At 42.7% G+C, this 72,089-nt stretch overlaps 1 protein-coding gene across 7 annotated transcripts; it reads right to left on the bottom strand.

The window, feature by feature from the left end:
• Nucleotides 1–27,011: 27,011 nt before the first annotated feature.
• LOC133157148 (protocadherin-10-like) lies at nt 27,012–63,301 on the bottom strand. 7 transcript variants are annotated; one of them, XM_061283471.1, is made up of 6 exons: nt 60,257–63,301; nt 58,994–59,052; nt 58,664–58,770; nt 33,535–33,671; nt 33,357–33,466; nt 27,012–28,821 (listed from the first exon to the last, which is right to left on the bottom strand). In XM_061283471.1, exons 1-5 carry the CDS (start codon nt 62,768–62,770, stop codon nt 33,389–33,391), a joined length of 2,895 nt encoding a protein of 964 aa, XP_061139455.1. In that variant the 5' UTR covers nt 62,771–63,301; the 3' UTR covers nt 27,012–28,821; nt 33,357–33,388. The 7 variants fall into 7 exon arrangements, 6 of the variants coding, with proteins under 6 accessions (XP_061139455.1, XP_061139435.1, XP_061139464.1 ...); XM_061283451.1 differs by having other exon boundaries at nt 33,357–33,671; XM_061283480.1 differs by lacking the exon at nt 33,357–33,466 and having other exon boundaries at nt 60,257–63,300.
• Nucleotides 63,302–72,089: the final 8,788 nt, after the last annotated feature.

The following is a 72,089-nucleotide window of genomic DNA, read 5'->3' as shown; positions in this document are numbered from 1 at the left end:
AACGGTACAATTTTGGGTCCATTTGGAGTAAAATGGGGGGCTGGGTGACGTCATCGCTATAAAATAAATGTGTAATATCTACGAAACCGAAGCAGCACAAACAAAACTTTTTGCGGCACAAACCAGCACTAACGAAGCACAAACGAACGGTACCATTTTGGGTTCATTTGGAGCAGATGGGGGGCTGGGTGACCTATACAATAATCTTTTATAACTAGAAAACCGTTACTGCACAAACAATTTTTTTTACGGCACAAACCAGCACAAACGAAGCACAAACGAAACAGACTATTTTCATAAACGTTTGCGTGGGGTCGGGGGCCAGCTTCACCCAGGTGATAAAATGGTCTGTAACAATTACAGAGGCATTACACTTGTCTCTATCCCTGGAAAGATCTTCACCCGCATACTTCTCACCCGGGCCCTCCCGGCCATTAGAAGCAAAAGACGCCCCAAGCAGGCGGGCTTCATGCCAAACCGCTCCGCAACAGACCAGATTTCTGCCCGCCGCCTCATCATAGAGAAGGTACACGAGTTCCGCCAAGACAGACATCTCTATATTGCCTTTCTTGATCTCAAGGCGGCTTTTGACACTGTGGACCACACCTCCCACTGGAGGATTCTCACCATCCTTGCAGCACCAAGAAAAATTACCACCCTCTTTCAAAAGTTCTACAGTGATGCCAAAAGCTGTGTGCGTGTCAACGGTACCAACTCCACCTGGTTCTCAATCAACAGCGTTGATTTAACTATAACTATCATCAACCATTTGATTGAACGGATATGTGTGCGTATTCCAGGGGTTAAACTAGGCAGTTATAGCCTCACTGATCTGGAATAGGCAGATGACACCATGCTATTTTGCTCCACCCCTGATCAGTTGAAAGAAGCCTTAGAAATCTACCAAGAGGAAGCCAACAAGCTAGGTCTGAAGGTCAGCTGGTCCGAAACGAAACTGATGCACATAGGAGGCCTATCCCTTCCGCCGCTGCACATCAATGGAGAAGAAGTCCATTTTGTAACATCCTTTACCTACCTTGGCTCCATAATCACAAGCAACGGCAACATGCTACCAGAAATAAATCGGAGACGTGCTTTGGCAGCCACTACCATGAAAACACTTTGGAAACCACTTTGGAGACATCACTCCATATCAAGAGAGATCAAACTAAGGATATATAACTCCTCTGTCTTTTCCATCCTCCTTTATGGAGCAGAAACCTGGCTTCTCAACAAAACCCAGGCTGCCAGAATCGATGGCTTTGACACCAGAGCACTGCGCACTATAGAGGGGATAAAATGGACAGATAAAGTCCCTAACTCTGTGCTGCAGGAATGCACCTAACAGCCCACAACATCCCACCTGGCAGCACAACGTCGGCTGCGCTGGTATGGCCATGTCAAAAGACTACCCCCTGAAGACCCGACTCACGCTAGCCTCAATTTCCAACCACAAATTGCCGGCTGGAAATGACCCCGCACTCGATTGATCGATGCCGTCACCGTGGACCTACATCACCTGGGCCTGTCACTACCTGAAGCTGAGCCCCTAGCACTGGACCGAACCAACTGGCTAAGACTAACTAAACTGATTGGCTCTATGCATGGCGGCATCCTCGTCGCTGAGCAAGAGAACTGATGATATATATATATATATATATATATATATATATATATATATATATATATATATATATATATATATATATATATTTCCCACTTCCCGACAGAGAATGGGCGAGCCAAGATCCTGTGGGACTTCCAGATCCAGACTGACAAGAAGGTGATGGCGAACCAACCGGACATTGTGGTGGTGGATAAACAACAGAAGAAGGCCGTTGTAGTGGATGTAGCAATACCAAGCGATGGCAACATCAGGAAAAAAGAACTTGAGAAGCTAGAGAAATACCAGGGCCTCAAAGAAGAGCTTGAGAAGGCCTGGAAAGTGAAGGCCTCGGTGGTGCCCGTGGTCATTGGGGCACTTGGGGCAGTGACCCCCAAACTGGAGGAGTGGCTACAGCAGATTCCAGGAACAACATCAGACATCTCAGTCCAGAAGAGTGCAGTGCTAGGAACAGCCAAAATACTGCGCAGAACCCTCAAGCTCCCAGGCCTCTGGTAGAGGACCCGAGCTTGGAGTGGGAGACCACCCGCGGAGGGTGAGAGGGGAATTTTTATATATATATATATATAAGTGCGGTCGCATGGTGACAAAGAGAGGGAAGGTAGTCCATACAGAAGGGGTCTCACTCCCAGAAGGAACAATAACAGACATTGAGGACAGCTACAAGTACCTTGGTATCCAACAAGCAAATGGCAACCTCGATGAAGCCACAAGGAGAGGAGCCACAGCCAAATACCTACAACGCGTAAGGCAAGTCCTCAGAAGTCAGCTAAATGGCAAGAACAAGATCCGGGCAATAAACAGCTACGCCCTGCCAGTCATCAGATACCCTGCAGGAATAATAAGCTGGCCAAAGGAAGAGACGCAAACCACAGATGTCAAGACACGGAAGCTCCTAACCATGCAGGGAGGGTTCCATCCTAAGTCCAGCACCCTGAGACTGTACACTAGCCGTAAAGAAGGAGGCCGAGGACTACTGAGTGTGGGAGCCACTGTTCGGGATGAAACAGCCAAGATCCATGAGTACATCAAGGAAAAGGCCCGAACGGATGACGTGCTCAGTGAATGTCTCAGACAATGGCAAACAGAGGAAGAGTGGCTAGAGACACCATCATGGGAGGACAAACCCCTACATGGGATGTACCATCGGCAGATAAGTGAAGTGGCTGACATCAAGAAATCCTACCAATGGCTGGAAAAAGCTGGACTGCAGGACAGCACAGAGGCACTCATCATGGCTGCACAGGAACAGGCTCGGAACACCAGAGCAATAGAGGCCAAGATCTACCACACCAGACAAGACCCAAGGTGTAGGCTGTGCAAAGAGGCCCCTGAGACAGTCCAGCACATAACAGCAGGGTGTAAGATGCTAGCAGGGAAAGCATACATGGAACGTCATAACCAAGTGGCTGGCATAGTGTACAGGAACATCTGTGCAGAGTATGGACTGGAAGCCCCAAGTTCAAAGTGGGAAGCACCCCCTAAGGTGGCAGAGAACGGGCGAGCCAAGATCCTGTGGGACTTCCAGATCCAGACTGACAAGATGGTGATGGCGAACCAACCGGACATTGTGGTGGTGGACAAACAGCAGAAGAAGGCCGTTGTAGTGGATGTAGCAATACCAAGCGATGGCAACATCAGGAAAAAAGAACTTGAGAAGCTAGAGAAATACCAGGGCCTCAAAGAAGAGCTTGAGAAGGCCTGGAAAGTGAAGGCCTCGGTGGTGCCCGTGGTCATTGGGGCACTTGGGGCAGTGACCCCCAAACTGGAGGAGTGGCTACAGCAGATTCCAGGAACAACATCAGACATCTCAGTCCAGAAGAGTGCAGTGCTAGGAACAGCCAAAATACTGCGCAGAACCCTCAAGCTCCCAGGCCTCTGGTAGAGGACCCGAGCTTGTAGTGGGAGACCACCCGCGGAGGGTGAGAGGGGATTTTATATATATATATATATATATATATATATATATATATATATATATATATATATATATATATATATATATACACACAACATTCAAGTAAACAATACAAAAAGTAAAAATAAGAAGGCACATACAATGAATAAATAAGAGTACCGTATGTCCAACGTGTGTGTGTGTGTGGGGGGGGGGGTGTTGGGGGGCGATTAATAGAGAACACTTTATGTCCGATCGCCAAGGGGCACTGAAATGGCCGATAATATGTATATTTTCTTATGTAGTAATAATAATAATAAAAATATATATTTATAACGCACTTTATATTCGGAGGAATCTCAAAGTGCTACATGGCAAGTAAAAACAAGAAAACAAAGCAAGGACAAGTATAAAACAACTGGACGAGAACCAGGATATGAGAGAAATTACGGAAATGCTAAAGTAAAGAGGTGAGTTTTAAGTCCGGTTTTGAAAGAGTCAGTGGATTGGGGTGCTCTTAGGTGGTCGGGGAGGGAGTTCCACAGTCTGCATGGCAGAAGGCCCGGTTGCCCATGGTGCGCAGCTTGGTTTTCGGGACGTGGAGAAGGTGTGAATTGGATGAGCGGAGGCTTCGGGTGGCAAGTTTTGGGGCAAGGAGTTCTTTGAGGTATGGGGGAGCATGTCCGAGGATAAAATGGTGAGTTAGGAGGGCGGTCTTATAATCAATTCGGAATTTGATGGGGAGCCAGTGCAGAGAACGGAGGATGGGTGTGATGTGGTCGCTTTTCCGCACCCTCATCAGGATCCTAGCAGCGCTGTTTTGGATGTACTGAAGCCTCTGGAGGCTCTTGCTAGGGATCTCGATGAGTAGTGCGTTACAATAATCTAGCCTTGAGGAGATAAAGGCGTGGCCAAGTTTCTCAGCATCCGTCAGGGTAAGTATGGGGCGGAGTTTGGAAATATTCCTGAGGTGGAAGAAGGAGGTCTTGCAGTGTTTTATGTGTGACTCTAGGTTGAGTTGAGGGTCCAGTTTCACACCCGGGTTGGTGACAGTGGCTGAGAGGGGAATAGTGAGTCCGGCGAATGAGATGCTTGTTATAGGGCAGGTATGGATCTGATGGGGAATGCCAATTAACAAGGCTTGGGTTTTGTCACTGTTGACTTGCAGGAAACTGAGATTCATCCACGCATATGTAGTATGCAATACCTGCATCTCACTGGTGTTTGTAACACTGCAACAGTGGCTGTTTTGATCTACCTCTAACAGCGGGGTGCGTCAATTGACGCTCAATCGATGCGACACGTTACCGTCGCACATCACATGTTGCGCACCTCATGTTATCGCGATCGTCTTGCTTGAGCGCACGCCCCGATAACGTAATTGTGTGTGGATATTGTAGCGGAGTGACGAGTGTAATTGTATCATAGTTTATGGAGAAAAACAATTTAAAAGGGACATTCGACGTGCTGTCAAATCAGTCATATTTAAACTTGCGCAATGACATCGGCATGCGGTCGCGGAGGAAAACGTAAGTTTTGGTGGGAATTTTTAGCAGAATGGGCGATAATTAGAGGGATCAATGTTTTTTATTTATGTCATCACTAACACACAATGGGCGATTATTAGAATATGGGCGATAATTAGAATAAATACGGTATACATATATATATATATATATATATATATATATATAAAACACATACACACACACAGTACCCACGCACGCACACACTCGCGCATGCACACACACACACACACGCACGCATGCACACGCGCGCACACACGCACACACGCGTTTTTCCAAATCTTAGAAGTCCTACTAACTCTGACCCATGGTTCAGCTCATAATAGATACTCTCATACATGCACTCCACCATTTTAACTAAATTGGGTTTCTCATCTCTTGGACTATGATTAAAAAAATAGAAATACACGCACTGACATTGTACGGACAGAGGCCCTTTTAAAATGAGGAATGACATAAAGAGGGACAATTGTTTTATGAATGAGGACGAAGGGACGAGGACTGAAGGGTGCCCAGGTTGTGACAGACCAGCAAAATTTGGTAAAAGATTTTCTGGCATTGTCATCAGATCTAGTGACTATATGAAGTGAATATGTATTAAGTTTTGAAATATTGCATGTGATTATTATTTTGTGTCAAGTCAAAAATGATATTTTTTTTAATTTACTTTGTTTCACATTTTAACTTATGTATGGGCAGTGATTTAGCTGTTCCTACAACTGGTTCAGTTTGTTGCTCATGCAATTTTTATTGGATATCACGATGTAAAAATGTTGCTTTACATTCCCTTGAGACAACCAGATTTATTACGTGTATTCCATATTCATGGTGTAATCAGTGATTAAACAGTCTACTAATAATATAGATATACAGTATTTAACTTTTATACAGGCACATAATGCTTTCCAGCTATTGATGGTACATGCAAGTCCCCTTTAATTCACAATCAATATTCCTGACTTGAGGTTATCCAAGATGAACAATCAATCCTGCTTTGTGGTTGGCATTTTTCTTTTCCTATACCTTCTGTGGGGACATATTTCTGAAAAATATCAGGATCACACGGAATAAGATGAAGCCTACAATTCTAACACATCCACTTCTTAAGCAGTCATGGTGTTGATTTAATATGCAGTCGACCTTGCTCATGTCGACTAGGCTGTAATGGTCAAATCCCTTTGAATTTAAGGCAGCCATTAATGACACATGTAGCCCTCAAATATTAACAGCATACTTTAAAGAAAACTGGTCCTTTATTCAGCACAGACTTGATGTATAAAACTGAGGATGTAGAAGCCTCATGGGAAGCTTGATGGTGCTTCAGTTCAAACTGACTGGACCAGTGGTAGCAACAGAGGGAGCATCAAAGCATTGCCTGTTCAACAGGAGGCGGATAAAAATTGGCATCCACAAATCCACATTGAAAAATGATTCCTATTTAAGACATACAAGAAGAAAGGGATACTCAGTTTCTTTTAGGTTTCAGGGCAAAAAGTATATCCTTTAATAGCCACCCACCCTACTACCCCCACATGTGGAGAGCCCTTAGGCAGGAACTGATGACGACATTTTTAGCTTTACCTATTAGTAACACATCAATGTACAACCGTTCCCCTGAGGCAATAACCTTTAACCTCAGACATCCAGCAGGAGGTGGAAGATCAAACTGCAGATAAGTAAGAAAGCCTGTACTGATTTGTAGAAAAATGACCAAGAGATGGAAGGAAGGCTGGGTGCCAGTTATTTCTCACAAGGTAATGATGCATGCACAGTTTTCCCACTTTTTAAGTGTGGGCATTTCTGGCGTTTATGATCAAACCAAAAGAGGAAAGACACCACAGTTGCCCGAGTAAAGTATCAGTAGTAACTTAGCTCTGTAAATTAAAAAAGGTGATAAAAGGGGAAAAATACATCAGTGAAACACCAATATGTTTGCAGATTTTGTTGTTGTTGTCAAACGACAGTATTACACTGATAAGCATACATTTTAACATGCACCATAATTAGCAGTGGTCGACTGCTCTCCAGGTGGGCACACAAGACAAGGAAAGAATTAAAAATGCTCAGTTGTCCAAACACTCTGGGACATTGGCAATGAAGTAATCCACATTGATGACGATAACATGTCTTGCAGTTTGGTACTTTAGCACCCAGCAACTTGAGTACTCCAGTGCTGGTCCTAAGGTCAACCCTACAAATATTTTTTTACGTTTGATAATTTTTCAGTAAGTAAAACGGTAAAAGAAGTTGGAGCACTAGTACGTACTGGATTCAGCCCCCCAAAATATGTCTTTGCGGGGCTTAGGTTAAATTGTTATTGTTATTGATCTAATTTATAAGGGATATATTATTTCTAAGTAGGCGTGTAAATCGCGGGTTTTGTCACGATACGATATCATATCGATACAAGGAACTACAATACGATATTTGCCGATATCTTAAAGCCTGCTGCAATTCATTCACGATATATCACGATATAGTGCTCTACGATCGATATATATATTTTTTTAAATAAAAAATATAGAACAATATCCTGATTTATAACAATTCATACGCAAAATCAACAAGGTACTGCAAACTCTTTATTTAGGAAATTACAAGAGTATTGTAGTATACAAAGTGCTTATTTTAACACTGAACTTTGATGTCGTGTTTTTTCTTTAAATGTGCGGCGAGATTTGTGCTCCCTGAATATTTGATCACCGCATGGCAGGATTTACAAACTACACGTGTCTTGTCCGTTGAGCCATCTTTTCTTTGGAATCCAAAGTGCTTCCAAACGAATGACTTGAAGCCTAAAGGGGAGCAAATTTCCTCGTCTTTTTGGACACTAGCCATAGCACCAGCCCAGGAGCCGCGTACTAGTTGTCGACTCCTCTTTCACGTTCCTGCTCTGCTCACAACACAACGCCGCGCACTGCTCCCTCCTCCCGGAAAGAGGAAGCAAGCAACAATGAACTGGATTTCAAAATAAAGTCGCGTCTAATGTCCGAGGTCAAACACGGCGATATAAATCGATGTTTAAGTTTAGCATTGATGCCAATAAATCGTAGAGCATTATATCGATTAATTGTTACACCCCTACTTCTAAGTGTCAATAATGGACGTAGACCAACTGATTAAAATTTAGAATGGCTCCCACTAGACTGAAGACCACTTTAAGGCCCTAAGTGGCAAAGGTAACAAATGTTGCTTTCTCGACCAATCATATTAGTGGCAATATTAGGCCCGCTTTACTGTTCCTGTAATCCAGTGCTTCTCAATTATTTTCTGTTACGCCCCCCCCAGCAAGAAGAAAACTATTCGCGCCCCCCCTCCCCACCGTGACTATCCTAACTTGTCTTGTAAGTCGTAAAATGTTGCACTGTCGCAAACGTGACAGAAGTAACAATGAGAGCGCCACTGCCCCCTGCTGTAGTAAACGCGCAATTACACTTTATTCTAGTACTGCCAAAAAAAAAGCCTGTTCCCCAGGGTCACACGCGCCCCCCCAGGAATAGCACCGCGCCCCCCAAGGGGGGCGCGCCCCACTATTTGAGAAGCACTGCTGTAATCATTTGTTTTGATTACATTATGTTATTCTAACGCCATTCTAATACATTTTACAAGTATCTGTATATTTTGCATATTTTTTGGCTAATTCGATGGCCGCATCAATTATAGCACTCTCCGCTCGGCTATCATTTAGTATTCTAATTTTGCAGAACTGTTTCATAACACCATCAACATATTCGTCACGTAAACCTGCACACGTAACGTTACTTTCAGTAAAGGTGTTGCAGACTAAACTTGCCCTCAACCAAGCAAAACCACACCATTGTTTCTTTACATTTTATAATGTCTTATGGATAAACTGGGTAGCACGTCCGCCTCACAGTTAGGAGGGTGCGGGTTCGATTCCACCTCCGGCCCTCCCTGTGTGGAGTTTGCATGTTCTCCCCGGGCCCGCGTGGGATTTCTCCGGGCACTCCGGTTTTCTCCCACATCCCAAAAACATGCTTGGTAGGCCGATTGAAGACTCCAAATTGTCCCTAGGTATGAGTGCGAGTGCAAATGGCTGTTTGTCTCTGTGTGCCCTGCGATTGGCTGGCAACCGGTTCAGGGTGTCTCCCGCCTACTGCTCGATGACGGCTGGGATACGCTCCAGCACGCCCGCGACCCCCGTGGGGACTAAGCGGTTCAGAAAATGGATGGATGGATTTTGTAACACAAAAATAGCTACTATGAAACTATGTATGTGTGTGTGTGTGTGTGTGTATATATATACCGTATTTATTCTAATTATCACCCATATTCTAATAATCGCTCAGTGTGTGTTAGCGATGACATAAATAAAAAACATTGATACCTGTAATTATCACCCAAGCTGCTAAAAATTCCCCTCAAAACTTACGTTTTCCTCCGCGACCGCATGCCGACGTCATTGCGCAAGTTTAAATATGACTGATTTGACAGCACGTCGAATGTCCCTTTTAAATTGTTTTTCTCCACAAACTATGATACTATTACACTTGTCACTCCGCTACAATATCCTCACACAATTACGTTATCGGGGCGTGAGCTCGAAAACGACGATCGCGATAACATGACGTGCGCAACATACGTGTGTGCGGCGGTAACGTGTTGCATCGTTGGAGCGTCAATTGACGCATCCCGCTGTTAGAAGTAGATCAAAACAAAGTCAAAAGTCAAAGTCTGCTTTATTGTAAATTTCTTCACATGCCAAGACACACAAAGAGATCGAAATTACGTTCCCACTATCCCACGGTGACAAGACATAGTACACAATATATGTACATACAAGTAAACAACACAAAAAGTAAAAACACGAAGGCACGAACAATGAATAAATAAGAGTGATGAATAAATAAGAAATAAACAAATAACATAATAAATAAGAGGAGCAAAAAATGAGCAAGAGTGCAAACATCAGACAAAGTCAAGTCAAAGTCAAAGTCTGCTTTATTGTCAATCCCATCATATGTCAAGACACGCAAAGAAACCGAAATTCTGTTTCCTCTATCCCACGGTGACGAGACATAGTACACAATAGACATACAAGTAGACGACACAAAATAAAAACAAGAAGGCACAAACAATAAATAATAAATAACAAATAATAAATAAAGAATATGAGTGATGAATAAATAATAAACAAATAACACAATAAATAAGAGGAGCAAAACTGATGGAACCGTGGTCGCCTTGCGGGTGAGATGGGAGATGTAAATGTCTTTCAAGGAGGGGAGTGAAGCACCAATAATCTTACCAGCCGTGTTCACTATGCGCTGCAGGGCCTTCAAGTTGTAGTCACTGCAGCTGCCACCCCAAACAGCAATACAGCTGGAGAGGACGCTCTCAATGGTGCCACAGTAAAATGTAGTCATGACGGCCGGAGGGGCGCTCGCTCGCCTGAGTTTCCGCAGGAAGTACAGGCGGCGCTGGGCCTTCTTCGCCAGTGATGCAGTGTTGGTAGACCAGGAGAGATCCTCACTGATGTGCACCCCCAGGAACCTGGCGCTGCTCACTCTCTCCACCACAGCACCGTCGATGGTCAGCGGCAGGTGTTGGGTGTGACCCTTCCGGAAGTCCACAACAATCTCCTTGATCTTCTCGACGTTCAGCAGGAGGTTGTTGTCCCTGCACCACGTGGTCAGAAGGTCAACCTCCAACCTGTATTGAGTCTCGTCTCCCTTGGCGATGAGACCCACCAAAGTCGTGTCGTCAGCAAATTCACTATGCGGTTGTCGCTGTAGGTTGCAGTGCAGTCATGCGTCAGGAGGGTGAAGAGCAGCGGACTGACCACACAGCCTTGGGGGGCCCCTGTGCTCAGCGTGATGCTGCCGGAGATTTTGTCGCCAACACGTACCACCTGTGGCCTCTGACAGAGGAAGTCCAGTAGCCAGTTGCAAAGGTAGGTACTGAGGCCCAGCTTGTCGAGTTTGCAGATGAGACGTTGTGGCACAATGGTGTTGAAGGCAGAACTGAAGTCCACAAACAGCAATCTCCTGTGTCTCGTCACCGTGGGATAGGGGAAACGTAATTTCGATTTCTTTGTGTGTCTTGGCATGAAGGAATTGACAATAAAGCTGACTCTGACTCTGACATACGAGTCCCTTCTCTCCAGGTGGGTGAGGGCCGAGTGGAGGGCAGAGCAGATGGCATCCTCAGAGGACCGTTTGGCTCGGTACGCAAACTGGAAGGGGTCAATGGCGGGGGGGAGAACGGATCGGATGTGCTCCATGACAAGCCGCTCAAAGCACTTCATGATGATGGGCGTCAGTGCCACGGGGCGGTAGTCATTGAAGCAGGACGGAGCAGGTTTCTTCGGCACAGGTACGATAGTGGCAGCCTTGAAACATGAAACAGCCGCTGTTCTAGTGTTAAGAACACCAGTGAGATGCAGGTATTGCATCCTACATAAGGAAAATATACATATTATCGCCCATTTCAGTGCCCCTTGGCGATCGGACAAAAAGTGCTCTCTATTAATCCCCCCCCCCCCCCGTTGGACATAAACCTTCTCTAATTATCCTCCTGGGCAATAATTTGAATAAATACGGTATATATATACACACACACACACACACACACACACACATTCATGAGGATCTCTCCTGGTCCACCAACACCGCATCACTGGCAAAGGAAGCCCAGCGTCGCCTGTACTTCCTGCGGAAACTCAGGCGAGCGAGCGCTCCTCCGGCCGTCATGACTACATTTTACCGCGGCACCATTGAGAGCGTCCTCTCCAGCTGTATTGCTGTTTGGCGTGGCGGCTGCACTGACTACAACTTGAAGGCCCTGCAGCGCATAGTGAACACGGCTGGTAAGATTATTGGTGCTTCGCTCCCCTCCTTGAAGGACATTCACACCTGCCCTCTGGGAAGAGGTACAGAAGCCTGCGCTCCCGCACCACCAGACTCTCAAACAGCTTCATACTCCAGGCTGTTAGGATCCTGAACTCGCTTCCCCGTTCTGCGTAGCGTCCTGTACTTTTACTGTCTGTATGGACACTGGCTCTTATTTGTTGTGTTATCTGTCTATTTATTATTTATTATTACTCTTATTATTTATTGTTTGTGCCTTCTTGTTTTTTATATTGCATCGTTTACTTGTATGTCTATCGTGTAATATGTCTTGTCACCGTGGGATAGAGAAAACGTAATTTCAATCTCTTTGTGTGTCTCGGCATGTGAAGACGTTGACAATAAAGCACACTTTGTCTTTGATTCATACGTATATGTAATTTATATACAGTCAAACCTCTGCTTTCAATCACAATCCGTTCCAGAAGGCGGTTCCAGAAGTGAATCGTTCGAATTCCGAATCTATTTTTCCCATTACAAATAATGAAAAAGAAAAAATCCGTTCCAAGACTAAAAAAATTTTGTAAGCATTTTTTTTCATTTGCACATTTTTGTCCCATCGCGCAACTGCAGCGCACCGCCGAACGCCCAACCGTAGCGCGTCGCCGACCGCTTTAAGAGCGTCATTGTGTTTTGGGATGGCTTTACTGCTCCCGCTTGCTTTCTTTGGAGGCATGATTAGGTGTTAATACAAAAAACAATAAATAAATAAAAATACAATAACAACGAACGGAGTCCGTCCGAATCCGGGTCACGCGGTCGGGTTTTCTCGGGTCCTCTCGGTTCATTTTTGTTCGACAACCGAAGCAAAAAAATCTTGAATTTTTCGATCGAATTCCAATTTGTTCAAAAACCGGGACGTTTGAAAACCGAGGTTTGAGTATATATATATATATATATATATATATACATCCATCCATCCATTTTCTGTACCGCTTAGTCCCCACTGGGGTCGCGGGCGTGCTGGAGCCTATCCCAGCCATCATCGGGCAGTAGGCGGGGGACACTCTGAACCGGTTGCCAGCCAATCGCAGGGCACACAGAGACAAACAACCATTTGCACTCGCACTCACACCTAGGGACAATCTGGAGTGTTCAATCGGCCTACCAAGCATGTTTTTGGGATGTGGGAGGAAACCGGAGTGCCCGGAGAAAACCCACGCGGGCCCGGGGAGAACATGCAAACTCCACACAGGGAGGGCCGGAGGTGGAATTGAACCCGCACCCTCCGAACTGTGAGGCGGACGTGCTACCCAAGTGCTCCACCGAGCCGCCTATATATATATAAAAAAATTCCCCTCTCACCCTCCGCGGGTGGTTTTTCCACTCCAAGCTCGGGTCCTCTACCAGAGGCCTGGGAGCTTGAGGGTTCTGCGCAGTATTTTGGCTGTTCCTAGACTGCACTCTTCTGGACTGAGATGTCTGATGTTGTTCCTGGAATCTGCTGTAGCCACTCCTCCAGTTTGGGGGTCACTGCCCCAAGTGCCCCAATGACCACGGGCACCACCGAGGCCTTCACTTTCCAGGCCTTCTCAAGCTCTTCTTTGAGGCCCTGGTATTTCTCTAGCTTCTCAAGTTCTTTTTTCCTGATGTTGCCATCGCTCGGTATTGCTACATCCACTACAACGGCCTTCTTCTGCTGTTTGTCCACCACCACAATGTCCGGTTGGTTCGCCATCACCATCTTGTCAGTCTGGATCTGGAAGTCCCACAGGATCTTGGCTCGCCCGTTCTCTGCCACCTTAGGGGGTGCTTCCCACTTTGACCTTGGGGCTTCCAGTCCATACTCTGCACAGATGTTCCTGTACACTATGCCAGCCACTTGGTTATGACGTTCCATGTATGCTTTCCCTGCTAGCATCTTACACCCTGCTGTTATGTGCTGGACTGTCTCAGGGGCCTCTTTGCACAGCCTACACCTTGGGTCTTGTCTGGTGTGCTAGATCTTGGCCTCTATTGCTCTGGTGTTCAGAGCCTGTTCCTGTGCAGCCATGATGAGTGCCTCTGTGCTGTCCTTCAGTCCAGCTTTTTCCAGCCATTGGTAGGATTTCTTGATGTCAGCCACTTCACTTATCTGCCGATGGTACATCCCATGTAGGGGTTTGTCCTCCCGTGATGGTGTCTCTAGCCACTCTTCCTCTGTTTGCCATTGTCTGAGACATTCACTGAGCACGTCATCCGTTCGGGCCTTTTCCTTGATGTACTCATGGATCTTGGCTGTTTCATCCCGAACAGTGGCTCTCACACTCAGTAGTCCTCGGCCTCCTTCTTTACGGCTAGTGTACAGTCTCAGGGTGCTGGACTTAGGGTGGAACCCTCCGTGCATGGTTAGGAGCTTCCGTGTCTTGACATCTGTGGTCTGCGTCTCTTCCTTTGGCCAGCTTATTATTCCTGCAGGGTATCTGATGACTGGCAGGGCGTAGCTGTTTATTGCCCGGATCTTGTTCTTGCCATTTAGCTGACTTCTGAGGACTTGCCTTACTCGTTGTAGGTATTTGGCTGTGGCTCCTCTCCTTGTGGCTTCATCGAGGTTGCCATTTGCTTGTTGGATACCAAGGTACTTGTAGCTGTCCTCAATGTCTGTTATTGTTCCTTCTGAGAGTGAGACCCCTTCTGTATGGACTACCTTCCCTCTCTTTGTCACCATGCGACCGCACTTCTCTAGTCCGAATGACATTCCAATGTCTGTGCTGTAGATCCTGGTTGTGTGGATCAGTGAATCGATGTCTCGTTCGCTCTTGGCATACAACTTTATGTCATCCATGTATAGGAGGTGACTGATGGTGGCCCCATTTTTGAGTCGGTATCCGTAGCCAGTCTTGTTGATTATTTGGCTGAGGGGGTTCAGACCTATGCAGAACAGCAGTGGGGACAGAGCATCTCCTTGGTATATGCCACATTTGATGGAGACTTGTGCAATTGGCTTGTAATTGGCCTCAAGGGTTGTTTTCCACAGTCCCATCGAGTTTGCAATGAAGGCTCTCAGGTTCCTGTTGATGTTGCACAGTTCCAAGCATTCAGTAATCCATGAGTGTGGCATGGAGTCGTAGGCTTTCTTGTAATCAATCCAGGCAGTGCACAGGTTGGTGTGTCGAGTCTTGTAGTCTCGGGAGACTGTTCCGTCAACCAGCAGCTGGTGTTTGGCTCCTCTGGTATTGCTGCCTATGCCTTTCTGTGTTGTGCTCATGTATTGAGCCATGTGTACACTTATCTTAGCCGCTATGATGCCTGACATGATCTTCCATGTTGTAGGGAGACAGGTTATTAGCCGAATATATATATATATATATATATATATATATATATATATATATATATATATATATATATATATATATATATATATATATATATATATAGAGAGAGAGAGAGAGAGAGAGAGAGAGAGAGAGAGAGAGAGAGAGAGAGAGAGAGAGAGAGAGAGAGAGAGAGAGAGAGAGAGAGAGAGAGAGAGAGAGAGAGAGAGAGAGAGAGAGAGAGAGAGAGAGAGAGAGAGAGAGAGAGAGAGAGAGAGAGAGAGAGAGAGAGATTTTTTATACGTACTATATATAGAGGCTTTGCAGCTGACGTCATCAGCCACGCCCATTAGCTTGGCGGCCATCTTGCCGGTTACCAGTTCAGTGCCGGTCAACGACTCCCACACGCTTTCTTGTTACATCTGCTGCTATTTGAGCTTGAAAATTCCGGAAACCTGTGCTGTTGGATGTAGCAATAGACGAGGCGATAAACCAAATCTTAGCTTCTATAGATTTCCGGCAAATATAAAAAAACGCGATAAATGGATCGCGGCGATTCGTCGTGAACGATGGAAACCTACGATTTACACAAGGATATGCAATGAGCACTTCATATCAGGTATGTAAACAAACTATTCACCCCTGATTTGTTTCACAAAATGCGAAATAATACAACATGGGATGATACAAATATGATTGTTGAAAATGCTGGGTTCATTTTTAGAAAGGTAGCAAGAGCAGCAAGGCAGGGAATGGGATGATTTCTTCAGTTCATCCCCCCCCCGTTTTTATTTTTTGTTTATTTTTTCATGATGCTTCATCTGATTGGCTTGAAAACTTTATCAATGTAAATATTGAACTTCATATTGGAATTGAACAATTAATTCTCATGAGTGAATGCATTAGGAAATTTAAAAAATAGATATTATGAACCTTGTGAAACAATTTTTTTTTAATGAAGCATTTTTGAACAAGAGGCTTTTTGTTACTTCATTTGGCACAAGGTAAAATCTACATTGGTAAAGTTTTCAAGCCATTGGCACAAGGTCAACATTTTTATTGGTTAGGTTTTCAAGCCAATCAGATGAGGCATCATGCAAAAATAAACAAAAAATGAAAATGGTACCAACTTGAACAGACAGGTACAGTATCTGAATGATTTCACTCTATTCAGTTTTTTAATATGTCAAGTTATGAAATGCCATTACGAAACAAATTGAACTGGGTATATCCCCTTCAACAACGTGCTTAATTATTTATGGTAGTCATTATGAATAATGTGATTGTTTAATTGTTTCAGGTGCAAAAAGCGAAGAGCCACTATCCCCAGACTATGTGCCAAGTATATTTGAGCATACCCAGTCACCTCACAAACGAAAACTCAAATGTTCAATGAAGATCTTTGAGAGAAGACAAAATCTCAAGCAGCGCAAGAGAGACCGCGAGAGGGCATTGGCAGCAGCAGCAGCAGCACTTGTCAATATTTCCCAGTCTGTCCCTTGTGAAAATGATCAACTACCCGCTGGTGAAGATGTGGTGCACGCTGAGATTCGAAAAGAAGGCATGGTGACTACTGCCACACTGACGGATAGCAATGGATTCCCTCACTGCAGTGTGTAAAAATCTGCGTGCAGAACTTGATAAACTGAAGGACAGTTTGAAACGCTGTACATGGAATGAATATTTCAAGGATAATGATGACAAAGTAACGTTTTTGACTGGTCTGCCGCAGATATCTGAAAAACATTTTAATAAAAATTGTTTTCACTATGATTAAGATTGAATCCATTAGGGATGAGATCAAGAATACCATTCCAATCGCTCGGTCGAGCCCGCCGTTTACCAACGCTGATGATCATGCAACAACCCTCTCAACTTTTAAAAGCGTGTCTCTTGAAAGGCTTACACTATTGTGTAGTGCGGCTAAACAAACAACATGTTTACTCGACCCTCTTCCAGCCAAACTACTTAAAGAATTATTTCAAATTTTAGGACCGTCCGTCTTAAATATAATCTGTCTCCTCTGGGATAGTGCCAACAGCCTTTAAAACCGCTATCATTAAACCGTTACTTAAGCGACCAAATCTTGACCCGGACTGTCTCAGTAATTATAGGCCAGTTTCAAACCTCCCATTCATAGCAAAACTTCTTGAAAAAGTAGTAGTGCAGCAGCTTATTGACTACATGGTCGCCAATAATCGATATGACACTTTTCAGTCTGGTTTTAGAGCTAATCATTCCACTGAGACAGCACTTGCTAAAGTGACTAACGATCTCCTCATAGCTATGGATTCAAACATTTCGTCTGTACTGTTACTACTCGATCTTAGTGCTGCCTTCGACACTGTAGACTTCGATATTTTATTAGGGCGTCTTAAAAGTTGTGTTGGTATTTCAGGGTCAGCACTAGGCTGGTTCCATTCCTATCTATCAAACAGGACGCACCGAGTGGTCCATGGTAATGCGTCCTCGGAGCTCTATAATGTTACATGTGGTGTCCCACAGGGATCGGTTCTCGGACCAATTCTTTTTAATATTTATATGATTCCGCTTGGGGACATAATACGTAAATATAATATTAGTTTTCAATGCTATGCGGATGACACCCAATTATATATGCCGTTATCGATGACAGATCCGCGGGATTGTTGTAATCTTGAGAAGTGCCTTGCGGAGATCAAGCAATGGATGTCTCTCAACTTCCTTCGTCTTAACCCAGATAAAACTGAGATGTTGATAATTGGTCCAACTCGTTATCAACACTTATTCAAGGAAACCGCTATAACTATAGATAACCGTACTATCACTCAAAGCAATACTGTAACTAATATCGGGGTAATATTTTACCAAACTCTCTCCTTTCAAAAGCACATTAAGAATATAACCAGAATTGCGTTTTTTCACCTTCGTAATATTGCAAAGATTCGTCCGATACTCTCGACTGGTGATGCGGAAACTATTATACATGCGTTCGTCACGTCGCGCCTGGACTACTGTAATGTAGTCCCGCATCAAAAGTCTACAGTTAGTACAAAATGCTGCTGCAAGGCTGCTTTCTCGGACAAGAAAATTTGATCACATTAACCCAATACTAGCCAACTTACATTGGCTCCCGGTCCATTTAAGATGTGACTTCAAGGTTCTTCTACTAACCTATAAATCGCTGCATGGCTTAGCGCCTTCATATCTCGTCGACCTACCGTTTTTTTCCGTGTATAGTGCGCCCCCATGTATAGTACGCACCCCTAAAAATGGCATGCTGATGCTGGAAAAAAGCTTGTACCCATGTATAATACGCACCCAATTTTTATGAATTTTTAAAAAAAAAAAATTATTATTTTTTTTTTTTTTTTAAGTCCCAATGATCGTCACACACGCAGGGAGGCAATGGGTCCCATTTTTATAGTCTTTGGTATGGTCTTAACTAGGCTGGATGTAATTTTCTTTGTTGGCGTTGATTTCTCCGACTGCCCGTAAACGCACCACCGCGCACGGGAAAGAGGCGGCTCTGTATGGGAGAGACGTTGAAGAGGAATAAAAACACCCTTGGAAACCAAAACTTGCCCCTCGTCGTGACTCGGAGCCGCAACAAATGTTTCGGATTTGTGTAGGGTACATTGTGAGACAGCAAACGAGCAGGTGATCGAGCAAGCCTTGTATGATACGAGAGCATTGCGGTCGCATGGAGCGTGTTTGAAGTGAACAGCAGAGAAGAAAGGAACAAGGCAAAGTGTTGTGAAATAAAATGCACAGAACGGATGCGCAAGACACGTCAGCTATATAAAGAGCGAGAGTTGTTTTCTTCCTATTAGTTTCAATTCACAGTTTAATTAGCAGTTTCAATCAGCAAATAACAAAATGCGTATTACAGGTAATATTTTATTTCACAACACTTTGCCTTGTTCCTTTGGTCTCTGCTGTTCATCCTAAAACACAAAGGCGCTCTTTAAGCAATGCGACAGTGAGCGCCCGGCGCGCTGCACCAAATTAAGCTCCCTGCGCAGTGCGCACTGAGGTCCACTTAAATTTTAGAAAGTACATCAGGACTTTAAAAATATCTTCTAAATTTCAGCGACGGCTCTGTCACACTAATGCGACTAGCGCGGTGCAGTTGGGCGGTCGGCGGCGCGCTACGGTTGAGCGTTCTCTCTCGCACTCTCTCTCTCTCTCGCTCTCGCACACACGCACACGCGCACACACGCAAACTGGACATCATACGGAGGCCGCCATTAAAGATGCGCAGAACGGATGCGCAAGACACGTCAGCTATATAAAGAGCGAGAGTTCAGTTCTCTACCTAAATCCGTATTACAGGTAATATTTTATTTCACAACACTTTGCCTTGTTCCTTTCTTCTCTGCTGTTCACTTCAAACACGCTCCATGCGACCGCAATGCTCTCGAATCAGACAAGGCTTGCTTGATCACCTGCTCGTTTGCTGTCTCACAATGTACCCTACACAAATCCGAAACATTTGTTGCGGCTCCGAGTCACGACGAGGGGCAAGTTTTGGTTTCCAAGGGTGTTTTTATTCCTCTTCAACGTCTCTCCCATACAGAGCCGCCTCTTTCCCGTGCGCGGTGGTGCGTTTACGGGCAGTGGGAGAAATCAACGCCAACAAAAAAAATTACATCCAGCCTAGTTAAGACCATACCAAAGACTATAAACATGGGACCCATTGCCTCCCTGCGTGTGTGACGATCATTGGGACTTAAAAAAAAAAAAAATTTAAAAAAAAATTAAAAATTTTTTTGTACCCATGTATAATGCGCACCCCAGATTTTAGGACAATAAATTAGTTAAATTTTGCGCACTATACACGGAAAAAAACGGTAAGTAGTACCAATGCGTTAGATTGAACTTTAGTCAGTTCCAATCATTTTATAGGAGATTGTTTGAGAAACGCGATTGTTTACAGAGGGCTCGTTGGTTATTGGCTAGTGGGTGCAGACCGCAACCCTAGTCAACCTCAGTTTGTTGCAGTAAAGCTTCTATTTTATGCGCCTTATAGGCCGGTGCGCCTTACATATGGACAAAGTGTTAAAATGGGCCGTTCATTGAAGGTGCGCCTTATAGGGCGGAAAATACGGTAATAGTTTTTTTAATAACTCTGAATTTTACGTCAGGGCCGTTCTCAGCTCTTAGTTTGTGTTTATGTCACGTTAGCATAGCTGTCGTTTAGCCTGTTGTTGCTCGTTCATGACTGTTCTTGGTGTTGTATTTTGTCGAATAAATTGCCCCCTAAAATGCGACTTATACTCCGGAGCGACTTATATGTTTTTTTTCACTTTTTTGGGCATTTTATGGCTGGTGCGACTTATACTCCGGTGCGACTTTTAGTCCGAAAATTATGGTATATATAAATTATAATATATACCGTTTTTTTCCGTGTATAATGCGCAAAATTTAACTAATTTATTGTCCTAAAATCTGGGGTGCGCATTATACATGGGTACAGTTTTTTTGGGGCATTTTATGGCTGGTGCGACTTATACTCCGGTGCGACTTTTAGTCCGAAAATTACGGTATATATAAATTATAATATATACCGTTTTTTTTCGTGTATAATGCGCAAAATTTAACTAATTTATTGTCCTAAAATCTGGGGTGCGCATTATACATGAGTACAATTTATTAAAAAAGATTTATTTTTATTTTTTAAGAAAATCATGGTACAACAAAACCAACAACAGGACTGACCGACAAAGACGTGGAACAAAAAGTCAGGGTGACGTTACCAAAGACAGGAACAGAAACCAAACAGACATCATGATAGTAACACATGCAATGATCCGACGGTGAGCGAGGGGCAGACAGGACTTAAATACAAAACACGTTACATTGATTGAGGTGACACAGGACGGGAGGGGCGACGCGAACAGAAACTATGGCAACCTAGACACACAGCAAAACTGGGGACGAGACATGACAAATCTCCCTCGAAATAAAACTTGAAATCACCTTTCTTCTTGTTTGTTGTCAATTGCGCATCACATTCAGCCATCCTGCACAACACACTTAGTCAGTAAAATTCATAATTGACGACACATCGTTTGATGCGATGGTGCAATCCTTGATGGTGTGTTATTGTCAAATATTGTTTGTTTTTTAATCTCCATCGCGGACCGGACGTCATACCGAGGCAGTATCACTGCGCATGCGCACTATGGATCCGATGCGAATAGTCCTCTTCTCTTCTTGACTACCAATGAATGTGATAATTTAATACAATCAGCAAATAACAAAATGCGTATTACAGGTAATATTTTATTTCACAACACTTTGCCTTGTTCCTTTCGTCTCTGCTGTTCACTTCAAACACGCTCCATACGAACGCAATGCTCTCGTATCAGACGCTTGCTCGATCACCTGCTCGTTTGCTGTCACAATGTACCCTACACAAATCCGAAACATTTGTTGCGGCTCCGAGTCACGACGAGGGGCAAGTTTTGGTTTCCAAGGGTGTTTTTATTCCTCCTCAACGTCTCTCCCATACAGAGCCGCCTTTTTCACATGTCCGAACGCCTTTTTCACATGTCCGCACTGATCGCGGTGGTGCCTTTACGGGCAGTCGGAGAAATCAACGCCAACAAAAGAAAATACATCCAGCCTAGTTGAGACCATACCAAAGACTACCGTTTTTTTCCGTGTATAGTGCGCAATATTTAACTAATTTATTGTCCTAAAATCTGGGGTGCGTATTATACATGGGTACAAAAAAAAAAAAAAATTTTTTTTTTTTTAATATTTTATTTTTTATTTTTTTTTTAAAAGAAAGTCATGGTACAACAAAACCAACAACAGGACTGACCGACAAAGTCGTGGAACAAAAAGACAGGGTGACATTACCAAAGACAGGAACAGACTGACAGTAACACATGCAATGATCCAACGGTGAGCGAGGGGCAGACAGGACTTAAATACAAAACACGTTACATCGATTGAGGTGACACAGGAAGAGCGGGGTGACGCGAACAGAAACTATGGCAACCTAGACACATAGCAAAACTGGGGACGAGACATGACAAATCTCCCCCGAAATAAAACTCACCTTTCTTCTTGTTTGTTGTCAATCGCGCATCGCATTCAGCCATCCTGCCCAACACACTTAGTAAAATTCATAATTGACGACACATCGTTTGATGCGATGGTGCAATCCTCGATGGTGTGTTATTGTCAAATATTGTTTGTTTTTTAATCTCCATCGCGGACTGGACGTCATACGGAGGCCCCCATTACAGATGCGCAGAACGGTTGCGCAAGACACGTCAGCTATATAAAGAGCGAGAGTTCAGTTCTCCACCTATTAGTTTCAATTCACAGTTTAATTAGCAGTTTCAATCAGCAAATAACAAAATGCGTATTACAGGTAATATTTTATTTCACAACACTTTGCCTTGTTCCTTTCGTCTCTGCTGTTCATTTCAAACACGCTCCATACGACCGCAATGCTCTTGTATCAGACGCTCGCTCGATCACCTGCTAGTTTGCCGTCTGTCACAATGTACCCTACACAAATCCGAAACATTTGTTGCGGCTCCGAGTCACGACGAGGGGCAAGTTTTGGTTTCCAAGGGTGTTTTTATTCCTCTTCAACGTCTCTCCCATACAGAGCCGCCTCTTTCCCGTGTGCGCACGGAGCGCGGTGGTGCGTTTGGGGGCAGTCGGAGAAATCAACGCCAACAAAAAAAATGACATCCAGCCTAGTTAAGACCATACCAAAGACTATAAAAATGGGACCCATTGCCTCCCTGCGTGTGTGACGATCTTTGGGACTTAAAAAAAAAAAAAAAAAAAATTTTTTTTTTTTAAAAATTCATAAAAATTGGGTGCGTATTATACATGGGTACAAGCTTTTTTCCAGCATCAGCATGCCATTTTTAGGGTGCGTACTATACATGGGGGCGCACTATACACGGAAAAAAACGGTATAAAAATGGGACCCATTGCCTCCCTGCGTGTGTGACGATCATTGGGACTTAAAAAAATAAATTAAAAAAAATAAAATTGGGTGCGTATTATACATGGGTACAGGCTTTTTTCCAGCATCAACATGCCATTTTTAGGGTGCGTATTATACATGGGGGCGCATTATACACGGAAAAAAACGGTATATATATATTAAATGCATGAAAGTGTATCTCCAAAAGGCAAAATCAGCAAGTTAATCCCCAAATTTTGTGAAATGGTAACACAAAATTGAGGTTTGTCAGATGACATTCATTAAAGAAAGAAGTTTTCTAAGACTGACTGTTATGGATTTTGATAATGAGAACCAGCAACAGTTCATCGTCACACTCTATCTTTATTATAAGTTATGCCCAGCGTCTTTGACTCATTCATCCACATCTAAATGGACCATGCTCGCGATTCTCATTCTTGCCTGCAGTTATTTCCACAGCTACTGATCAGTCGGGAATTCAAGCACTGAATCTTTTTTATGGTGGGATGTCCAGCAGCTTTGGCAGAGGAGCACTCTGACATGAAACTAACTTCCTTTAATCTGCTTCGTCTTTGTGTAGAAAGTGACTTTGAAACTGATTATCACAAGAACCCGCCGCCCCTCACATCAGCCTCATCCCCGTCCAGTACCAAATCATCTCAGTGAAATTGAAAGCCAAGTGATCGCTCCCTGTCCTTTTCAAATCCACCTGCCGATTTTTAGGGGGCATCAAGTAATCTGTGTTTGTTGGTGTTGCCATTTCGTTTTTATTCTGCTAATGGTTTGTGTTATATGGCTATTCTATTGCATAAATGAAAAGGTTTTGACTACTGACAGAGATTAGTGTCATGTGGAGGGAAAAAAGATATCATTTTCCCACGCTTACTCTGTGCACTTTGTCCTCAGTCTAAATGGTGCAGCTCTGATTGCTCTGCCCTCATTTTGCAGTAACAAAAGGGCTCAGGCTGCTGCTCCTTGCAATTTTCTAAACAATAGATCAAAATTGGATTTGCACAAATAAAGAAAATGGAATAGAGCTTGTGTGTTTTCACTAATATTTAAACTGTCATTTCAAACAATACCTGTGAAAACACTGTCTGCATGCGTTTGTTGATAAAATATTCGCAAGTGACTGAATGACAAGTGATTAGGCTCCAGCATGCCCATGGCCCTCGTCAATATAAGCGGCTCAGATCATGGATGGATGGATGGATGGATGGATGGATGGATGGATGGATGGATGGATGGATGGATGGATGGATGGATGGATGGATGGATGGATGGATGGATGGAGCCTGGGGGTTAAGGGAGGGATGGATGGAGAGGCGGGATGATGGGTGAATTAGAGAAGGGGTCAGCAACTTTTTTGAAAATTACCCGAAATCACAAGTTCATCAAATTAACTTTAGTTAGAGGCATCCATTCGTTTTGTATAACGTTTATCCTCATTTGGGATGTGCTGGAGCCTATCCCTGTTGACTTCCGGTCAGAGGCGGGGTATACCCTGGAATGGACCCCACCGTATCACATCCTTTATTTATGTTATTAATAAGAATAATCAAGAGAATACTCTAAATGTGTGTGAAAACTGATCATGTTAGTTTTTTCACATTTCAACAAGGCTTTTTAGAAAGATAGGGGAAAGATAAATATTAATGTATGACATTTTTTCCTCCCAAAATAATCTCTGCAAGTTTACATTGATTACTTTGTAATAATTGCTAGGAAATCCCAATGTCTCCTCACAAGTGAACTCACTTTAAGAAAGGGCTACTAATTTTTCGGGGCTGACAGTGGCATATTGCTGTCCCTTGCCTTAGAGCTTTTTTTCTGATATCACACACACGATAAATTCATCACTATCTCTTAAGTCTATAATCTAGTACTGCAACATACATTTGAGACAGACAATAACAAAAGATCCCCTAAATCCACACAACTGTTGTAAAACGGAACGAGAGGATTATAGATTGTGTCAACAAGAAGAAGAAGAACACAGCACAGGGCGCTAAAGCAGATTTGCTTTCTTGATTTGTACCGTAGCATACGGATGTATTGATGCCACACGTATTATCATATGTTTCGTATAACAATCAGCATCACTCATTTTAAAGTCGATTAAGCATCTGAAAAGCTCTAATCATTGTCAACAATTGTTTTTCTGCTTGAAATAAAAGGCAACAATGTGCAGAAAGTTTAGTTAACTGATAATGTACAACAAATGCCTCATCCAGGCCTGGAATCTCTATAGAGTAGTGAGAAGAAGGATGATAATTATCAAAAGGGTTTTAAATACTCCAGCGAGTGACACAATTCAGACTACTTTTTTTTTTCGGACTAAAAGTTGCTCCGGTATATACGTCGCATTAACCATCAAATGCACAATAAAGTGGAAAAAAACATATATACCGTATTTTTCGCACCAAAAGGCGCACTAGATTATAAGGCGCAACCTCATTGAATTTTTTTAAAAAGATATTATTTCATATATATGGCGCACCGGAGTAAAAGGCGCATAAAATAGAAGCTATACTGCAACAAACTGAGGTTGACTAGGGTTGCGGTATGCACCCACTAGCCAATAACCAATGAGCCCTCTGTTAACAATTGCGTTTCTCAAACTATCTCCTATAAAATGATCAAAACTGACTAAAGTTCGATCTAACGCATTGGTACTGCTTACCTATGTTTCCCTTCCATATCCATCCATTTTCCGAACCGCTTAGTCCCCACGGGGGTCGCGGGAGTGCTGGAGTGTGCGCCGCGCCGCTGGTCAGTTGCAGTTCAAATTACAATAATCCCTTGCTACATCACGGTTCGTTTATTGCGGTTTCACTACATCACGGATTTTTGAATTTTGAAAATGTGTGAATAATTTCACATATAAGTCGCTCCTGAGTATAACCCACCCAAACTATGAAAAAACTGCGACTTATAGTCCAAAAAATACGGTATTTACTTCCACGTATCGTAATTTGAATGCATCGTGGTAATGTGAAAAATAGCAAAAGCACAATCTAATATCGTGATCTTGTGATACCATCAGGGATCTGGGTCAAAATAAATACCATTGGGCCTGGTGCCCTAAGACACTAATATGACTGTGATAACATCCTTTAAAGAAGGAGGATTAGAACATGATATAAAATTTTAGTTAAAGAGTTATAGAAGTTATATAAATTATAGACTCTAGAGAAGATTTTAAATCCAGACAAATTTTAAAAAAATATAAGAAACTACACATGTAGTTTCATTATGGAGAACCTGTCAAATAAGTATTGAAATCATGATTTTGGTCTTAGCTCTTGTAACATCCATCCATCCATCCATTTTCTATACCGCTTGTCTACCCGGGGGTCGCGGGCGTGCTGGAGCCTATCCCAGCAATCATCGGGCAGTCGGCGGGGGACAGCCTGAACCGGTTGCCAGCCGATCACAGGGCACACAGAGACGAACAACCATCTGCACTCGCACTCACACCTAGGGGCAATTTGGAGTGCTCAATTGGCCTACCAAGCATGTTTTGGGGATGTGGGAGGAAACCGGAGTGCACGGAGAAACCCCACGCGGGCACGGGGAGGACATGCAAACACCACACAGGGAGGGTCGGAGGTGGAATCGGACCGGCACCCTCCTAACTGTGAGGCGGACATGCTAACTACTGCCGCCTGTAATAAACATGTAAAAAAATAATAATCCATAAACTCTTTTTTTGATCATTTTTCAGTTTATTGTTGGCATAATGGTGTTCTTGTAGTTGTGACCCGTGTAGTAAAAAGAGAAGCGTGTATAATGACTCAAGCTGCATTGTGTAGAAAACATTTACCATTCTTCTGTTACTTAATAAAATACCTATTAAAGTTTGGTTTACAATTACACAGAGTTACCATGAGTTTTAATTGAAATTATTACCACAGTTTTGTAAATTTTTTTAATCATATCTAAAAGTGGAAAACAAGTTATGAAACAGCTTAGAGAGGTTTTACATTTGCTAAGGCCATTCAGTCACTCAATGTTTCTTTATGGGATGTACAAGCCTTTAGCAGGGGCATTTAAAAATTAAGAAGTCAAAGTTGAATTCAGAACCCGGGAAACAGATAACACGCCTCCATAACAAGTAAATACAGATTTATATATAGTTTTATATTGAGCTTGAAAGTTTTTAAAAGAGTACAGCAAACACTTCTCACATGTGATAGAAACTAGGGGTGTAAATCGCGGGTTTTGTCACGATACGATATAATATCGATATAAAGAACTACGATACGATATTTGCCGATATCTTAAAGCCTGCTGCGATTCATTCACGATATATCGCGATATAGTGCTCTACGATCGATTTTTTTTTTTTTAGTAAAAAATATATAACAATATCCTGATTTATAACAATTCATACGCGAAATCAACAAGGCACTGCAAACTCTTTATTTAGGAAATTACAAGAGTATTGTAGTATACAAATTGCTTACTTTAACACTGAACTTTGATGTCGTGTTTTTTCTTTAAATGTGCGGCGAGATTTGTGCTCCCTGAATATTTGATCACCGCATGGCAGGATTTACAAACTGCACGTGTCTTGTCCGTTGAGCCATCTTTTCTTTGGAATCCAAAGTGCTTCCAAACGAATGACTTGAAGCCTAAAGGGGAGCAAATTTCCTCGTCTTTTTGGACACTAGCCATAGCACCAGCCCAGGAGCCGCGGACTAGTTGTCGCCTCCCCTTTCACGCGCGTGCTCTGCTCACAACACAACAACGCCGGAAAGAGGAAGCAAGCAACAATGAACTGGATTTCAAAATAAAGTCGCGTCTAATGTCAAACACGGCGATATAAATCGATGTTTACCTTTAGCATCGATACCAATAAATCGTAGAGCATTATATCGATTAATCGATGCGTATCGATGTATCGTTACACCCCTAATAGAAACTACTTCGAGAACACTGTCCAAGCCCGAATGTGGTGGTGAAAAACATACATCCAATTTCTATGACTTTAAGGTCCTTGCTGAAAGTCAGCTCTTGGAAAAACAAACCTTAAGAGATACAAAAACATTCAAGAACTTGATAAAAACATGAAAAACAATGTTGTCTTGTCTTGTAAACAAAGTTGAAACAAATTACAAAAGAAACGCCTGACCACAAAAACGGAATAGAAAATTAGAAAAGAATGGCATTACATTTGGAAACACACAAGGAACCTCCTGTACAGTTTGGCGTCTCTGAGTATGTATGTAATGTCTGGTTTGAGTTTCCTCAAAGATATACATCAATGCTGTAAGCAGGCAGCACAAAATGAAAAGAAATAGATCAAAGTTTGATTTTCATCCCTTCGCTGTAGCCATCAGTCCATCCTTTGTTTATTTTCAATTTCTCAGTCCTGCTGAGACAATGAGATCCTCCCACTCGGGCCATTCGTCTACCTGCCTGCAGCCATTCATTCCACATGTCTCCCCTCCTTCACGTCTTCTAAAGCAAAAGGGTGGAGTTCCTTCCCCTCAGGCCTTTTCTTCAATGGATTCCAGTGGACGCAGAGGATGAGACGCTTGTTTAGTCAACCATCCTCATTTTGTATGAATGTGCGTGCGTGTGTATGTGTGTGCGTGTGTGTGTATTTCGGTTATTTTTCTTCTTGAACAGGACAGTCTTCATTGTTGAGGGGATGATTGTGCAAATTCACGCAGTCTCCGGCATGTCTATTCGAAATGAACTAGGAAAACCTTTTCCTCTCTAGAAGAAGCAAAAAAAAAAAAAAAACCACAAGTTCAGGAGAGCGTTGTGCTTTTTGAGTGTGTGTGCAGCATGGGGTGGGGGTTGGTACAACAAAAAAGGAATAAAACCACTACTTTGTTATGGCCTCGTTCACACAGCCCTGTTGCACAATAAGTGATAGGATGTCTCACATTCCTTGATCCTCAGCTGGGCTATTTCAATTCTAGTGAAATGGTTCATGGATAATATGCCACGTGAATGGTGTGGGCAAGGGGGTGGGGTGGGGGTCTCCGTTTAGAGTTGAGTGACTGGTTAGGATTGCATGGCCAATTTATTTAGGACATCAACAAAAGAATGTGAGTCGACTCAGAGTTGAAAAAGTCCCCTCCCCTTCCCGTTTTACAACCCCTCGTCTCCATGTCTGAGTTTCATGATAGTAATCTCCCCACCCTTGGCCAAAACCATGCCTAGGCCTGCATTTCCCAGGACAAAAGAGTCTGCGTATCACTGACTTGATCAGATTAGAGGGATTCATTCTCTTGTTATCATCATTCTATCCCTTCCTCCACTCCTCTTCTTGCCTACCCCCTCCCCACTCAGCAACGACTGCTGTTGCCTCTTAACCACGCCAACCACCCACTTTGCCATCGTTGCACTCATTTGCATAAGGGCTCCCATGATCTAGTTTGAGAGGGAAATGAGTAGCGGTGTTTGTGGGAAATGTGGTGACACAGAGGGGGCCCTTTTCAGCATGTGTACTATATAAAATATACATCTAAACAATTGAAAAAGGAGAAATGTACATAAAATTATAAGGCATTAAATTGATGCACACAACACTGTTTTAGTGTCTTGCTACTGTATATTCTGTTATTTTGTTACAAAAACCTCATCACTAATTGCCAATGTAATATTTTTATTTCTAATGAATGGCATTTTATTCTAGCCTTTTGACAACATCATGCTAAAGTCGTTCAATATGTGTTGTTCTAACAATTGTCATGACGTTTTTTTGAGGTAGATGGTGTGGATAAAACACAAGATTGTACTTAAATTATGGTATAGCTTGCTTCTAGCTTTATTTAAGGTCAAGTTATGACACAAAAGCATCCGTGGCATCAAATCAAACAATATTATTCTTAAAACTAATGGCTCACAGAGGAGGCCAATATGTATCATTGCAAAAGTCAATCACTAACACTATTAGCCAGGATTTCTTTACCATCTTGTAACATCTTAGGATGTTATGGAGAGCATGTGAATAGTTGAGGATAGGTTCTACACAAAACAATAGGAATATTTATTTATTTATTTATTTATTTATTTATTTATTTATTTATTTATTTATTTATTTATTTATTTATTTATTTATTTATTTATTTATTTATTTATTTATTTATATACATGTTTGATCATGACTGAAACATAGTAGGGAAGGTATGGATCATGGCTGCAGCATTAATTAAAAGAAAACAAGAACACATTTTCCCGGTGTTCTTAACAGCATGCTGTTGTTTTTAAATGATAGTACTGGGAAAGCAGTAAAGGTTCCGACCAGGGCTGTGGACTCGGTCGGATTTTTGCACCGAGTCCGAGTCCGGCTCTCCATTTTTTCTGTTAATTCATGTGACTGCTTAGTCTTTATTCAAGGCTAATTTAGATCAAAATCTAAATAATTACAACAGTTTTGTGATGGCTTTGTCTTTATTAAACATATAAACGAATACAATAAACAGATACTTTCAAGTTTTAATCATGATTTACACCATTATACCTCAGACATTTATCTAAACACAAATAATTAGTGACGACCCCACAACTATCGAAACACATCAATGATATAAGCTGGGTGCCATAATCGTCCTTGACATTGGTACATAATGTAAACATTAGCCTAAGTGCAACTCAAGGTGGCTGCATTGATCGTAACTTACGCTCAGTTTCCCCCCCAAATCTAGAGGCAAAACATTGTTCTCTCGCTGCTCCCGGTGTTGTGCTTGATTTGGTTCCCCCGTAAGATCTTGTTCCCCCTGCCGCGGTACTGCCTGCACGCCTTACTTGGAAAGCGAAAAACGCATGTCGTACAGCGTCAGCACTATGTTGTTTTCAATAAAAACATGAAGAACTCAGGTTTGCGTCAGTCAATTTTAATTTTTTAAAGGATTATTCTCATTTGATGTCTTTAAATTCATCCGCGTTCTGCCATTGAAGCGGGGTGCAATCAAAAACCAGTCGTACAAACGTCGTTTTTTCGCTATAATTCGGTATAATTCGAGGTAGTCCACCCTCACCCAAAGTTAAGGTTTCATGGGAATATTATTGTCATAATTATCTGGACCATATATGATAATTGTTTAATGGTAGTTATTGATAGATCTTGAAGATGTCAAGGTTTAGGTGCATAAGACTATGTTGTTCATGCATATAGCACGTTCATTGTAAGAGGGGAAGAGATGTTGTGTATTTTGGGTTAACTCAAATTCCGTAGTAGAAAAACCCCGGAAGTGGGATGGGCATTCTGTGTTGTTGTGGTACGCCCTGTGAACGCACTGTGAGTAAGGAATAAAGCAGTTATCATTCACGTCGTTGTTCGACCTATTCTTGCAATCTAAGAACCTGGAAAATAGTAAGGATATAACATATATCACGGGTCGTTACGCCGAGTTTGGTGGAGTTTTTACTGCTTCTTCCAACTCCTACCGCGCTGACTGTAACCTGACACTCTCTGGCTGCGTCTTGCCTCTTTTTTTATTGTCGGACTGATTTTGACCGAGTCCGAGTCCGGCAAAAATGACAGAGTCCGACCGAGTCCGAGTCCCCGAGTCCGAACCGAGTCCACAGCCCTGGTTCATAGTCTTGTTTTTTCTCTTTAAACCAAATTTTAGGCCAAGTGATAAGTAGAGATGTCCGTGTAAATTTTGGTGCCAATCAGTGCCGGCTCTACGCAGGGGCAAGAGGGGGCAACGCCCCCTCAAACAGATGTCCTGCCCCCTCGAATCAAACTTTTAGAAGTGAAAAATCCGCTGATAGAAACACACGTTAATCAGCCCCCTTTCTTCTCTCATGTCGGATCAGTGTGTGTCCTCACACAGCCTGCTGTCAGGACTCCGCGCCCCTCCGTAAACATCCAATTACTGTGAGTATGCAAATGAGGCAAGACGCAGCCAGAGTGTCAAGTTACAGTCAGCGCGGTAGGAGTTGGAAGAAGCAGTAAAAACTCCACCAAACTCGCCATAATGACCCGTGATATCAAAGTCAAAGTCTCCTTTATTGATTAATGATTAACTAATGATTAACGACAACTCAAATAATAGTTAATATAACATTCATATTATACCTCTGGGAAGAGGTACAGAAGCCTGCGCTCCCGCACCACCAGAATCTCAAACAGCTTCATACTCCAGGCTGTTAGGATCCTGAACTCGCTTCCCCGTTCTGCGTAGCGTCCTGTACTTTTACTGTCTGTATGCACACTGGCTCTTATTTGTTGTGTTATCTGTTTATTTATTATTTATTATTACTCTTACTATTTATTGTTTGTGCCTTCTTGTTTTTTATATTGCGTCGTTTACTTGTATGTCTATCGTGTAATATGTCTTGTCACCGTGGGATAGAGAAAACGTAATTTCGATCTCTTTGTGTGTCTCGGCATGTGAAGACGTTGACAATAAAGCAGACTTTGACTTTTTGACTTTGATTTTCCAATTGTGATCGTTTCCTTCCGTGACGTCATCAACAAAGACATGGAGGGGCGGGGTGTGTTTTATTGTCGGACTCTGTGGACTCGGTCAAAATCAGCACTGAGTTAGAGTCCGGCAAAAATGACAGAGTCCGACCGGGTCCGAGTCCCCGAGTCCGAACCGAGTCCACAGCCCTGGTTCCGACAGTTTGATAATTCCAGCTAGCTGTGACTGCTGATGAGAGAGCGGGGCTACTCTTCAGTCGCTGCTAGACAAAATTATAATTAAGCTTTAACATCAATTCCAGTGATTGAGGCTGTATTTCTTCGTGGCCTTTGAATGACAGTTTAGAAACAGCAATTCCATAAGAAACGTGGCAGTTGCCTTGCTTTTTTTCCCTGCCTTCAGTTATCATAAAATGTTTTTTTTAATCTTAGCTCCGGAGACGATCGCTGAATGACAATGATATTCTTCAACAATCTTTAAACAGGATTGTTTTCCCCCCATATGGCTTTCTGAGCTTTCTGAATGTCTCATATTTACTGCAACCATTTTCTCGCAGGAGAGGTTTTCTATTTTGTGTCATAAGGAAAAGAGCAGCCTTACAGTACGGTATGTAGGATGGATTCGAAAGGTGAAAGAGGACGACATCATTACAGTGGGAGATAACAGAGATAGTTTTGAAGGAGGGAAGAGTTAGTTAATCATTTTGACAGTAAGCCAGAACATGGGTCAGATCTGAAATTAATTTCACGCTCCTTTCCACCAGCCAGTTCAGGTAGAAAATCGAATTAGAATTTCTTCCTCTAATTGGATGGCCAGATCAGAGAGTATAGGGCAGGCACTCAGGCCAAAGAAAAATAGGATACTCACTTATATACACTGAGGTATAAGGTGATTTGGAGTTAGGCAGAAATCTTTCCAACTCTTTCCGCTCTAGAGTGCCATGATGGTGGTGATGGTAAAGATATTTGTATTGGTGACTGAAAGGGGGCTTTTTGTCAAAGGTGGAAAATGACTTATTGGCAATTTGCTCAGAGATTTGAAGTACCTCTGTGATGGCAACCGAGTCCATGCCGGGGACATGACCCTGCCGCCCATCAGTGGGCATGAAGCTTGGCATCCAGCACCGATCAGAGTGGCCCAGAGCCTTGCACTCCTCCGTGCAGTTAGAGAACAGATCCGTGCCTGTAGGCAAGGAGAGTGTGTGGAATAGGAATAAAAACGTGTGATTAGGTCATGGGTTATAAGGAGTGTGGGTTATAAGGAGTGTGAACAAAGAATTAAATATATCAGAAATTGTAGTTTTCCACAATAGTTTCACAAGGTGTGTTGATGCATCATGCTCTTTGATTCCTCACATTAGCGCTTTCTATTTCTCCAATATTGTGATCAAAGCCACCCGCAGAATACATTTGAAACCTTCAGAGACTACACCCACACATTAATCTGAAAAAGAACTGTGTGCACGTTAGATGCACTTGATAGTTGCTCAAATAATCAGGTTCAACTGAGTATTTCCTGTTCTTTAATAGCTTGTTATGATAACATAAAACCCTTACAAGCAAGCAAGTGGGGGTAGGTGACAGCAGTCAGACAGTTTCAACACATGTATTCGCAGCATAGTGGAGCCAAGCTTGGAAATTCAGTTCAAATATGCATTTAAAAAAAAGACATGTTTTAATGTTTAAATATAATTAAAGCCCGTGGAAAGTACCATTTTCGTTTAAAAAAAAAAAAGATTTTGACCTACGATTAAAGACCAAATGTACTACAAAAATTATAAAATTGAGGATCCACAAAATTGTCTCAAATCTCTGTATTCATATTCACACGAAGGATTTACAAAAATAACTTAAATTCTCTATGCCAGATGTTTAATTTACCGTATTTTTCAGACTAAAAGTCGCTCCGGAATATATGTCGCATTAGCCATAAAATGCATAGTAAAGTGGAAAAAAACATATATATGTAAGTCGCTCCGGAGTACAAGTCGCATTTTGGGGGAAATTTATTTGACAAAATCCAACACCAAGAACAGACATGAACGAGCACCAACAGGCTAAACGATAGGTATGCTAACGTGACATGAACACAAACAAAGGCCTGACGTTACATTCAGAGTTATTCAAATAACTCTTACATAAAAAATACGTTTATAAAACCATCTGTGTCACTCCAATTCATTAAATCCATCGATCGGCCTTTAGTATGTAAACGATAACGCGTATGCGCCGCTGACGTCAGACTTGTCGTGAGTTGCAGTTCTAAATATTCCACAGACCCATATAACGATATATAAAGTATATATTAAATAACCATCATATAAACAACAATATCAAACCATCTGTGTCACTCCAACTCATTAAATCCATCGATCAAATTCCTTGTCCTTTTTCAACAACGCCACGCGTGCGCCGCTGACGTCAGCCTCGTCGTTATTCCACATATCTAGTATATAACTATATTGCAGCGTTAACAAAGTACCAGGACAGACGTGGGTTTGGTAAACGGCTCTTTATTTAACAAAACAAGAGTTCAACGAGCCAACAACTACTGAACTACAATGATAAAAACATATACAAGTTTTTACACGAAATAAAATATATCAAATAACTATAACATAAAAAAATCACTGCCACACGGCCCCAAGCACCGGCTTCGACTTCCAGGCGTGTGGCGGTGTACTTCCATCCCGGAGATGGCACTTCTAGCCACAGAGGTGGCTGGGACCTACGTAGAGTAGGACCGGGCGTGCGTAGGAGCAGTGTCCGAGCCCCATCCACCGTCCTCGGACAGCCACCCGGCCGAGCGCCGGCCCCGACTTCCAGCCACGGAGGTGGAGGAGAGCTCCGCAGTATAGGACTGGGCGTGCGTAAAAGCCATAACAGTTTTTCAAACCTTCTGTGTCATTCCAAATCATTAAATCCTTCAAACACTTCATCCTCCGTGTCACTTACAAACAAAGCCGCTAATGATGCCGGTAGTACGTGGGGGCCCTTCGTCATCTTCATCAAACCCGTGATCGAATCCTTTGTCCTTTATGTAAACAACCGCCGCAATGCGCCGCTGACGTCACTTGCAGTTCAAATTACAGTAACCCCTTGCTACATTGCGGTTTGTTTATCGCGGTTTCACTTTTTTTTTTATTTTGAAAATTTGTGAAAAATTTCACATATAAGTTGCTCCTCAGTATAAGTCGTTCCCCCGGCCAAACTATGAAAAAAACTGCGACTTATAGTCCGAAAAATACGGTATGTCGATAAGAATAGAATGTAGTTCAACACCCCCCTTCCCACACACACAAATTCATGCACACACAGACTCACACAAACTCTCTCACACACATACACACACGCACACGCATACACACACACACACATGCACGCACACACACATTTACAGTGCCTTGCGAAAGTATTCGGCGCCCTTGAACCTTTCAACATTTTGCCACATTTTAGGCTTCAAACATAAAGATATAAAATTTTAATTTTTTGTCAAGAATCAACAACAAGCGGGACACAATCGTGAAGTGGAACGAAATTTATTGGATAATTTAAACTTTTTTAACAAATAAAAAAACTGAAAAGTGGGGCATGCAATATTATTCGGCCCCCTTGCGCTAATACTTTGTAGTGCCACCTTTTGCTGCAATGACAGCTGCAAGTCGCTTGGGGTATGTCTCTATCAGTTTTGCACATCGAGAGACTGGAATTCTTGCCCATTCCTCCTTGCAAAACAGCTCGAGCTCAGTGAGGTTGGATGGAGAGCGTTTGTGAACAGCAGTCTTCAGCTCTTTCCACAGATTCTCGATTGGATTCAGGTCTGGACTTTGACTTGGCCATTCTAACACCTGGATACGTCTATTTGTGAACCATTCCATTGTAGATTTGGCTTTATGTTTTGGATCATTGTCCTGTTGGAAGATAAATCTATATATATATATGTATATATATATATATATATATATATAATATACAAACACACACACACACACACACACACACATACGCACACGCACGCACGCACAGCCACACATACACACTAGGGGTGGGAAATTTATTTTGCAAATGAGCCACATGAAAAATGGGAACATATGCTGACGGACAAGCCAACATGGTAACCTCAACATTGACTATATTATTTGTAATGTAATCAGAAAAAGCATATTGTCCTATTTTAATTAATTGCTGTGAAGGTAAAGTGTATTTTGTGTACCAACTGAGAGCTCATATTAGCCATTCCGGGTTAGGATTCCCAAATATATAAGCGGGAAGTATAACATTGACAGGGATGTAAAATGATGCAGTGAAGACTAACCCTAACATTAACACACCCAACACATACTACAGAATATGAAATGGTAGATTTTAGGGGTGTAAATCGCGGGTTTTGTCACGATACGATATAATATCGATATAAAGAACTTCGATACGATATTTGCCGATATCTTAAAGCCTGCTGCGATTCATTCACGATATATCGCGATATAGTGCTCTACGATCGATATATTTTTTTTTTAATAAAAAATATAGAACAATATCCTGATTTATAACAATTCATACGCAAAATCAACAAGGTACTGCAAACTCTTTATTTAGGAAATTACAAGAGTATTGTTGTATATAAATTGCTTACTTAAACACTTAACTTTGATGTCGTGTTTTTTCTTTAAATGTGCGGCGAGATTTGTGCTCCCTGTATATTTGATCACCGCATGGCAGGATTTACAAACTGCACGTGTCTTGTCCGTCGAGCCATCTTTTCTTTGGAATCCAAAGTGCTTCCAAACGAATGACTTGAAGCCTAAAGGGGAGCAAATTTCCTCGTCTTTTTGGACACTAGCCATAGCACCAGCCCAGGAGCCGCGTACTAGTTGTCGCCTCCCCTTTTACGTACGTGCTCTCCTCACAACACAACACGCGCGCACTGCTCCCGGAAAGAGGAAGCAAGCAACAATGAACTGGATTTCAAAATAAAGTCGCGTCTAATGTCCGAGGTCAAACACGGCGATATAAATCGATGTTTACCTTTAGCATCGATACCAATAAATCGTAGAGCATTATATCGATTAATCGATGTGTATCGATGTATCGTTACACCCCTAGTAGATTTCTGTTCAATATTATCAGGCCAAATCAGACCTGATAACTAGGGGTGTAAATCGCGGGTTTTGTCACGATACGATATCATATCAATACAAAGAACTACGATACGATATTTGCCGATATCTTAAAGCCTGCTGCGATTCATTCACGATATATCACAATATAGTGCTCTACGATCGATATATATATTTTTTTAAATAAAAAATATAGAACAATATCCTGATTTATAACAATTCATACGCAAAATCAACAAGGTACTGCAAACTCTTTATTTAGGAAATTACAAGAGTATTGTAGTATACAAAGTGCTTACTTTACCACTGAACTTTGATGTTGTGTTTTTTCTTTAAATGTGCGGCGAGATTTGTGGTCCCTGAATATTTGATCACCGCATGGCAGGATTTACAAACTGCACGTGTCTTGTCCGTTGAGCCATCTTTTCTTTGGAATCCAAAGTGCTTCCAAACGAATGACTTGAATACTAAAGGGGAGCAAATTTCCTCGTCTTTTTGGACACTAGCCATAGCACCAGCCCAGGAGCCGCGTACTAGTTGTCGACTCCCCTTTCACGTGCCTGCTCTGCTCACAACACAACAACACCGCGCACTGCTCCCGGAAAGAGGAAGCAAGCAACAATGAACAGGATTTCAAAATAAAGTCGCGTCTAATGTCCGAAGTCAAACACGGCGATATAAATCGATGTTTACGTTTAGCATCGATGCCAATAAATCGTTGAGCATTATATTGATCAATCGATGTGTATCGATGAATCGTTACACCCCTACTGATAACCGTACACAAAATGTGAATGTTGTTGCTATTACAACTGAAACTGTTGTCATTTTTGCTATTCTCTTTTTTGTGGCGAGAGGGTCATTAAAAATAGCTGAATGTATAACTAATAGCAACTCTTCAGGCAAAAGTGGAAGCCCATGCTTGTAGTAGTGTCAACACATGTGCACATAAAAAGCAAAACTTTCAACATAAAAGAACGATATATTTTACATTTTACTGTGATTTGGTAGTCACTGTGAGGTCCGCTCAGAGACTGTTGGGGGGATACTTTGCTGAGGTCGAATGTACACAAATTCAATTTGTTTGCTGCAAAATACAATGTCAACATGTTTTAAAACACTTTTAAAACTATGTTTGTCAAGTGTGACATCTTTTATTTCTGTAACGAACGTACAACAAAATAAATTATTTCACCCAAGTTGCACGCACGAATTTTTGGGTGTGAGTCGACAGCATTTGAACTGCGCACAATTCTTCTATATATTTTTTGACGTGAACGCTGATCATTTGTTTGGTGTCTACCGTGCCTAAATGACGCTGCCTAAATGACGCTGCCTAAATGACGCTGCATAAATGACGGCCAATCATTAATGGTTCACCATTCATACCGTAATCTTTGGACTATAAATCGCACCAGCCATAAAATGCCCAAAAAAGTGAAAGAAAACATATACCGTTTTTTTCCGTGTATAGTGCGCAAAATTTAACAAATTTATTGTCCTAAAATCTGGGGTGCGCATTATACATGGGTACAAAAAAAAAATTTAATTTTTAATTTTTTTTTTTTTTTTTTCTTTTTTTTTAAGTCCCAATGATTGTCACACACGTAGGGAGGCAATGGGTCCCATTTTTATAGTCTTTGGTATGGTCTTTACTAGGCTGGATGTAATTTTTTTTGTTGGCGTTGATTTCTCCGACTGCCCGTAAACGCATCACCGCGCTCCGTGCGCGCACGGGACAGCAAACGAGCAGGTGATCAAGCAAGCGTCTGATACGAGAGCATTGCGATCGCATGGAGCGTGTTTGAAGTGAACAGCAGAGAAAAAAGGCAAAGTGTTGTGAAATAAAATGCACAGAACGGATGCGCAAGACACGTCAGCTATATAAAGAGCGAGAGTTGTTTTCTTCCTATTAGTTTCAATTCACAGTTTAATTAGCAGTTTCAATCAGCAAATAACAAAATGCGTATTACAGGTAATATTTTATTTCACAACACTTTGCCTTGTTCCTTTGGTCTCTGCTGTTCATCCTAAAACACAAAGGCGCTCTTTAAGCAATGCGACAGTGAGCGCCCGGCGCGCTGCGGTTGCGCGACCGCACCAAATTAATCTCCCTGCGCAGTGCGCACTGAGGTCCACTTAAATTTTAGAAAGTACATCAGGACTTTAAAAATATCTTCTAAATTTCAGCGACGGCTCTGTCACAATAATCAACCAGCGCGGTGCAGTTGGGCGGTCGGCGGCGCGCTACGGTTGAGCGTTCTCTCGCACGCTCTCTCTCTCGCTCTCTCTCGCTCTCGCACACACGCAAACACGCAAACCGGATATCATACGGAGGCCGCCATTACAGATGCGCAGAACGGATGCGCAAGACACGTCAGCTATATAAAGAGCGAGAGTTCAGTTCTCTACCTAAATCCGTATTACAGGTAATATTTTATTTCACAACACTTTGCCTTGTTCCTTTCTTCTCTGCTGTTCACTTCAAACACGCTCCATGCGACCGCAATGCTCTCGTATCAGACGCTTGCTCGATCACCTGCTCGTTTGCTGTCCCGTGCGCGCACGGAGCGCGGTGGTGCGTTTATGGGCAGTCGGAGAAATCAACGCCAACAAAAAAAATTACATCCAGCCTAGTTAAGACCATACCAAAGACTATAAAAATGGGACCCATTGCCTCCCTGCGTGTGTGACGATCATTGGGACTTAAAAAAAAAAAAAAAAATTAATTTTTTTTTTTTTAAAAATTCATAAAAATTGGGTGCGTATTATACATGGGTACAAGCTTTTTTCCAGCATCAGCATGCCATTTTTAGGGGTGCGTACTATACATGGGGGCGCACTATACACGGAAAAAAACGGTATATGTATATAAGTCGCTCCTGAGTATAAGTCGCCTCCCCTCCCACCCAAACTATGAAAAAAACCACGATTTATAGTCCGAAAATTACGGTATTTAATTTTCAATATACACTGATCATTTGTAACAATTTGTATTTGAATATCATTGTATGAAAGTAGTGACGCTGTTCAAATGTAAAAATAACTTTGAGGTATTTAATTTTACTTGAGCCCAGTGCTTGTTGCTCAAGTACACACAATAGAGTAGACCTCAACATTCAACAATCTCTTGCAAAGAAAACAGTGAGCGAATTATATTTATTCAGGACATAATACAGGAAGGTTTAATTTAAGCAAATACAATTTTGACCAGCTTTTGAACAAGTTTATTTTGGGAGTTTATTGTAAAAATTCCAGGACCACGCTTTAGGAGAACCACTTTTTTAGATGGCATTTTAGTATGTGTGTTGGTCTCTGAGCATATGTGTGTACATGTGTGAATGAGTAACCAACAGCAACTAATAACTAGACAGGATAAAAAACAAAAACAGGCTATTATATTTAAATGTGATTGTCTTGAATGGAAGGTTAAATGTTGATTCAAATGAAAATGAGTTTCCTTGCATCTGCTGGTCTGAAGTACCATATTGGCCCGAATATAAGAATTAAATGTTAAAATATTAGGATGTGATAGACAGTTTTTGCATGATTTGAATGAGGCAAAATAACCTACTTTTTCTCTCGAATATACTGTTATAATCCTTTGTTTCAGATGTACTGTAATTATTTTCTGTATAAAATTAAAATTGGTATTCAAAAAGTATTTTTTCAAACGAGTCTTGAAAAAGAGGGGGCCGTCTTATAATCGAGGTTGTCTTATATTCGGGCCAATACGGTATATACAGAATTATTTTCATTGCTCCATATGTTTTCAGGCCGTGTATGCATTTTTTTCTGAATCTAAATCCGCCTGGCTTGTATTTGTGTCTGAGTCCCTGTTTGTGGCAAAAATCTGAACTGTACAGTTCAAGCTATTTGCAGCTAATCCCCCTCAAATACAGTCTGATTAGACTAAAACCGCTGCCATCCCAGTAAGTTTGCATGTGTATGTGTGAGTGTTGTCGTATGTCTGTCAGGAGCAGTCAGCAAAGGGGGAATTTGCTTTGTTACAAAGCGGATTAATTTGGCTTGTCGTCACTAACATCTTGGAAAAGTGCCCAGGCTCCTAATAAGAAGGGTTTCTTATTAAATATTAATCTCTTACCATCAAAACATCACATTACAGTCTAATATGCAAAGCCAAAGGGAGGAAACTATGTTGCTCAATATAATGCGTGCGTGTGTATGTGTGCGTGCATGTGCGCGCGCATGTGTGTGTACTGTGTAAGTAGAATTGCTGCTGGACAGATCACCGCCTGATACGATCCACGATGTCCATCAGACTCAAGAGGAAGAGGAGACTCCAAAAGAAGCTGAGCCGGCAGAGACTAAACCTCGAGGCCCTGAACAACACTGCCACCCTGCAGCTGTTTCAGGCCTCTCTTGGAGAAAGCCTCATTCAGGAATACCCTGAGGACATCGAAAAACACTGGAGCCTGCTCAAGTCTTCCATCCTCGACACCTGCCGTGCCACTCTCGGGTACAAGGCCAGAAAGCATCAGGACTGGTTTGATGAGAACGACACAGAGATAGAACAGCTCATCTCCAAGAAAAGGGAAACCTTTCGTGTCTGGCAAAATGACATCACCTGCACAGCAAAGAGACAGGCCCACTCCAAAGCCAAGGCTGACGTCCAGAGCCGGGTGAGACAGATTAAAAACTCCTGGTGGACAGAAAGGGCACTGGAAATCCAGAGTTTGGCAGACTCTGGTGACACCAGAGGCTTTTTCAGCGCTACTAAGGCTGTCTACGGCCCAAGCCATCGCGGCCAAAACCCCCTACGCTCTAAAGACGGGCAGGAGCTGTTGAAGGACAATGAGTCCATAAACAACCGGTGGAGAGAGCACTTTCAGGAACTCCTCAACCGTGACAGCACAACTCAGTCAGATTTCCTCAGTCACGTCCCTCAGAGTCCCATCAGGGAAGACATGGGTGAACCTCCCACTTTAGTAGAGGTCCAAGATGCCATCAGGAGCCTGAAGAACAACAAGGCCTCTGGGCCAGATGGGATCCCAGCTGAGGTCCTAAAGGAAGGTGGACTAGAGCTCCAGCGCCACCTCCATTCCCTCTTTCTGAAGGTCTGGGAAAAAGAAGTACTCCCCTCGGAGCACAGGGATGCTCTGATAGTGACCATTTTCAAGAAAGGGGACAAAGCGGATTGCGGAAACTATAGGGGCATCTCGCTCCTTTCAACAGTTGGCAAAGTACTTGCTCGTGTTCTTGCCAATCGCCTACTGCCACTGTCTGAGGAAATTCTCCCAGAATCGCAGTGCGGTTTTCGCCCATCTAGAGGCACTGCAGACATGATTTTTACAGCACGCCAACTCCAGGAGAAATGCCGTGAGCATAAACAGCCTTTGTTCATGGCTTTCATAGACCTTACAAAAGCCTTTGACACGGTGGATCGCCAGGCCCTATGGAGCATCCTTCTGAGGTATGGTTGCCCGGACAAATACGTCAGAATACTGCGTTTATTACATGACGGAATGACAGCCACAGTGCTCAATAACAGCTCCTTGACTGAGCCTTTCACTGTAGAGACAGGGGTCAAACAGGGATGCATTATTGCACCCACCCTGTTCTCTGTCTTCATTGCCGCCATACTCCACCTCATCAACAAAGAACTACCACACGGAATCCCAATATGGTACAGGACTGATGGCAGGCTCTTCAACCTTAACAGGTTCAAAGCCAAAACCAAGATCAGAACCACCACGGTCGTGGAGCTCCAGTATGCAGACGATAATGTCATAGCAGCACACTCTGCAGAAGACCTCCAGGGCATCCTGAACTCCTTTGCTAAGGCATACAGAGCCCTGGGTCTGACCGTGAACATCAAGAAGACCCAGGTGCTACATCAACCCCCACCCAACCAGCCATCTGCTCCGCCCATCATAAATGTGGACAACACTGCACTTGATTATGTTCACCATTTCCCCTACCTCGGCTGTTTTCTCTCCTCCAAAGCGGACATTGACTCCGAGGTCAACCATCGCCTGAGCTGTGCCAGTGGAGCGTATGCCAGACTCCGGAAAAGAGTCTTCGAAGACCGAGACCTCCGGGTTGACACCAAGCTCCTGGTTTACAAAGCTGTGGTTCTCCCCACCTTACTTTACGGGGCAGAGTCATGGACAACCTACAGCAGGCACCTAAGAGCTCTTGAACAACACCACCAGAGAACCTTGAGGAAAATACTCCGGATCAAATGGGAGGACAGACGCACAAACATCAGCGTTCTGGAGGAAGCCAGGATACCGAGCATCACCACCTTAATAATGCAGCACCAACTCCGATGGACAGGACATCTCATCCGCATGGCTGACACCCGCCTCCCCAAACAGATGTTATACTCCCAGCTGGAGAGAGGTCCGCGAGCCCCGGGCGGGCAAAAGAAACGTTTTAAGGACAACCTCAAGACCAATCTCAAGAAATTCCAAATAACATCTCGGGACTGGGAGCGCATCGCCTTGAACAGGAACTGCTGGAGGGCAGCGGTGCAAGAAGGTGCAGCACATCACGAAAAGGAACTCCGCCGTGTCGCAGAAACCAAACGACAACTCCGAAAGGAAAGACAAAAACTGGCTCCAGCACGACCACAACCCACCACCACTTTCCCCTGCCCACACTGCACAAAAATATGTGGATCCCGGATCGGCCTCTACGCCCACCTGCGGACCCACAAGTAGACGACCCTGAAAAGAAGACCGTCATACTCGTTCCGAGTGACCGCCGATGATGATGATGATGATGATGACTGTGTAAGTATATATATACGTATATGTACGTATATGGAACGCATAGAGAGAGAGAATTGGGTAGATAGAATTAGATAGATTTAAAGATCACTGCGTAGGGAGCTGGTTCCATTTCATTTACAGTATACTCACTTAAAGAATGGCACGTAGTCACACAAACATTCCCCCTCACAGACACACACTCAGCTAGATAAAGCCTTACTTATTTTCTTGACATTTTGGTAGAAATGGAAAAGGCAGTTTGAAACGAATCACAAAGATGAAACCATTATTACTGCAGCACTTGAAAAATGAATATAACATTAGGGTGATGCCCTTATCTCAGAATTATTAATAATAATTTTCGGACTATAAATCGCTCCGGAGTACAAGTCGCATCAGCCATAAAATGCCAAAAAAAGCGAAAAAAAACATATATAAATTGCTCCGGAATATAAATCGCATTTTGGGGGGCAATTTATTCGACAAAATCCAACACCGAGAACAGTCATGAACGAGCAACAACAGGCTATACAATAGGTATGCTAACGTGACATAAACACAAACGAAGAGCTGAGAACGGCCCTGACGTAACATTCAGAAGTATTTAAAAAAAAAAACTATTACATAAATAACACCTTTATAAAACCATCTGTGTCCCTCTAATTCATTAAATCCATCGATCGTCCTTTATCAACAATGTGTGCGCGCCGCTGACGGTGCTTGCACTTCAAAATATTCCACAGGCCCATATAATGATATATAAATTAGAAATCAAATAACTATTATATAAGCAATAATATTGTCAAACCATCTGTGCACTCAAAATCATTAAATCCATCGATCAAATTCCTCGTCCTTTGTCGACAACGCCGCGCGTGATGACGTCAGCCTCGTCGTTATTCCACAGATCTAATATATAACTTTATTGTAGCCTTAACAAAGTACAAGGAAAGACGTGGGTTTGGTAAACGGCTCTTTATTTAACAAAACAAACTTCCAGGCATGTGGCGGCGTGGACTTCCAGCCACGGAGGTGGAAGAGAGATCCATAGAATAGGACCGGGCGTGCGTAAAAGCCATGTCCGAGCCCCATCCACCGTCCCTGGACAGCCACCCGGCCGAGCGCCGGTGTTGTGCTTGATTTGGTTCCCCCGTGAGATTTTGTTTCCCCTGCCGCGGGAGCGCGCACGCCTTATTTGGAAAGCGAAAAACCGATGTCGTACGGCGTCGTACGGCTTCAGCACTACGTTGTTTTCAATAAAAACATGAAGAACTCACGTTTGCGTCAGTCAATTTTAATTTTTATAAAGGATTATTCTCATTTGATGTCTTTAAATTCATCCGCGTTCTGTCATTGAAGCGGGGTGCGTTCAAAGACCAGTCGTACAGACGAAATACTCAATAATTCACCAAAAAGCAACAATATAATTACGTGAGCTCTTTGCATAAACCTCAATGCAAAGAAACTCCTCTTTTTGGGTACAGGCTACAAGGAGTATATATTACAAAGGAGACTTTAGTCTTAATTGTGATCATCATTCATCCATCCATCCATTTTATTTTATTACTCAGGTATTTTCAAAGCAAATTAATATTGTTGCATTTATTAATTTGCTTTAACATGACAGCGCAATATAATTAAAAGCTGACACGATAGCAATGTCAAACGTGTTCATTTAAGAAAAAGCCACACACGTTTTGTGATCAAATCTTTCATAACGAGAATGATTTGAGTGAATTGATTTGGATGAATAATTGAGAAGAAAGTTCAGTTCTGAAGGCTCCTTTTGTCCCAAGCAAAGTGACAGATGGTGGGGAGGGGGGATAAAAATTGTAACAAGAACTCTATAAAAAATGTCAAGTCGTGAGTATATGTTTACCCCCCCCCCCCCTTTTTTATTTATTTTGAGAACGGTGAGTGCTGGACTCCAGCAGTTTTTCTTCTGTCTTCCTGGGGGTCCTTTCAGGTTGTGTGGAAAATTTGAACAGGTTCCTTCATTCCTAGGCCAAATTACAGGGGGGGAACAAATCCTCACAGCTGCCCCGTGAGAATATGTTCCCCCCCCTTATTTTGAGAACCGTGAGTGCTGGACTCCAGCAATTTTTTTTCAGTCTTCCTGGGGGTCCTTTCAGGTTGTGTGGAAAATTTGAACAGGTTCCTTCATTCTTAGGCCAAATTACAGGGGGGGAACAAATCCTCACAGCTGCCCTGTGAGAATATGTTCCCCCCCCCTTATTTTGAGAACGGTGAGTGCTGGACTCCAGCAATTTTTTTTCTGCCTTCCTGGGGGTCCTTTCAGGTTATGTGGAAAATTTGAACAGGTTCCTTCATTCCTAGGCCAAATTACAGGGGGGGAACAAATCCTCACAGCTGCCCTGTGAGAATATGTTCCCCCCCCTTATTTTGAGAACGGTGAGTGCTGGACTCCAGCAATTTTTTTTCTGCCTTCCTGGGGGTCCTTTCAGGTTATGTGGAAAATTTGAACAGGTTCCTTCATTCCTAGGCCAAATTACAGGGGGGGGGGACAAATCCTCACAGCTGCCCTGTGAGAATATGTTCCCCCCCCTTATTTTGAGAACGGTGAGTGCTGGACTCCAGCAATTTTTTTTCTGCCTTCCTGGGGGTCCTTTCAGGTTATGTGGAAAATTTGAACAGGTTCCTTCATTCCTAGGCCAAATTACAGGGGGGGAACAAATCCTCACAGCTGCCCTGTGAGAATATGTTCCCCCCCTTTATTTTGAGAACGGTGAGTGCTGGATTCCAGCAATTTTTTTTCTGCCTTCCTGGGGGTCCTTTCAGGTTATGTGGAAAATTTGAACAGGTTCCTTCATTCCTAGGCCAAATTACAGGGGGGGAACAAATCCTCACAGCTGCCCTGTGAGAATATGTTCCCCCCCCCTTATTTTGAGAACCGTGAGTGCTGGACTCCAGCAATTTTTTTTCAGTCTTCCTGGGGGTCCTTTCAGGTTGTGTGGAAAATTTGAACAGGTTCCTTCATTCCTAGGCCAAATTACAGGGGGGGAACAAATCCTCACAGCTGCCCTGTGAGAATATGTTCCCCCCCCTTATTTTGAGAACGGTGAGTGCTGGACTCCAGCAATTTTTTTTCTGCCTTCCTGGGGGTCCTTTCAGGTTATGTGGAAAATTTGAACAGGTTCCTTCATTCCTAGGCCAAATTACAGGGGGGGAACAAATCCTCACAGCTGCCCTGTGAGAATATGTTCCCCCCCCTTATTTTGAGAACGGTGAGTGCTGGACTCCAGCAATTTTTTTTCTGTCTTCCTGGGGGTCTGTTCAGGTTGTGTGCCAAATTTGAACAGGTTCCCTCATTCCTAGGCCAAATTACAGGGGGGGAACAAATCCTCACAGCTGCCCTGTGAGAATATGTTCCCCCCCCTTATTTTGAGAACGGTGAGTGCTGGACTCCAGCCGTTTTTTTCTGATGATTTGTGCAGTGATACCATTATTACTGCACTTTATCAATTTTTTTGGCCTTATTTTGGTCAAACAACTTTGTTTCTTAATCACATAACATACATCAAAAATTATAACTTTGAACTTTATTAAGAAAAAAAAAAGTTTTTTTTTTAAATAATAAAATAAAATGGAAAAAATACAAATTTTAATTAAAAAAAAGCAAAATGGTCTTCAAGCAAGCTTCAAATATTTAGCATTTAATTTCTGTACATGCTGTACACAAAAAAGAGCCTTCGGTTGGAGGCTCCCCGACACATACAAGATGGAACCACCTGCAACACTCGTCACACTGAATCTGGTAAACAAAGAAAAAAGCAAGATCATACAATGCAGCACATTTACAATAATTTACAACGAATGTGTAATTCAATATATTTCTTAATCATCACATGCATTAGTTAACAAGACCTGACATAATTACCCATCTGTTGTCTGTGTCATGTGTAGCTTCCCCACAAACACAGCACAAGTTGGAGTCCAGCACTCACGGTTCTCAAAATAAGGGGGGGGTTCATATTCTCACGGGGCAGCTGTGAGGATTTGTTCCCCCCCTGTAATTTGGCCTAGGAATGAAGGAACCTGTTCAAATTTTCCACATAACCTGAAAGGACCCCCAGGAAGGCAGAAAAAAATTTGCTGGAGTCCAGCACTCACCGTTCTCAAAATAAGGGGGGGGGAACATATTCTCACAGGGCAGCTGTGAGGATTTGTTCCCCCCCTGTAATTTGGCCTAGGAATGAGGGAACCTGTTCAAATTTGGCACACAACCTGAACAGACCCCCAGGAAGACAGAAAAAAAACTGCTGGAGTCCAGCACTCACCGTTCTCAAAATAAGGGGGGGGAACATATTCTCACAGGGCAGCTGTGAGGATTTGTTCCCCCCCTGTAATTTGGCCTAGGAATGAAGGAACCTGTTCAAATTTTCCACACAACCTGAAAGGACCCCCAGGAAGACAGAAAAAAAACTGCTGGAGTCCAGCACTCACCGTTCTCAAAATAAGGGGGGGGAACATATTCTCACAGGGCAGCTGTGAGGATTTGTTCCCCCCCTGTAATTTGGCCTAGGAATGAGGGAACCTGTTCAAATTTGGCACACAACCTGAACAGACCCCCAGGAAGACAGAAAAAAAACTGCTGGAGTCCAGCACTCACCGTTCTCAAAATAAGGGGGGGGAACATATTCTCACAGGGCAGCTGTGAGGATTTGTTCCCCCCCTGTAATTTGGCCTAGGAATGAGGGAACCTGTTCAAATTTTCCACACAACCTGAACAGACCCCCAGGAAGACAGAAAAAATTTTGCTGGAGTCCAGCACTCACCGTTCTCAAAATAAGGGGGGGGGAACATATTCTCACAGGGCAGCTGTGAGGATTTGTTCCCCCCCTGTAATTTGGCCTAGGAATGAAGGAACCTGTTCAAATTTTCCACACAACCTGAAAGGACCCCCAGGAAGACTGAAAAAAAATTGCTGGAGTCCAGCACTCACGGTTCTCAAAATAAGGGGGGGGAACATATTCTCACGGGGCAGCTGTGAGGATTTGTTCCCCCCCTGTAATTTGGCCTAGGAATGAAGGAACCTGTTCAAATTTTCCACACAACCTGAAAGGACCCCCAGGAAGACAGAAGAAAAACTGCTGGAGTCCAGCACTCACCGTTCTCAAAATAAAAAAAAAAGGGGGGGGGGGGGTAAACATATACTCACGACTTGACATTTTTTATAGAGTTCTTGTTACAATTTTTATCCCCCCTCCCCACCATCTGTCACTTTGCTTGGGACAAAAGGAGCCTTCAGAACTGAACTTTCTTCTCAATTATTCATCCAAATCAATTCACTCAAATCATTCTCGTTATGAAAGATTTGATCACAAAACGTGTGTGGCTTTTTCTTAAATGAACACGTTTGACATTGCTATCGTGTCAGCTTTTAATTATATTGCGCTGTCATGTTAAAGCAAATTAATAAATGCAACAATATTAATTTGCTTTGAAAATACCTGAGTAATAAAATAAAATGGATGGATGGATGAATGATGATCACAATTAAGACTTAAGTCTCCTTTGTAAACCCAAAAAGAGGAGTTTCTTTGCATCGAGGTTTATGCAAAGAGCTCACATAATTATATTGTTGCTTTTTGGTGAATGAATGAGTATTCCGTCTGTACGACTGGTCTTTGAACGCACCCCGCTTCAATGGCAAAACGCGGATGAATTTAAAGACATCAAATGAGAATAATCCCTTATAAAAATTAAAATTGACTGACGCAAACGTGAGTTCTTCATGTTTTTTATTGAAAACTAGTGCTGACGCCGTACGACGCCGTACGACATCGGTTTTTGCTTTCCAAAAAGGCGTGCGCGCTCCCGCGGCAGGGGGAACAAAATCTCACGGGGGAACCAAATCAAGCACAACACCTGCCCCCGACTTCAATCCACGGAGGTGAAAGAGAGCTTTTAGGACCGGGCGTGGGTAAAAGCCATAATAGTTTTTCAAACCTTCTGTGTCACTCCAAATCCTTAAATCCTTAAAACTCTTCGTCCGCCGTGTCACTTAGAAACAAAGCTGCTAATGATGCCGGTAGTACGTGGGGCCCTTCGTCATCTTCGTCATCCCGTGATCAATCTTTGTCCTTTATGTAAACAACCGCCGCGCCACGCCGCGTCGCACTGCTGACGTCACTTGAAATTCAAATTACAGTAATCCCTTGCTGCATCGCGGTTCGTTTATCGCGGTTTCACTTTTTTTGGGGTGGGGGGAATTTTTGAAAAAAAACACATAAGTTGCTCCTTATTATAAGTCGCCCCCCCACCCAAACTATGAGAAAACCCGCAACTTATAGTCCCAAAATTACAGTAAATAGTTTTGCAACCATTTTCTCAGGGCAGAAGAAGCTAGGAAGGACTGGTTGCTAACAAAAAAATCTATCATGTGATTCTCCAGGGAATGAGCATGAATTGTGTCAACATATTCCCCACACAGTACAAGCAGAGTCCAATTCAAAGACTGCAAAAAAGAGACATGCTGACCCTCTTTTTTCCAAATACAGTATCTTACTATGCCACATGGTGCCCATTGTGGTGGAAAAGTAAAGCTCTGATAATAACCTTCATTTGGTAATTGGTATGCAGAGGTTGGAAAAATGAATTACTGATTAATGAGCTGCTACCCCAGTGATAAGGTGGGCTGCAGCGTGAAAGAAGAATCCGTATTAGCAGCAAGGAGAGATGGGGATGATGTTAAGAGGGGTTGTGTCGGTGGTTGTAAAATGTAGATAAGTGCTTTTCTGAAATACATTGATATACTTATCCAAAACGCAAGAATGGAAGTTGGCAAATAATTGCAGCAGACCTTTGGCCCTTCACTCAGAAGATCAATTTCAGTATTTACAACAATATACTGTATGCAGGAGATACAATCATCTTCAAATTATGAATACTCACAACTCCAATGCTGTATCATTTCAAATATTGTTTCAATAACCTATTGCTTCAACCTGAGTAGTGGGTTAATACATTTGTTAAGTATGGTATATAATGCGGACCTAAAACTCAGTTAGCAACAATCTCTGCATCCTTCTAAATCTCTGCATAATGTTTTCATTATGCATGAACACACATTTATACATTGTAATTGTTTTTGGCCTCTCTCAAACACTCTGTTAATTGATCTTTGTGTTTGTTTCCAGTATCAAGTAAAACACAGACGTATCTTGTCATAAATTATTTTGATGCATTAACAAGTAAATGTTTCTTTTTCATATACAGCAGATGAAAACAAATGTTATTTGCACATAAACCATGTGTGATTCCTTTATTGTGTCAATGATAAAAAAAACTAAATAAAGTGTGCGCAGGGAATATGTAGTGCACATTAATGTTGCTGTTTAAACAGATTTGCATTTCACTATAAATGTATAGTTAAAACAATATGTTAAAAGAGAAGATAGAATAGTCATCAAAATTGTGTTTCACTACAATTCTTTAATACAACTTTCATGATGTATATGTACATACGCACGCACGCACACACACGGGCGTTTACAAGCTTTACGCTTCAGCCAACTACTTTTGAGCATTCTTATTAGTATAAAGATTTTCAATTGTATACTCTGACTATTATGAAATGTATTTCCTCAATAAAAGTAATGATGAGGATGATGATGTATACAGAATGGGGCTTTTGTTTGATGATTAGTACTTTTTTTGCAATAATGATCAGCAGTGCTTAAATGATTAATCATTTCTTATGAGACAGTCATGCTTCAGAGCCAATAGAAGACCAAATTAAAAATGGTCAGTCTGAAGGGATTGTCTGTTTGGGGTCACAATGTTTGATCAAAGAATTTCTGATTTGCAATAAACTGCTAAATTTAGTCTATTGAAACAGGGTCCTGTTTTGATGTACAAGTTTACAAACATGAAGGGGCGAGCTCCTCTTTTGTTAAACAGACTGGGCTGGCATTCAAAATGCTAATTTTCAGGAAACAGGACATGTCCAGCGACAAGCAGCAGCAGCTGCTGCTTAAATGAAACATAAATGGCATGGGTTTGTGTGTGTGTGGGAGCGAGAGAGCGAAAGAGAGCGAAAGAGAGCGAAAGAGAGCGAAAGAGAGCGAAAGAGAGCGAAAGAGAGCGAAAGAGAGCGAAAGAGAGCGAAAGAGAGCGAAAGAGAGAGAGAGAGAGAGAGAGAGAGAGAGCGAAAGAGAGAGAGAGAGAGAGAGAGAGAGAGAGAGAGAGAGAGAGAGAGAGAGAGAGAGAGAGAGAGAGAGAGAGAGAGAGAGAGAGAGAGAGAGAGAGAGAGAATCCTGTGAATTTATTATAGGCAAAGCAAAGTGTTGTTGGCATCTCTTTCTATGGTATAGGTAAACCATTTTGGCATGCTGGAATGATGGTGTATGTGGCAAGAAAGCTGCACTTTGGCACACCAATGACATGCCGTGGTCCAGACATGGTGATATGCTCTATCTCAGGGGTGTCAAACTCAATTGCACAGGGGGCCAAAATTCAAAACACACTTCAGGTCGCAGGCCGAACAGAACAAACATTTATTGAACACACTAAAACTAACTTTTAACATAAACGGACAAGAATGTTATTCTGGAATAAATAAACTTAAACTTTAAATAACTTAATATCTTGATCTTCATAAAAATATATCCAGTTAAAATTATACAAGTTAGAAATTGGAACATGCTGCAAAAAAAACGCCTGAAAAAATAAATTAAAATGGTGACAGTACTTGTACTTCAAGTAAACATTAAAATAATAAATCAAAACGTTTGATTTTCTTTGCTTTTGTCATTTTAAATAAAAAAAACTACATTTTAAATATCCCAAATGATTTTACTCTTCATAAAAATATTTCCTGTCAAAATTATACAAGATAGAAATATGAACATGCTGCAAAACAAAACAAAACCTAGAAATATAAAAATAATTTGTGCTTTTCAGCAATAACAACCTGCTTTGGCGATCTCCTCTGCCACGATAAAATTCGCTTTCACAGCAGCTTCACTTTGTGATTTTGCACGGGTGAAAAACGTCTGCTAGAATGTCAGCTTCTTCTTTAACTCTTCTACCTTCTGTATCTTCTGCTCTGCATTCAGGTCTTTCAGGTTATCCAGATGTTTTGTTTCATAGTGCCATCTTTCAATACAGCCACATTAGCGCCACAAATGAGACAAACGGGCTTACCGGCAATGTCAGTAAACATATACTCAATCTCCTATCGGTTTTTAAAGGCTCTGTTTTCAGAATCAACTTTTTTCTTCGGCATCATGAGGGGCTAGCTTCGCAATAACTTGCAGCAACAAGCACTTGTCCTGATTGCCGCGGAAAAACGCTCGGCAAGGCAGCGAAAGCAATGCATTATGGGATCTGTAGTTTATTGTGTTATCATCGCTTCATATTGTCGGGCCATTAGTAACAATAATATAAAATGATCTTGCGGGCCGGATATAATTGCATGCCGGGCCGGATGTGGCCCGCGGGCCGTGAGTTTGACACATATGCTCTATCTGCAAGGGGCTCACAACCAAAGAGAGCCTACCGCTGAATGAAGACATCGGAAATCAGCATATATAACATAACTATGTTTTTTTTTTTTGCAGACAGACAAACAGCGATAGATCATCATTTACCAACCTCCCATCTATCCAAGACTCGTACCTGGACCAGAAAAAGTGCAAGTAACATCTCTACAGACCCTTCTCACCCAGGTCACAGTCTGTTCGAACTACTGCTCTCCGGACTGTGTTCCAAAGCGCCAAAACCAGCAGACACAGAGAGATTCTTTCCCCTGGCTGTCGCTCTGATGAACTCACACCACTCATAGGGTCTCCGTGACATCATTGGACAATAATATCCTGTTCTTGCCACTTAAATGTTGTCACCTGAATGTTGTTAGTCACTTAAATGTTGTACAGAGGCTGAGATCAATCGGAGTCAAATTCCTTGTTTGGCATGCACAAACTTGGCCAATAAAGCTGATTCTGATTTAAATCATGTTTTAAACCACACCTCTTCCGCTCTGCTTTCATCACCCCATTGTCTAACTCAGGGGTGGGAAAACTACGGCCCGCGGGCCACATCCGGCCCACGGGACCGTTTAATCCGGCCCGCCAACCCTGAACAAATTGTATTATTAAACTTTTTTTTTTTGTCATTTTGCCTGCAATGACTGCGTTTTCCCAGTAGATGGCGAAGCGCTCGCCTGCGCATTTACTACCGGAAGCCGTGTCAGAAAGCTCGGTGCACACTCACAAGTGCGTGTACGTACTCAGTAGTACGGACTTGGCGCACTCTCGCTCTATTCGTATCAGTCCCGAATTTAGAGCGTGGGCTTTGACGACAGCATTCTTATAATTCGCGCGCTGAGCTTTCAGATGCAGTTTTGCGCTAAAGCCACTCACAAACCTTCCCCTGGAATCCTTCCATTAAAATGAGTGGCCCGAAAAAAAGAAGTGAGTGCCGAGTGTTTAAAAAAGAGTGGCCAATTTGGCTCGACGTACGCGACGTGACGTTCAGCCACATCAACATCAACCCGTCACAGATCAAGGTAAACGGACCAACACCTCGGATCTCGCCTAAGAATTGCCACAACAAATTTTACTCCAGACTATGACGCACTAGCAAAAAAGGGACACCAACAACACTGTTCCCACTGAAAATGAACGGGAGGCTCTCAAGTTTATTGTAAAAAAATGCATTTTGAATATGATTTGTACACATAGCAGGGATTGAAACTAGCGACCATTCTCATTTTCAAACAATGCAGGATGCTCAAGGACATTGATGCACCACCTATTTGCGACTAATCTTAACCTGTAAAGTTCTTAAGGCTTACTTTAAGCAAGTGTTTCCCGTTTCCTCACCTCTGTTACCAGGTGTTTGCGAGTTAAAACTCTGCTCTGATTTTCAGATACCCCTCACCGTGTTGCTGTTTTGATTACTTTATTTGGATGTATGCTTTCACCGATTCTTCAAGATGATATATTTGGTCAGAATGTTTGCCGTTTGATGTGATCTCATGAGATAAACATCTTTCATTAATCTGACCTGCAGGCATTGAAGTGATGGAGATTGTTATTCATAATAACAGTGTCGTATTTTATGAGAATCACTGATAGCAGTTTTTTAGTGAATTATTTTTTTTTAATGCTGTTAATAAATGCATTTGTTTTCAAAAAACTTGTTTGGAATATCCATGCTTTACTACCTACTAAAGGCCAAGATCTTTTATGCAATGACCTTTACAGGTCGCTTATATGACTTCACACAACGCCTACGTCCATCTGCTCCTGGTCCGGCCCTCCGGTCCAAATTTAGAACCCAGTTCGGCCCGCGAGTCAAAAAGTTTGCCCACCCCTGGTCTAACTCTCCTATTTATTCCTACTTCTCCCTAATTTCACATTTTATCTCTGAATGTGTCTTTCACTACAGATACATTATTGATCCCGAGAGAAATTATGGTTGGGCTTTATTCATCTCATGATGAAAATCAAATTGTCACAGCAGCAATATTCCAAATAAAAAAAGGAGGCTCCAATGGTTTCTTCATAAACATGAAAAAGCTGGCCATTGAGTCAGAGAATAGGTAGAAAGTATCAACTGAGAGCATTTGGAGGGTAAAACTGCAATGACCGCATTACTAACTTAATGAACAAATGAAGCAACTGTTTTGTTTGCAAAGGCTCACACCTGTGTGCATTTGACGCAACCTCATTAAAAGGCACGTCACATTCAGTCGAGTAGTCTCCAGCTCACAGGGAGCAGGCGCATCATTAACTTTGCTGCGTATTTACAAACAACCAGTTTGTAACCTAAATCAACATGCCTTCAGAAAAAAAGGCAGCTTAGACCAAAAGTTATATAGTCCTAAACTGAATCAGGAAAATCACTGCAGCCTCATGTGCTTCATTATTTTAATATGCACCAAGATTGTCTTTCTCCTCTGCCCCATGACTCACCACCCCATAACCATTTATTTGCAAGGTGTTAAAAAAATAAGAATAAAACATAACCGCCGAACAATGCAATCCATTTCCCCATTTTTAGTGAACATGCAAAGTCACATTCGAGCGACACTGTTTCTCCTTGCTTTTTACAGAAGACAAATTAGACAAAAATCATTAGCCACGATCGCAATTCCAATGTCTAAATGTGAGGAACTAAAAAAATATTGTTGGTTAAACTGAGATGATGTTGGCCTCGATTACTGCCTTTCTAACCAGCTCCTAACACAATATGCCCCTAGACCCGCTATGAATCGAAGCCACATCAGCAAAATATCAACTACGGTCTACACCAGGGGTGGGCAAACTCTTTGACTTGCGGGCCGAATTGGTTTCTAAATTTTGACCGGGGGGGCGAACCAGGAGCAGATGGATGTAGTGTTTGTGTGAAGCAGGGCTGTGGACTCGGACTCGGGGACTCGGTCGGACTCTGTCATTTTTGCCGGACTCGGACTCTGTGCTGATTTTGACCGAGTTCACCGAGTCCGACAATAAAAAAAATACGTTCCATTTTACGTATTTTCATCATGCTGCTGAGAATGCGCGTAGGAATACTGTCCACAGCCCTGCTTGCTTGTTATGAAGACAAATTTAGTTGTTGCGTGCGCGCCCGCGCCTGCCCGTACAAGACCCACAATGCCCTGCGCGCAGCCAAGCTGGAAGAACCAGCCGCGGTTCTCCCCTGCCGCGGGAGCGCGCACGCCTTATTTGGAAACCGAAAAACCGATGTCGTACGGCGTCAGCACTATGTTGTTTTCAATAAAAACATGAAGAACTCACGTTTCCGTCAGTCAATTTTAATTTTTATAAAGGATTATTCTCATTTGATGTCTTTATATTCATCCGGGAGCAGCGAGAGAACAATGTTTTGCCTCTAGATTGGGGGGGGAAACGGAGCGTAAATTACGATCAATGCGGCCACGTTGATTGCACTTAGGCTAATGTTTACATTATGTACCAATGTCAAGGACGATTATGTCACCCAGTTTATATCATTGATGTGTTTCGATAGTTGTGGGGTCGTCACTAATTATTTGTGTTTAGATAAATGTCTGAGCTATAATGGTGTAATTAATGATTAAAACTTGAAAGTATCTGTTTATTGTATTCATTTATATGTTCAATAAAGACAAAGCTATCACAAAACTGTTGTAATTATTTAGATTTTGATCTAAATTAGCCTTGAATAAAGACTAAGCAGTCACGTGAATTAACAGAAAAAAATGGACAGCCGGACTCGGACTCCTGGTCAAGAGGCCGGACTCGGTGCAAAAATGCGACCGAGTCCACAGCCCTGGTGTGAAGTAATATAAATGACATGTAAAGGTCATTGCATAAAAGGTTTTTACTTTTAGTAGATACTAAAGCATGGATATTAAAAAAAGCTTTTGGAAAACAAATGCATTTATTAACAGCATTAAAAAAATATTTCACCCAAAAACTATTAGCAGTGATTCTTATTAAATACGACACTGTAATGATGAATAACATTTTCCATCACTTCAGCGCCTGCAGGTCAGATTTATGAAATATGTTTATCTAATGAGGCGAAATCACATCCAACGGCAAACATTCTGACCAAATACATCATCTTGGAGAATCAGTGAAAGAATAAATCTAAATAAAGTAATAAAGAAATCAATAGTATTGTTGGTTTCCTTTTTTGCTCGTGCATCATAGTCTGGAGTAAAATTTGTTGTGGTAATTCTTAGGATAGAGCCGAGGTGTCGGTCCGTTAACCTAGATCTGTGACGGGCTTTGTTGACGTTCATGTGGCTGAACGTCTTCTCACACACATAGGTCGAGCCAAATTGTCTACTTTTTTTTAACATTCGGCACTCAGTGTCCACCTTTCTTTTCTTCAGGCCACTCATTTTAATGGAAGGATTCCAGGGGAAGGTTTGTGGGTGGCATTAGCGTAAAACTATCTGAAAACTCAGCGCGCGAATTGGGAGAATATTGACGTCACAGCCTACACTCGAAATTCGGCACTGATAGATGAAATTACTACGTACTACTGAGTACGCACACACACTTGTGAGTGTGCACCGAGCTTTCTGACACAACTCCCGGGAGTAAATGCGCGGGCGGGCGCTTCCCCATCTACTGGGGAAATATAGTAATTGCAGGGAAAATGACCCCCAAAAAAATTAATAATACAATTTATTCAGGTTTGGCGGGCCAGATTAAACGGCCCCGTGGGCCGGATGTGGCCCGCGGGCCGTAGTTTACACATGCCTGGTCTACACCAAGCCAGTAAAATCTCTATTTTGCAAATGACTGCAGTGAATTTTTGTGACACACCAAATCAGGGAAGAATAACTATTTTCCTACCAGAGGAAAGGCCTCTATTCATGGCATCGTGGTCGCTGTCTCCCTGCTCACTGTCTCCATGGCCGCTGTCTTTGGAGCTCACCAGATCCGCCTCCTGGAATGCCGAGCTGTAAGCAGACAGAAGGTTAATTCACTTTGTGGTGTTCCATTAACATAATGTATCTAAACCGCAATCTATCCGATCCCATCTCATCATCCAGAGTGCCATTGCAGTAATGAGAGTTATCAGCGAGTGAAGGCAAGTAGATAAGCACTTCATTACAGGTGGATGTCATAGAGTGAGCAAAAGAAAAGCTACATAATGTATAGGAGGTCTTTCTCTATATTTACCTGTTGACGCGTCTTGGTCTGTCCACCATGTAGCTTAGCTCTGCTCGTTGCTGTTTGGTCTGAAACGAAGGTAAATGTTGCATCTATCATTGTAAAATTGTATCAAATGAAAAACAATGGGAAGAACGAGACAACTTCAACTCACAAAATAGCTCCATGTTAAGCTTATGCTATGAAATGAACTACATGCAGCCAACATATTTGTGACTCATGTAAAAAAGCGAGTGTATTTCTATGTTACAATTAATGTTTTCCAATTTTGCCAGTATAAAGTGACATACAAATATGGTGAGACAAAAATTGGGCCAGAATAAATCAATAACATTGTGACTGGAATGCGGAATAAGCATGTAAATTACACACATTGGTGTGCCAGTCATTAATGCTCTTTTTAGTGAAATCTTCACAATGGCATCGGTGTGCACAGTCATTAATGGTCTTTTTTGTGAAATGTTCACAATAGCGAGCACAGCATGAACACAAAATGAATAACGGTTTACAGAAAATGAATTCGAATTAGTACACACTACAGTGCAAGAGCAGCTGCATATGAGGTCCTGTTGACACACTGGAATAACGCTGAGTTGAAGGAAAGCAGTTAGCTTATGGTGCATAATATGCTGAAGATCAGTTAAGATGATGTCAAACAGAGTTATTAAGGGTGGCATTCTATTAATGGGATCTCACAACAAGGGCGCGAGAGGGTTTCTTACCTCATTTGATAATATACGTACTGCCATTTGAGATGAGCAAGTGTACTTTTGTGTTGTAATTAATGTTTTTCATTTTTGCCAGTATAAAGTGGCATACAAACATGGCGAGACATAAATTGGGCCAGGATAAGTTAATAACATTGTGACTTGAATATGGAATAAGAGTGTAAGTTACACACATTGGTGTGCCAGTCATTAATGCTCTTTTTAGTGAAATGTTCACAATAGCATCGGTGTGCACAGTCATTAATGGTCTTTTTTGCGAAACGTTCACAATAGCGAGCACAGCATGAACACAAAATGAATAATGGTTTACATAAAATGAATTTGAATTAGTACACAATACAGTGTAGTATGTATTAACGCAAGAGCAGCTGCATATGAGGCCTCACTGACACACTGGCATAACACTGAGTTGAAGGGAAGTCGTTAGCTTATGGTGCATAATATGATGAAGATCAGTTAAGATGATGTCAAACAGAGACATTAAGGGTGCCATTCTATTAATGGGTCAGGGATCTCACAACAAGGGCATGAGAGGGTTTCTTACCTCATTTGATAATATACATCCATTTGAGATGATGTCAGGCTGCTGGTCTGTGCAACCTGTGACTATGGCTCCACATGGGTTGTGGTTGCTCTCCGTGCTCCTAGACGGACTACATGGCTTTAGGAACATGAAGTCGGTTTTGGCAGACTCAGGAGTCAGACATACCTGGTAACAATAATTCTGATTTTGATGGTGTGAGCCAAAGCTGCCTGACTCCTCCACAGGGACTTGAGCTGTACCTGTCCCAGTGATATTTGCAGCACTTTGAACCAGCATGATATCAGATTTGCTGAGCTTTTTTTTATGGACACGGCCTTGCCGTGCGCAACAGAAGCTGCAGCCCAGGCAGCAGTCGCTGGTCAGGCAGGTGTAAATGTTGAGCTTTTTTTCCTTTTGGCAACGCACAGCCAGCACAATCATTACTAGGAGGAATATAAAGGAGACAGAGACCAAAGCAATGATGAGGATGCGCCTGAGGTCCAGACTGCTCTCTTTGGCTCTAGCGGTGCCTCTTCCATCTCCGGTGCCTCGACCCTCGGCCACACTGTCCACCAGCATCACAAGTATGCTGGCACTGCAGGACAGCGGAGGCTGACCATGGTCTCTCACCTCAATCACCAGGTCGTACAACTGATGATGGTGTCGTTTAGCTGACACCCGCCGAGCTGTCCGGAGTTCACCTGTCCTCCAATCCATTCGAAACATTCGATTCTCATTCCCCCTCTGGATGCTGTAGGAAAGCCTGGCATTCTCCCCATCGTCCGCATCCATTGCCACGATGCGTGTCACCAAGTAACCAGGCTCGGCCGAGCGAGGTAGAGGCTCCTTTGCTGTGCCGTTCTTCGCCATAGGGGCTAACCATAGGGGGGCATTGTCATTCTGATCCACAATGATAATGTTGACAGTGGCATTAGTGACAAGCTCTGGGGTGCCTGCATCTTTTGCCTGGACCACAAATGTAAAATCCTTCAGTTGCTCGTAGTCAAAGGACCTCAGCGCGTATAAGTACCCTGTCTCTTCATTTATTGACACATAGGTTTTGACTGACATGCCCTGAATCTCACACTCTAATATGGAATAACTGATGAGTGCATTCTGCCCGATGTCAGGATCCAAAGCAGTCACTGCGTGTATATACGCTCCTGGCACATTATTTTCTGTCACATATACACCATATATGGCTTGTTTGAATGTGGGGGCATTATCATTCTCATCTGCCACTAGGACTTTAATGGACTTGCTGGTGGCAAGAGAAGGTGAGCCTTTATCCCGTGCAACCACAGTCACTGAATAGGAATCTGCAAGCTCCCTGTTCAACAAGCCATCAGTCACAATGGTGTAATAATTCCTAAATGATGATTTCAATTTGAAGGGCACCTCGCCTAGGATTTCCACGTTAATTTGTCCGTTCTCTTCAGCGTCCAAGTCTGTCACGCTCAGCAAAGCAATGACGGTGCCGGGGGCTGCGTTCTCGCTGACAGACTCCGTGACTGTGCTGAAGGTGATCTCTGGTGCATTGTCGTTCACGTCTATGACTGTGACGAGGACCTTGCAATGCGCGGGCACGGCGTTCGGCCCCATATCCTTGGCTTGGACAAAAATCTGATATAGACTGCTCTCCTCAAAATCCACCTCGCCGCGCACCTCGATGCGCCCTGCACGCTGGTCGATGCTGAAAATTTCTTTTACGCGGTTGGAGATGTGGTTACTAAAAGAATAGGCAATCTCGCCATTGAGTCCCTCGTCCATGTCAGTGGCATTCAGTTGGATGACGAGCGTACCCGAGGGCGCGTTCTCGGAAAGTGTTACAGCGTAAACGGGCTGCTCAAATACAGGCACGTTATCGTTTGAGTCCAGCACTTTAACCACCAGCAGCGCGGTGCCTGTCCGGGGTGGCTGGCCACCGTCCACTGCTGTCAGCACGTACCTGTGAGCCGCCTGCTGCTCTCTGTCCAACGGCTTCTCCAGCACAAGCTCGGCGAATTTGTTGCCATCTGTTTGGGTCTGCACGTCCAGGTAAAAGTAGTTGTTAGTGGTCATATCATACGTGCGTAAATAATTGGTGCCCACATCCTGGTCCAACGCGCTCTCCAACGGGAAGCGCGTGCCCGGAGTAGCGCTTTCGGAGATTTCCACTGTTATGTCCGTTTCAGGGAAGCTGGGTGGGTTGTCGTTTATGTCCACCACCTCTATCTCAACTCGGAAAAGCTCCAAAGGGTTCTCCAGGAACACCTCCATGTTGAGCAGACAGCTTGCGCTCTGCTTGCATATTTGCTCTCTGTCTATTTTCTCGTTAACAAACAGGACGCCATTCTCTACGTTTACTCCCAAGTAAGGTGTTCGAGAGCTGGGCACAACTTGGAAACGGCGTGATGACAGTTTGGTAAGGTCCAGTCCCAAGTCCTCGGCGATATTTCCCACCAGGGTGCCGTGATCTGCCTCCTCGGGCACAGAGTACCGTATTTGGGCGAGCACTCCATCCGCGATGCACAGGGCAATAAAAAGCACAATCATCGCCGGGAGGAGTTAGAATAAAGTGCACTTCAGGAAAATATAGCAAACCTTATTACCGCCTTTAGGTTGATAAAATGTTAATTTCCATGTCCCGTTTCGTCCCAGAGGAATAGGTGCACAACACTTTCTAGAAATGTATAGGGCACCGGTATAAATGTTTGCAAATCCCAACAGGTTCTCTTAAAATTGAGGCATCTTAACGGAAAAAACACTGCGCATTCCAGTAAAACGCATCGGCTGATGAGCGATGGCAGGAAATCGTCTGGGTTAAAAATACATACATCAATAATCCATTCAAGAAAAAAAAGTGAGTTATTTCCTACAATGGCGCGATGCGTGCGTGGTGTGTCGCTAACTTGTCATTTTAGTATTCTGGCTCCATGTCTCTTCTTGGCATTCTGCTCCGTCAATGCGTTCTTTTTTTACAGCCAGCTCTGTAGGCTACGGATGCCGTTCACTCAACTATTTGCCCCCCACCCCTTGACGCACAAAGCAAACACTCACGCATCAGTCGCGCCTCCCCCTGGCCACTGTGGTTGTAAATCACCCGGAGAACTCTCCCGATTTGTTGGCTTGTATTGATCGACCATAATGATTCCGCCCACTTATTTCTCCCCCATCTCGCTAGATCAGGGGTGGGCAAACTACGGCCCGCGGGCCACATCCGGCCCACGGGACCGTTTAATCCGGCCCGCCAACCCTGAATAAATTGTATTATTAAAAAAAAAAATTTGGTCATATTGCCTGCAATGACTGCGTTTCCCCAGTAGATGGGGAGGCGCTCGCCTGCGCATCTACTACCGGAAGCCGTGTCAGGTGCACACTCACAAGTGCGTGTACGTACTCAGTAGTACGGACATGGCGCACTCGCGCTCTATGCTGTGACGACAGCATTCTTGTAATTCGCGCGCTGAGCTTTCAGATACAGTTTTACGCTAAAGCTACCCACAAACCTTCCCCTGGAATCCTTCCATTAAAATGATTGGCCCGAAGAAAAGAAGTGAGTGCCGAATGTTAAAAAAGAGTGGCCAATTTTGCTCGACGTACGCGACGTGACGTTCAACATCAACCCGTCACAGATTGAGGTAAACGGACCAACACCTCGGATCTCTCCTAAGAATTGCCACAACAAATTTGACTCCAGACTATGACGCACTAGCAAAAAAGGTAACCGACAACACTGTTCCCACTGAAAATGAAGGGGAGGCTCTCAAGTTTGTTGTTAAAAAAAAATGCATTTTGAATATGATTTGTACACAGCAGGGATTGAAACTAGCGACCAATCTCACTTTCAAACAATGCAGGATGCTCAAGGACATTGACGCACCACCTGCTTGCGACTAATCTTAACCTGTAAAGTTCTTAAGGCTTACTTTAAGGAAGTGTATCCCGTTTCCTCACCTCTGTTACCAGGTGTTTGTGAGTTAGAACTCTGCTCTGATTTTCAGATACCCCTCACCCTGTTGCAGTTTTGATTACTTTATTTGGATGTATGCTTTCACCGATTCTTCAAGATGTTATATTTGGTCAGAATGTTTGCCGTTTGATGTGATCTCATAAGATCTTTCCTTAATCTGACCTGCAGGCACTGAAGTGATGGAGACTGTTATTCATAATAACATTTTATGAGAATCACTGATAGCAGTTTTTTAGTGATTTTTTTTTTAATGCTGTTAATAAATGCATTTGTTTTCAAAAAAACGTGTTTGGAATACCGTTTTTTTCCGTGTATAGTGCGCAATATTTTACTAATTTATTGTCCTAAAATCTGGGGTGCGTATTATACATGGGTACAAAGAAAAACAATTTTAATTTTTTTTTTTTTAATTTTTTTTTTTTTTTAATTTTTTTTTTTTTTTTTTAAATAAAGTCATGGTACAACAAAACCAACAACAGGACTGACCGACAAAGTCGTGGAACAAAAAGACAGGGTGACATTACCAAAGACAGGAACAGAATGACAGTAACACATGCAATGATCCAACGGTGAGCGAGGGGCAGACAGGACTTAAATACAAAACACGTTACATCGATTGAGGTGACACAGGAAGAGAGGGGCGACGCGAACAGAAACTATGGCAACCTAGACACATAGCAAAACTGGGGACGAGACATGACAAATCTCCCCCGAAATAAAACTCACCTTTCTTCTTGTTTGTTGTCAATCGCGCATCGCATTCAGCCATCCTGCCCAACACACTTAGTAAAATTCATAATTGACGACACATCGTTTGATGCGATGGTGCAATCCTCGATGGTGTGTTATTGTCAAATATTGTTTGTTTTTTAATCTCCATCGCGGACCGGACGTCATACGGAGGCCGCCATTACAGATGCGCAGAACGGTTGCGCAAGACACGTCAGCTATATAAAGAGCGAGAGTTCAGTTCTCCACCTATTAGTTTCAATTCACAGTTTAATTAGCAGTTTCAATCAGCAAATAACAAAATGCGTATTACAGGTAATATTTTATTTCACAACACTTTGCCTTGTTCCTTTCGTCTCTGCTGTTCATTTCAAACACGCTCCATACGACCGCAATGCTCTTGTATCAGACGCTCGCTCGATCACCTGCTAGTTTGCCGTCTGTCACAATGTACCCTACACAAATCCGAAACATTTGTTGCGGCTCCGAGTCACGACGAGGGGCAAGTTTTGGTTTCCAAGGTTGTTTTTATTCCTCTTCAACGTATCTCCCATACAGAGCCGCCTCATTCCCCTGCGCATGGAGCGCGGTGGTGCGTTTAGGGCAGGGGTGGGCAAACGTTTTGACTCGCGGGCCGAACTCGGTTCTAAATCTGGACCGGAGGGCCGAACCAGGAGCAGATGGAAGTAGTGTTTGTGTGAAGTAATATACGCGACCTGTAAAGGTCATTGCATAAAAGATTTTGGCTTTTATTAGGATATTCCAAACAAGTTTTTTGAAAACAAATGCATTTATTAACAGCATTAAAAAAAAAATAATAATTCACTAAAAAACTGCTATCAGTGATTCTCATAAAATACGACACTGTTATTATGAATAAAAGTCTCCATCACTTCAGTGCCTGCAGGTCAGATTAATGAAAGATGTTTATCTTTTGAGATCACATCAAACGGCAAACATTCTGACCAAATATATCATCTTGAAGAATCGGTGAAAGCATACACCCAAATAAAGTAATCAAAACGGCAACACGGTGAGGGGTATCTGAAAATCAGAGCAGAGTTTTAACTCGCAAACACCTGGTAACAGAGGTGAGGAAACGGGAAACACTTAAAGTAAGCCTTAAGAACTTTTCAGGTTAAGATTAGTCGCAAACAGGTGGTGCATCAATGTCCTTGAGCATCCTGCATTGTTTGAAAATGAGAATGGTCGCTAGTTTCAATCCCTGCTATGTGTACAAATCATATTCAAAATGCATTTTTTTAAAACAAACTTGAGAGCCTCCCCTTCATTTTCAGTGGGAACAGTGTTGTTGGTCTCCCTTTTTTGCTAGTGCGTCATAGTCTGGAGTAAAATTTGTTGTGTTAATTCTTAGGAGAGATCCGAAGTGTTGGTCCGTTTACCTCGATCTGTGACGGGTTGATGTTGACGTTCATGTGGCTGAACGTCACGTCGCGTACGTCGAGCCAAATTGGCCACTCTCTTTTAAACACTCGGCACTGTGTCCACCTTGCTTTCCTTGGGCGACTCATTATAATGGAAGGATTCCAGGGGAAGGTTTGTGGGTGGCTTTAGCGCAAAACTGCATCTGAAAGCTCAGCGCGCGAATTACAAGAATGCTGTCGTAAGAGCCCACGCTCTAAATTCGGGACTGATACAAATAGAGCGCGAGTGCGCCATGTCCATACTACTGAGTACGTACACGCACTTGTGAGTGTGCACCGAGCTTTCTGACACGGCTTCCGGTAGTAAATGCGCAGGCGAGCGCTTCCCCATCTACTGGGGAAACGCAGTCATTGCAGGCAAAATGACCAAAAAAAAAAAAGTTTAATAACACAATTTGTTCAGGGTTGGCGGGCCGGATTAAACGGTCCCGTGGGCCGGATGTGGCCTGCGGGCCGTAGTTTGCGCACCCCTGCTTTAGACCCTGCAAACATTTTCTTGGCCCTTGGTGTCTCTAAAAGACTAGCGTTTTGCGAACGAAGGTTACGAGACGGGACATAAGAAACAACTAGGTCGACGAGATATGAAGGCGCTAAGCCATGCAGTGATTTATAGGTTAATAGAAGAACCTTGAAGTCACATCTTAAATGGACCGGGAGCCAATCTTCCCTCTAATTTTTCAAGTGTCTGTGCAAACACACACGCTCCCTGTGCACACTGTGGACCATTGCAACACCAGATTAAATAAATAAATGAATGACTGAACGAATAAATAAATAAATAAATAAATAAATAAATAAATAAATAAATAAATAAATAAATAAATAAATAAATAAATAAATAAATAAATAAATAAATAAATAAATAAATAAATAAATAATATTGTCAACGAGAACATACTCAGGGTCAGAATTTGTTTTGTGTGACAGCTCGTTCCTTTTCTGTCGGTCTTTTGCGCTCTCCCACAATAATGTACCGATCTCCTGTCCCATCTTGAGTCTCTGTACAATTCCAACAGCTTTCAAATGTCATTTCTGCTAAATGTGACGCTTGAGGTAGCCAAACTTCCATTCAGTCCATATTTCTCCCTCCGTAAACTCGCCCGCCACTTTGGCTTCACTGCAAGTTTTGCATAGTAGACCATTCTCACTCAAAAAAGAGAAAATCACACCCAGCTTCACCGTTTGTTCTTTTATTTGCACACACTTCGACAACCATTCCATCTTAAAAGATCTGCGGCATCTCTTATTTACAGTACTTTGGCTTGACGAGTAGATGCGTCGCTGCTCGTTCGTTTTGCCATGATAAGGGCTTAGCTAACTTAGCATTTGCATCTCTTGACTCCGCCGCAGTGTTGTTAGCTAGCAAACCTGCACGGGTTGGATGGGTAGGACACATTTTCAGGCACTGTCAATGCTATGATTGGCTATGTAGCATAAGTGAACCATATAACATTGGCTGGTCAATCACTGATTTGCACTACAGAAAGGCACAAAAAGAAAGTCATTGGTCCACTTAATTAGATTAGATTACGTCTAACATTAGATACCGAGCAATTAGTGTATGCTGAATTTTATTTTGTGTGCAGCATGGAGTTTCTTGTGCGCAGAGACTTCGCGAGCAGTGCGCAATTGCGCAGCTGCGCAGCTTAGAGGGAACACTGCCGGGAGCCAATGTAAGTTGGCTAATATTGGGGTAATGTGATCAAATTTTCTTGTCCGTGAGATCAACCTTGCAGCAGCATTTTGTACTAACTGTAGACTTTTGATGCGGGACTTAGGAAGACCAGAGTAGTCCAGTCGCGACGTGACGAACGCATGTATAATAGTTTCCGCATCACCAGTCGAGAGGATCGGACGAATATTTGCAATATTACGAAGGTGAAAAAACGCAATTCTTGTTATATTCTTAATGTGCTTTTGAAAGGAGAGCGTTTGGTCAAATATTACCCCGAGATTAGTTACAGTTTCGCTCTGAGTGATAGTACGGTTATCTATAGTTATAGTGGTTTCCTTAAATAAGTGTTGATAACGAGTTGGACCAATTATCAACATCTCAGTTTTATATGGGTTTAGACGAAGGAAGTTGAGAGACATCCATTGCTTGATCTCCGCAAGGCACGCCTCAAGATTACAACAATCCCGCGGATCTGTCATCGATAACGGCATATATAATTGGGTGTCGTCCGCGTAGCATTGAAAACTAATATTATATTTACGTATTATGTCCCCAAGCGGAATCATATAAATATTAAATAGAATTGGTCCGAGTACCGATCCCTGTGGGACACCACACGTAACATTATAGAGCTCAGAGGACGTATTGCCATGGACCACTCGGTGCGTCCTGTCTGATAGATAGGAATGGAACCAACCTAGTGCTGACCCTGAAATACCAACACAACTTTTAAGACGCCCTAATAAAATATCGAGGTCTACAGTGTCGAAGGCAGCACTAAGATCGAGTAGTAACAATACAGATGAAGTGTTTGAATCCATAGCTATGAGGAGATCGTACTTTAGCAAGTGCTGTCTCAGTGGAATGATTAGCTCTAAAACCAGACTGAAAAGAGTCATATCGATTGGCGACCATGTAATCAATAAGCTGCTGCGCTACTATTTTTTCAAGAAGTTTTGCTATGAATGGGAGGTTTGAAACTGGCCTATAATTACTGAGACAGTCCGGGTCAAGATTTGGTCGCTTAAGTAACGGTGTAATTATAGCGGTTTTAAAAGGTGTTGGCACTATCCCAGAGGAGACAGACAGATTGATTATTATTTAAGACGGACGGTCCTAAAATTTGAAATAATTCTTTAAGTAGTTTGGCTGTAAGAGGGTCGAGTAAACATGTTGTTTGTTTAGCCGCACTACACAATTGTGTAAGCCTTTCAAGAGACACGCTTTCAAAATTTGAGAGGGTTATTGCATGATCATCAGCGCTGGTAAACGGCGGTCTCGACTGAGCGATTGGAATGGTATTCTTGATCTCGTCCCTAATGGATTCAATCTTTTGAGCAAAAGAATTCATGAACTCGTCAGCTGAGTGGAAGGAACTATCGGGGGTCGGCTGGCGTAGTGTCAGCTTTGCCACTGTATCAAACAGGTGTTTAGGATTGTTTTTATTGAGATTAATAACTTGCGAAAAATAACGAGGTTTTGCTAAGAGAAGCGCATCTTTATATTTCAGGAGGCTTTCCTGCCATGCCTGATGGAAAACCTCAAGTTTGGTTAAACGCCATCTGCGCTCATGCTTTCTACATAATTGCTTAAGCGTACGTGTTTCATCTGTGAACCACGGAGTAGGCAATCTACGGCAAGTTTTCAGACGTAGCGGCGCCACAGAGTCGATGGCATTTAACAATGTCGCATTGAATTCAGTCGTGAGATTATCAATAGAGCCGATGTATGCGGGAAATATGGCGGTTGCCGGCGACAGTAACTCAGATAGCGCAGTTGCAGTCATGGAGTTAAAATTACGGCTGCTATAATTCTGATTGCTCTCTTGTCTTTGACAAGGAACTAAAATTTCAAATTTTATCAAGTAATGATCAGACAGAACAGTAGTGTATGGCAGTACTGCTATATTTGAGGTTGCAAGTCCTCGGGATAATACCAGATCTAAGGTACTTCCATTCTTATGCGTTGCTGCCCGTACGGCTTGCGTAAAACAAAACGTATCAGTTAAAGTCTGAAACGCCGAAGTAAATGGCTCTGACGGTAAATTCATGTGGATGTTGAAATCGCCCATGATAATTATATTATCCGCATTTGTCACTAGATCAGCCGCGAATTCTGAAAATTCATCCAGGAAGCCAGAGTAAGCCCTGGGTGGATGGTAAATAACAGCAAGATAAACTGACGGTAAAGCGGTGGATCGGACAGTGAGAACTTCAAATGTTTTAAATACGTTGATCTAACGAGGCCTAAATCTAAGCCCGGAATTTGAGATGAGGGCGAAACCCCCACCCTTTTTTCGAGGATGCGCCACATGCGAGCTCACAAAATCTGGAGACGAGGCCTCGTTAAGCGGCAGCAGTTCATTAGGTTTTAACCAGGTCTCGCAAAGACCAAAAACGTTTAGATTATGTTCCGTGATGAGGTCATTAACGAGAACTGCTTTCGTATGAAGCAATCTAATATTCATAAAACCGAGTTTAAGTGTAATCGGTCGATCAGGGTGCGTATCTATCGAAGGATTTTTAAACGAGATGCGAGTAAGATTGTGTTCTCTAGGCCTGACATCACCTCTCAAATGTTTGTTAGCGCGGTGGGACGATACGACCGTGGGAATTTGATAGTAAATATTTGTTACATATGTAAAATTATCTGAAACAGGCACCGTTTCATCAGCAAAACCGGTCGGGGTGGAGTGATTGGATTTGTCTACTACCCCTGTAGAAAGTGTGTTTATGTGTACTGTAGCACTATTCAAACTGTCACGCTCTAGTGTATACGAGGAGCTATATCCATGCTGGAAGTCTAGCCTAGCGCTAGTTAACTTTAGCTTAACCGACTCCAAACCCATCCTGACAGGTGGTCGAATCACCTGTGCCCCGGCCTGCTCTAAAGTGACATGTCATGAGTGGCTCAAACAGTAATCTATATTCTTAGAAAGAGTGAAGGTGCCTTTACGGTTAGGGTGAAGGCCGTCCTTCGTCAGCAGGTCGGGGCGGCCCCAGAAGGAGGGCCAGTTATCTATAAAATACAGTCCCTGCTTTTTACAGAACCCAGCCATCCATCGATTAAGGGAGACTAATCTACTAAACCTCTCATCAGTGCCTCTCCCAGGCAGGGGGCCAGAGACAAATACTCGATTCCGACTCATCTTTCTGGCAAGATCACAAGTCCTCGCTGTTTTTCTTTGTGATCTCTGATTGTCTCATCCTAACATCATTGGAGCCGACGTGTATCACTATGTCTGAGTAGCTAGTGTTGTTGGAACTACGCTGTTGACTAGACCTATTGCGGTTCAGCTCCCTAAGATTAGCTTCTATGTCGGGTGCTCTGCCCCCAGGAATACACATTACCGTGGCTGAATTTTTAAGCGTAATATTTCGGGTAATAGAGTCACCTATGACCAAAGTGCGAGGGCCAGTAGACCGAGATGACTTTGGACGGCTATGCGTCTTACCTGGCTCATCGTGATTAACAAGAGGCTTGGGGCTAATGCTAACTGGGCTAGCGGGCTGACTACAGTCCGCGTCTGTGTCCACCACATCTACTGTTATCGCGCAATTCTGCTCTAACTGGCGGACACGTCCCTCTAGCAGGGACAACCTCTCTAAGAGAAGGGTGCAGTTGGTGCACGAAGCCGTACAAACCTCTTGATCCGCAGCCATTCTTTGTGTCCGATGATCGACGGTAGACAAACGGCCACGAAGCCTCCGCTCTCTCAGGCGCTCCGGCTGTTATGATTGTCGACGTCTTCTATTCACAGTATAGGCTACTAACCAAACAGATGAATAACTACTAAAAACTACTCAAATATTTAAAAAAGATGAATGATAATAAAAAGTGCAAACAATGTCTATTTTTCTTTAAAATGTAGATACAGTCAAACCTCGGTTTTCTACAGCAATCCATTCCAGAAAGTGGTTTGAGAAGTGAATCGGTCGAATTCCAAATCTATTTTTCCCATTACAAATAATGGAAAAAATTAATCCGTTCCAAGACTAAAAAAACACTTTTTTTAAGCATTTTTTCGTTTGTGCATTTTTGTCCGATCGATCA

This window comes from Syngnathus typhle, linkage group LG1 (assembly GCF_033458585.1).
Source record: "Syngnathus typhle isolate RoL2023-S1 ecotype Sweden linkage group LG1, RoL_Styp_1.0, whole genome shotgun sequence".
Taxonomy (NCBI): Eukaryota; Metazoa; Chordata; class Actinopteri; order Syngnathiformes; family Syngnathidae; genus Syngnathus; species Syngnathus typhle.
Note: the sequence above shows the minus strand (reverse complement) of the source record. Positions and strands in the feature narration are given on the sequence as shown.

What these genes read in the sequence shown, in the direction of transcription:
- LOC133157148 (XM_061283444.1), bottom strand. Translation starts at nt 62,770, where the DNA reads ATGATTGTGCTTTTTATTGCCCTGTGCATCGCGGATGGAGTGCTCGCC. An exon ending in GATGTATATTATCAAATGAG is followed by an intron (nt 59,053 to 60,256) that starts GTAAGAAACCCT and finishes CCTTCGTTTCAG; the next exon opens with ACCAAACAGCAACGAGCAGA. An exon ending in AGACCAAGACGCGTCAACAG is followed by an intron (nt 58,771 to 58,993) that starts GTAAATATAGAG and finishes GTCTGCTTACAG; the next exon opens with CTCGGCATTCCAGGAGGCGG.